General features: G+C 36.4%; 1 non-coding gene and 2 pseudogenes across 1 annotated transcript; 1 reads left to right on the forward strand and 2 right to left on the reverse strand.

Annotated features, from left to right (window-relative positions):
- Positions 1–2,026: 2,026 nt before the first annotated feature.
- Positions 2,027–3,749, reverse strand: LOC143409405 (ATP synthase F(1) complex subunit alpha, mitochondrial pseudogene; annotated as a pseudogene).
- A 16,731-nt stretch (positions 3,750–20,480) lies between these two features.
- LOC143410740 (transport and Golgi organization protein 1 homolog) lies at positions 20,481–60,333 on the forward strand (annotated as a pseudogene).
- LOC143411022 (U6 spliceosomal RNA) lies at positions 38,503–38,609 on the reverse strand. Its single transcript, XR_013092753.1, has one exon. It is a non-coding gene; the product is annotated as a U6 spliceosomal RNA (small nuclear RNA).
- Positions 60,334–60,948: the final 615 nt, after the last annotated feature.

Genomic DNA, 60,948 nt, shown 5'->3' on the forward strand with positions numbered 1-60,948 from the left:
AAGGAGAAATAACAAATAATTTTTATTTTAAACCATTAAGTTTATTACACAGTGAACTAAAACACACAGTGCATCTGTTTCTACCTGGTGGATCATCTCCTTTTATCCTGAAGAGGTTCTTTTAGCATTCTTCATAGTAGAGATCTATTGGTATTGAATTTTCTTACTTTTTATTAATTTGAAAATGTCTATTCTGTTTTCAGTTTTGAAGAGTATTTATCCTGGATTAGCGGTGTTTGTCTTCTAGCACCTTAAACCTTTCCATTAACTTTAACCTCTCATTTCTGATAAGAAGTCAGCTATCATTTTAGTCATTTTTACCAATGCATAACACACCACTTTTTTCTAATTGCCTTCAAGACCTTTTTCCTCCTAATTGATTATTTACAGTTGACTCTGATGCATCTAGATGTGATTTGCTTTGTAACTAACCTTAGTATTCACTGAGTTTCCTAAATCTGTTAACATCTTTTTTGTTAATTTGGGATAATTTTAGCCATCATTGTCTTAAATATTTTTTTTCTGTACAATTTATGCATCTATTCTTCTAGAGATCTAATTATATGTATGATAGGTCACTTTGTACTGATAGTAACCAAGTCTCTATTTTTTTCTTTCTGTTTTTTAGACCAGATAATTTTTATTGGTCTATCTCCAAGTTAACTTTTTGCTGTTTTTGCACTATACAAACTGATGATAGATTTGTTTCATGAATTTTTTATTTCAAATACTATACTTTTTATTTCTTTTAAAAGAAATTTTTCATTTATATGTTGACACCCATATCTACTTATTCATTATGATTAAGCTTTTCTGTAACTCCTTGAAATTAGTTATAAAAACTATTTAATTTTTTTTTCTGCTAATCCTAACATATGGGTCAGCTCATGGAACTTTTTTTATATGTGATATTTTTCTCTTGTGGTTCTCATTTTTTGATCTGCTTTGCATTCTGGCAAAATTTAATGATATTCTACATGCCTATAATCCCAGCAACTCAGGAGGCTAAGGCAGGAGGATCAAGAGTTCAAAGCTATCCTCCGCAACTAAGGGATGCACTTAGCAACTCAATGAGACCCTGTATCTAAATAAAATGCAAAAAAGGGCTGAGGTTCTGGCTCAATGGTTAAGCACCCCTGGGTTCAATCCCTGATAGCAAAAAAAAAAAAATTAATTATATTCTGGTCATTTATAGATGATACATCATAGGAAATCTGGATTATGTTGTCTTCCTATAAAGGATATTCTGCTTTATGTGTCATGCAAGCTAATTACTGGTGAATTGTTTTGATCATAATAGATTTGGTATTATTATTATTATTATTATTATTATTATTATTATTATTATTATTATTTGGTACCAGAGATTGAACTCAGGGTACTCAATTACTGAGCCACATCCCCAGACCTATTTTGTATTTTGAGAGACAGGGTCTTGCTGAGCTGCTTTTGCACCTCGATTTACTAAGGCTGGCTTTGAGCTCATGATCCTCTTGCTTCAACCACCTGAGTCACTGGGATTATAGGCATATTCCACCGAGCCCGGCTAGGTTTGGTATATTTCTTTTTTTCCATATTTCATGGTGCATTATACTTGTACATAATGGTGGGATTTGTTGTTATGTTTTCATACATATGTACAATATAGTGATAAAACAGCCAATATCATTCTCGAGTATTTCTCTTTTACCTACTTTCCTCTCTCCCCTGATCCCTTTCCTCTATTTTACTGATCTTCCTTTGATTATCGTGAGATTCCTTTCACACACACACACACCTTTCTTTTCCTTTTTCCTTTCTGGCTGCCACATACATTTTTAGCATGAATCAATTTTGGTTTCAAATGTAGGTCAACCATTTTCCCTTTACTCTTTTGTGTGTGGTTCTTTTTGCTAAGGCTTATTTCTGAACTCTTAATTAATTACCTGATATATTAGTGAAGCTGCTGCAACCTGACTCTGCTGGAAACCTAATTTCTTCCAACGTTGCCATTTAGCATCATCTTCAGTCTTTTTTTTTTTTTGATGTGAATCCATATTTTATGCTTCAAATCCAGCCAAGAAGTTTGTTACAATCTTTTTCAGCTTTGCATCGGACTGTTCAGAGATCTTCCCATCAGCCCTGATATTGCCCAAGAGGGCTTGGTGTTGACTGATCACATGAGACAAGAAAGCATTCTCAAACTTGGTGATCTTGCTGGGCTCCAGTTTATCAAGATATCCCCTTACACTGGCATAGATAACGGCCACTTGTTCTTCAATAGCCATGGGAGAGTACCGTCCTTGCTTCAGCAACTCAGTCAGACGCACACCACGACTCAAGAGTTGTTGAGTGGCAGCATCAAGATCAGAACCAAACTGTGCAAAAGCAGCAACCTCACGATACTGAGCCAATTCCAACTTCATGGTACCTGCCACCTGCTTCATAGCCCTAGTTTGGGCAGCAGATCCGACTGGGGACACAGATAAACCAACATTAATAGCAGGGCAGATACCTTTATAGAACAATTCTGTTTCCAAGAAGATCTGTCCATCAGTGATGGAAATGACATTTGTTGGAATGTAAGCAGACACATCACCAGCCTGTGTTTCTATGACTGGTAAAGCAGTCAAGGAGCCACCACCAAAAGAATCATTCATTTTGGCTGCTCTTTCCAGCAGTCGGGAGTGTAGGTAGAACACATCACCAGGATTGGCTTCACGACCAGGGGGTCGGCGTAGCAACAGAGACATCTGACGGTATGCAACAGCCTGTTTGGATAAGTCATCATAGATGATCAAAGCATGTTTGCCATTATCTCTAAAATATTCTCCCATAGAACAGCCAGAGTAAGGAGCCAGGTACTGAAGTGGGGCAGCATCAGAAGCAGTGGCTGACACCACAATGGTGTACTTCATAGCATCTGCATCTGTAAGTCTCTTCACCAACTGGGCAACAGTGGATCGCTTTTGACTAATAGCAACATAGATACAATACAGCTTCTTTTTTTTTATCAGTTTCATCATTGAAGCGTTTGTGGTTAATAATTGTGTCAATAGCAATCGATGTTTTCCCAGTCTGTCTGTCACCAATAATCTGCTAACGTTGACCACGTCCAATTGGCAGCAAGCTATCCACAGCCTTAATGCCAGTCTGCATTGGTTCCCTCACAGAGATTTGAGGAATGATTCCAGGGGCTTTCAGGCCCACTCGCCTATGGATCTTGGAACCAATTGGACCCTTTCCATCAGTGGCATTACCAAGGGCATCTACTACACGACCCAACAGTTCCTCGCCAACTGGAACATCCACAATGGCTCCTGTCCTCTTAACAATATCTCCTTCTTTAATTAGTATATCATACCCAAACATGACAACACCAATATTGTCTGGTTCCAAGTTCAGAGACATACCCTTTAAGCCTGAAGAAAACTCTACCATTTCTTCTGCTTGAACATTCCTCAGCCCATGAACTCGGGCAATGCCATCACCAATACTTAAGACACGCCCAGTTTCTTCAAGGTCAACAGAGGTATCAGCTCCAAGAATATGCTCTTCAAGAATAGAGGACATCTCAGCAGTGCCAATCTTCTGAAGATGGGTGTTAGAGGCATGGAGGTTCCTTGCAGCAATGAAGGATGATCCCAAAGCATTTTTGGAGACCAGCCCGGCTCGCCGAGGGAGGGCACGGGCCACGGCCGCGGCGACGCGCACAGACAGCATCTTCGGTTTCTGCTCAGGCGGTTCCTCTGCAGCCGCAGTCTCCGGACTGACTGGGACCTCATCTTCAGTCTTTATAGCAGTCAAACTCTGCTAAGCCTTAAAGAGTCTCATCTGGTACATTCATATCAAAAATGAATTTCCTCCAGGCTTTTAGTATTCTCTCTCTAACACACACACATAATCACATTGCACCCACCATACATAACTCAGACATTCTTGTCCACAAAATTCCAACCACTATGATAATCTTGCACTTTGATAATTTTCTCCTTAACTCAGTATGACCACCATCTTACTTGAGCTTCATCTCCCTGTATAAGTGTGTTTTGTGCACCAGGCCTATAGTCATGTCTGAAATTAATACCTGAAAATGTTTAGTTTTTCTAGTTTTATACTCTTTTGTGTCAGAAAAACAAATCCAGTACAGTAGATCTATAACAGTTTAAAGTAAAAGTACTAAATTACTTATATCCTTGCCCATCAATAGTGGTAGAGGCACTTAGGTGAACTTACATAGAAACTGCAACATCTTACATACTCAACAACAATTTCATTGCCCATGGAACCCAAAATTAATTGAAAGAGTAAATCCCAAAATGGATATCTGAAAAATAAACTGGTCAAAATTAGTAAGGCAGTCAGACTTAAGTAATCATATATTTTACCAATAGCACTAGCTTAAAAGTATGGGTCTACATTAACTAGAAAAATACAAGTTAATGTCTAGAGTCATAAAAGTTTCTATTACAATCCAATAGGCAGTCTCCAATGATGCTTTAATATTATATGATAGTTGTGAAATGATTACAAATTAATAATGAACATAATCTATTTGCAGATTAAAATGTTCTTCCCTGTATTATCTACAAAGTTTAGATACACCTCAAAATGTCCTGGAAAAGAAATTTCTTAACTCTCATTAAAATGAACTGCCAGGTTTTTTCCTACATTTGACATGACACAGTGTCAAGATTTCTAGTCCTGAATACACACTTTCTATAGGGAAGAGACATTTTTCTTGGCAATTAACAGATCATTTATCTCATTTCATACAGCCAATTTTCATCGTAAGAATAGAAATGTTTATGTATTTATTCTCCTGACTTTAATCTGTAATCTAATTAGGGATCAACAAACTTTCCCTGAAAAGAGACTGATAATAAATATATTAGACTTTGTAGGCAAGTCTTCATTGCTACTCAAGTGCCAGTGTAGCACAAAAACAGCCTAGACTGTGGGTAAATAATATAAGCTTCTGTGTTCTAATAAAACTTTGTTTACAAAAGCAAGTGTTATTGTTGGACACCGTGGTGTGCTCCAACAGTCGCAACTACTCAGAAAGCTGAGGCAGGAAGATTACTTGAGCCTAGGAGTTCAGGCCAGCCTGGGAAATATGAAAGAAAGAGAGAGAGAGAGAGGGCGGGAGGGAGGGTGAGAGAGAAGAATGAAAAAAAGAAAGAGAAAAAAGGAGCAAAGAGGGCTGGGGATGTGGCTCAAGCGGTAGTGCACTTGCCTGGCATGTGTGCGGCCCGGGTTCGATCCTCAGCAACACATACAAACAAAGATGTTGTGTCCGCTGAGAACTAAAAAAATAAATAAATATTAAAATTTTCTCTCTCTCCCTCTCTGTCTCTCTCTCACTCTCTCTTTAAAAATAAAAAAATAAAAGATTGCTATGTCTTTACATGATGTCCTTCTCTGTCTCCATTTAAAAAAAAAAGGAACAAAGAGAACAATTTAAAAAAACAGTGTCAGGCTGACAGCTATGATTTGCTCATCACTGTTCCAGAGTATTAATTAATGTTTATGCTCACAACAAATGTTTGGCTAAGCTGTGTATATACATACATACATACATACATGAAAACAATTTTGTTCTTTTGGTTTGCTTTTATTTTTTTCCATTTTTTTTTTGTGATACATTGTAGTCATTAATCATGGAAGTATTTGTCGTTACATATTTCCACATGCACAATATAACACTACAGTTTGGCCAATATCATTCCCCATTATTTTCCCTTCACTCCTCCGTCTCCTGGTCCCTTTTCTACACTCTACTGATCTCCTTTGGATTTTCACTTTTCTTTTCCTTTTTCCTCTCTTGCTTTCACATACGAGAGAAAACATATGCTCCCTTGACCTTATGAGTTTAGCTTATTTTGTGTAACAGAATGTTCTCAAGTTTCATCCGTTTTCCAGCAAATGACATAATTCACCTTTATGGCTGAATAAAGCACCATTGGGTGTATATGCCACATTTTCTTTATTTATTCATCCTTGATAAGCACCTAGTTTGGTTCCATAGTTTGGCAACTGTGAACTGTGCTGCTATAAACATGGGTATGCATGTACTACTCTAGTATTATGACTTTAATTCTTTAGGATAAACATTGAGTAGTTGTATAGCTGGGTTATATGGTGGTTTCCTGCCTAGTCTTTTGAGGAACCTCCATACTGATTTCAATAGTGGTTATATTCATTTACAATCCTATCAACAGAGAAAAAAGTGTCCCTTCTTCTCCACATTCTCTCTAGCATTTATTGTTCATATTCTTTTTTTTTAAGTAGTTGGACACAATAACTTTATTTTTATTTATTTATTTTTAATCTGGTGCTGAGGATCGAACCCAGGGCCTCACACGTGCTAGACAAGCGATCTGCTGCTGAGCCACAACCCCAGCCCCATATCGTTCACATTCTTGATGGCTACTATTCTGACTAGAGTGAGACGAAAGCTCACTGTAGTTTTGATTTGCATTTCCCTAATTGCTAATGATGTTGAACATTTTCATAGATTTGTTGCCCATTTTTATTTCTTCTTTTGAGAAGTATCTGTTTAATTCATTTGCCCAATTAAGCTAGGTTATTTGAGGTTTTGCTGTTAAGTTTTTTAAAGTTTCTTATATAGTCTGGATATTAATCCTGTGTCAAAAGAGTAGTTAGCAGGGCTCTGGATGTGGCTCAAGTGGTAGCGTGCTTGCCTGGCATGCATGCAGTCCAGGTTCGATCCTCAGCACCACATACAAACAAAGATGTTGTGTCTGCCAAAAACTAAAAAATAAATATTAAAAAATTCTCTCTCTCTTTTAAAAAAAAGAGTAGTTAGCAAATATTTTCTCCCATTCCGTAGATTCTTTCTTCATGTTACTAATTGTTTCCTTTGCTGTGCAGAAGCTTTTTAATTTGATGCCATTCTGTTTATTAACTTTTGTCATTATTTTCTGAGCTTTAGGAGTTCTAATAAAAAAGTCATTGCCTGTACCTATATGCTGGAGTCTCAAACCTATATTTTCTTCCAAGGATTTGCATAGTTTCTGGTCTAATTCCTGGGCTTTTGATCTCTTTCAAGTTTGTACAGGGTCTAGTCTTATTTGTCTACATATGGATAACCAATTTTCCTGGCACCATTTGTTTAAAAGCCTGTCTTTTCTCCCAATATGTTTTGGCACCTTTGTCAAGGATCAGATGACTATGAACTGTGTTGGATCTTTTTCTGTGTGTTCTCTTCTCTCCCATTGGTCTATGTATCTGGTTTTATGTAGGAGCCATGCAATGGTTATTTCAATAGCTTTGTAGTATAATTTGAAATCAGGTATTGTGATGATGCCTCCAGCTTGCTTTATTGACTTAGAATCGTTTTGGCTATTCTGAATATTTTATTCTTCCAAATGGATTTCAGGACTGTTTTTTCTAGTTCTGGAAAAATGACATTTATTATTATTATTATTATTATTATTATTATTATTATTATTATTTTAAATATATGTATGACAACATAATGCATTACAATTCATATTACATATATAGAGCACAGTTTTTCATATCTCTGGTTGTATACAAAGTATGTTCACACCAATTCGTGGGTATTTTGATGGGAATTGCATCAAATCTGTATGTTGCTCATAAAACCAATTTCAAACATATACAATCATATTAGTAGTGATTTAGTGTCCAAAAAGAGATCTACTAAACAATAATTACTGGGCTGGTTTGGTGACTTGTAGTCCTAACTACTCAGAAGGCCAAGCCAGGAGGATTGCTTGAGTCCAGGAGTTGGAGATCAGGTTAGGCAACATAGCAAGACCCCCATCATAAAAATAATAATAATTACTGATGTCAAAACACATCTCAATCATTATGATAATCACTAACTCTTCAGTGTTTTCCTTGAAACTCTAATATACAATTAGTGAATGTCAATTTACGACTAATTGTCCTGTTTTAGAGAGGAGAAAGTTGATTGTAATGGTAAATGAAATCAGCTATCATGAACTGATTTGTGTTTATTTAATTACAATTATCATGCTGATGACTCTACATATTAAGTCTCCACCTATAGTCCCCTAGGTGCTAATTTTAAAAACATGAGTTTTCATTAAAAATAAGAAAATAAACCCCTCCATATGCATTTCAATAATTCAAATTGTATCATAATTTGACTATTAACACAAAGGAAAATCAATGCAACTAATTCAGATTTAAATTTAAGATTACACAGTGCAAAAGAGGGAATAGTCTTGGAAAGGGAAGTAGAAAAATGTAAGATCCCTCTTAGATGTCAGAAAAAATAAATTCAAAAATGTGATTTTTTTTAAAGGTAGTGTTAACTTGAAGTGGAAAACAAAAAGCAAAAAATCTTTGAAGCAAAGTCAGTTGTGTTTACAAGGGCCTTTGGGTTTCTTTGATGTTTTAGTGCTTCTGGTTTTTAAAATGTTGATTTGTGGAGGATGGGCACAGGGGATTGAATCTAGGTGCTTAATCACTGATCCACATCACCAGCCCTTTTTTACATTTTTTTTATTTTGAGATAGGGAATCCATAATTACTAAAGGCCTTGCTAAATTGCTGAGGGTGACTTTGAACTCAAGATACTCCTTCCTCAGCCTCCAGAGCCACTGGGATTACAGTGTGCATCATGAAGCCCGGCCTTAAATGTTGATTTTATAATCCTTTCTTTTTAGCTGATAAGAAAATTACAAAATACAGAATACTTGCAAACTACAAAATATAGGATACTTACAACTAAAGGTGCTTTGTTAAATGATCAGAGTTTAACTTAAGTTTCAAGCAGTGACTCTCAAACTGGGAGAGTGATACTATCTTATCAAGAGAAGTTTAGAAATGCCTGGGGGCATTTTGTTGTTGTTTCACACCATGACTGAGGAAACTACTAACATTTTTTGGCCAGGCCCATAGATAGTATATAACCTTCAGCTAGAAGGAAGAGTCCAAACCAAAGTACCAATAGAGTTCTATCAAGAAACCCTGGTGCAAAGAAGTAATCTACCAAGGTTTCTTACTTAACTGCAAGGAAAACACAGTAGCAGTTAAGTAAGAGAACAGAGCAGGTGCGGGGTGCAGTGCTGCATGCCTGTAATCCCAGTGGCTCTGGAGGCTGAGGCAGGAGGATCCTGAGTTCAAAGCCAGCCTCAGCAAAAGTAAGGCCCTAAACAATTCAGTGAGACCCTATCTCTAAATAAAATACAAAAAAATAGGGCTGGAGATGTGGCTCAGTGGTCTAGAGCCCTTGAGTTCAATCCCTGTTACCAAAGAAAAATAGACCACCAAGGTGACTTGTTTGTACCAGTAGGTCTACCTAAAACGAAAAGGGATTTTATGCAGTCAAATTGTTTTATTATCCATTTAAATATAATTCTTTATTTCTTTATGTTTGTCAAGAAGTAAATATATTTAAGATAAAAATGAAAAATAATAAAAGAATGACAAGTGTAGGAACCTAATGATGACTTACACTTTTTGATTACAGACTTGAGATTCATCTGAAATGACAATGCAATCCCTAGCTATTGCAACAGAAATCTTAACCTCTGAGTGAAAAAAAAAAGAGGGATGTTGACATACCTTCAATCATCTTTTCTCACTTCTGCGTAAGTACCAAGAGAGGTTGGCCAAAAATATTTTAAAACCTAAAACATACTTTTAAACTTGGCTTTTCTTTAAAATAAGTGCAAATATATGATATGGCCTAGTGTTAATTTACAATCCCTACTTTCTTATGCTGTGACTGTCTTTCAATGTGCCCAGTTTGAACTGAGATGTGCCATAAGTCAGATATCAAAGACTTATTATGAAGAGTGTAAAATAACAGTTATATTTTTATTTTGATTACAAGTTAAAAGGATGACATTTTGAATATATTGAATTATGTAAAATGTATTATTAAATGAAGCTCATCTGTCTTGCTTTTTAAAATATGACTTCTAGAAAATTTAATTTACATGTAGAGTTAATATTATATTTCTATTGGTGGTTCTAAGGGATCAGTGAGAAATAAGAGAAAGATCATGTTCAGATTCTCTATTTCATCATTTGGGTTTGATGTTATTCACTGATCCTCTTATGTATTCCAAACCATTTCAAATTCCATGTGGATTTGGGTAAGACTGAGCTTTCATACTAATCACAGAGAACTTATTTTCCCATATATGTTTGATCAGTGTCCCCCACTGAGTATAGTCTTCATAATAGTGTTTATGATCCTGTTTCTAATTTTATACTGCATGCATCAGTTAAAATGCTGAAGATTCAGGAGGGCTTGCTTTGCTTCAATATATGCTCTGGTAGACTATATGTTATCCCAAAGAACATATTTTCTGCTCCACTCTCCCTGTCTCCTCCAAGAGGTGCTTGTGATCTTCCAAGCACACTTTGGGAGGATGTTATCAGCCTTACTTTGTTTCAGTGAGAAGAGAACAGTTTCCAGAGTAGGCACTATCTAAAAATGGCTCCTTAGTGATGAAAGCACTTATTTCAAAGACTTTTGTTGCTTTGTCAATTGTCTATATTGGCTGTAACAGCCAGGATTTTGCTGTTTAATTATTTAAACCACATAAATGGGCAATCTTTCATATATTATCTCATTTTCTTCTTAAAAAATGAACTATACAATTTTAACTTTGACCCATATTTGTATAGATGAAATATCTGAGACTCAGAAAAGTTAATGATTTTCCTATAGTCACACAATTAGACTTCTGACTCTTACTACAATCCTTTTGGCTATATTCCTTACTTCTGCTGTTGTTCTGGTAAGGAAGTAATTTATATTTCTGAAAACTAAATGGATCAAGCCAAACACTGTGGGGCTGGGGATGTGGCTCAAGTGGCAGTGTGCTCGCCTGGCATGTGTGCGGCCCTGGTTCGATCCTCAGCATCACATACAAACAAAGATGTTGTGTCTGCTGAAAACTAAAAAATAAATATTAAAAAAAAGCCAAACAGTGCACTGTGGAAATTGAGATGTATAGGTCACATGTCCCCAATATCTGTTCTGCATTTATTTCAACACACCAAATATTTGACCTCCATGAAAAGAATGCAAAGGTAAATTAGGCAGAACCAGAAACAGGAACTCATATACATGCCATATATTAGTGGCAATTTCAGATGTTTGAGTTTCTTTCTTTGTACAGTTGAAAGTGGAATAATATTTGTCAGGGCTAGACAAACAGTAGATGCTGGCAGAAGACCTTGCCTTGTATATGACTCACTCCCATTAGTACAGTACACTTCGACATGACTTTTTAATTGTGGGGAATGCCTCAGCCCTACTGGTCATGCCCAGCCTAAACCTCCATCTTCCCTGGATTTAAGGACAAGATACTTGTTTAAATTCCACTTAAGTTATATGATCCCTTTATTTAAAGTCTAATATTTTCTGCATTTTTATTCTATTAAGTCTAAATCCTTATGCTTGATTTTCAAGGAATTTCATAATCTGACCTAAGCACACAAATATGTCATCCTTTATAGAATCCTTTCCTCTTAGCAAAATGAGGTGTCCTTACTGTCCTTTAAACATCTTTCTTTCTGCTGAGTCTTTCTTTTGCTGTTTAATTCACTTGCCTTTTATTCTCTTTTAGAATCCGAATCCTATGTACTTATCCAGGTCTAACTCAAATCCCAAGTCTCATCTCTTACTTTTAACTCTTTAGTGTTTACAATTTGTACCAAAATACATTTTAGCATTTATTTTGTGGCAGGGTAGGGCCCTTGCCACCCTCCCACTACACTAACTCTTACCAAAGAGGAAACTGGTGTTACCAAGAAAGACCTGTTTATTTTTTAGGAGTTCCCACTCTCGAGATTATAATGAGGATCTAGAGTCACCTCCACCCTTGGAGATAGATCCAAGATTGGGGTCCTTAGGCACAGGTGTAAAGGTTGATCCATTGCCTAAACCTCTTACACTGGCACAGAAGATGATGTACACACACACACCAAAACTCAGAAAGGAAAGAAGGAAGGGAGGGAGGGAGGGAGAGAGGGAGGGCAGGGAAAGAAGGAAGGAGACCCTTTGAAATCCATTGAGAAATGATATTGTTCTGGTCAACCTGAGAGAAAATGGAAATTTGTTGTCATTTTCTGACTTACCATATTGTGACCAAGCATAGTGCTCTTATTTTTATTAATTTTTTACTAAGACCTTTACTAGGATTCACCTGGTTTATAACTTTCTACCTTTAAATATAACTGAATCTGCTGGGAGGTGGTGGCAGAGTCTGTAATCCCAGATATTTAGGAGGCTGAGGCTGGAGGTTCGCTAGTTTGAGGTAAACTTGGGGAACTGAGCCAGACACTGTTTCAAAATAAAAACTAAACTGGGCATGGTGGCACACACCTGTAATCCCAGCGGCTCAGAATGGCGAAACAGGAGAATTGGGAGTTCAAAGCCAACCTTAGCAACTTAACGAGGCCCTGAGTAACTCAGTGGGACCTATCTCTAAATAAAATACAAAAGAGGGCTGAGGATGTGGCTCAGTGGTTGAATTCCCAAGAGTTCCATCTCTGAAAGCAAATAATAATAATAATAATAATAATAATAATAATAATAATAATAATAAATGATTAAATAAAATAAAAAGGGCTGAAGATATAGCTCAGCAGTAGAGCACCCTTGGATATTTTTACTAGGGAGTACAAAAAAAAGAATTTTTCAATGTATATTACTTTTTGTCTAGTTTATTTCATTCAGAATCTCCCTGTTTTTGTTATTATCAATAGTTCTTTATTCTTGCTAAGTATGTTTCCAAAATTTATTATCTGTTTTCCTATTGATATACATTGGGTATTTTTTTTTAAGGAAACCAGGTTATATTTATACAGTGGAAAATTATTAAGCAATGAAAATAAGAAGTACATTCACATTCAACAACTTGGATAAATCTTATAAAACTACATATGGAGCTAAAAAAGCCACACACCAAAGAACACATGTGTATGATTACACTGAATAAAGTAACAAAACAGGCAAAACTAATCCTTGTTATTAGAAGTTCAAATAGTGCCTAACTCTGGGGGAGCGGAGGGAATAATTAGGGGAGCAATGAGAGAGGGCTCATGAAGGTGCATTTGATGTCCAATTTCTTGACCTGGGTTAGGGTTTAGTGGATATGTTTACTTTGTGATAATTCATTGTGCTATACGTGATTTTCTTTTGTCTGTTATATTTAATAAAAGAGAAGTTCTATTAACAGTAAAAAAAAATCAATCTCTACATTCATGGAATAGTTAGTAATCAAATGCCTACTATATGGTTAATATGAGTAGAAGGGTTCTGAGGCATGACATGTTCCCACAGTCCATCATTGGGGATTTTTTGACTATTACAAATAAAACCACCATGAATAGTTGTGCACAAGTCTCAGTGTGGATGTATGCTTTTATTTCTCTGGAGTAAATATCTCGACAGATGTGATTTAATTTTTAAAGCAACTGCCAAACAGTTTTCTAACAGTTTGTGCCATTGTTTGTACTCCATGTTACAGTCTGCAGTTCTAAGAGAGATACCATAGTCTTCATCTTTGTCAACATTTGTTATGATCAGTCTTAAATTTTGTCCATCCTACTGTATGTGTAATAACACTGCAGTTTTGATTTACATTTCAAATTATGTTGGATATCCTTTCATGTGCACATTCACCATATTTGTATCTACTTTGGTGAAGAAAAAAATCTTCTGCCCATCCTTTCAAATTGGGTCATTTTTCTTATTAATAAGTTGCAAGAATCATTTGTATATCCTAGATATCATTCTCTTGAGAGATATATGTTTTGCCAATACTTTGTCCTAGTCTGTCAGCTTACCTTTCCATTTCCATAACAATGAATATAGAATAGACAAAGTTTGTTGTTGTTTTTAGTACTGGGGATTGAACTCAGGGGCATACCACCACTGAGCCACATCCCCAGTCCTATTTTGTATTTTATTTAGAGACAGGGTCTCACTGAGTTGCTTAGTGCCTCACTTTTGCTGAGGCTGGCCTTGAATTTGCAATCCCCCTGCCTCAGCCTCTTGAGTCACTGGTATTACAGGTATGTACCACCACGCCCAGCATGAGACAAAGTTTTTAAGTCTGATCTATTTCTGAGAGGAGAGAGAGAAAAAAGAGAGCATGAGGCAGAGAGAGTCTCTGCCAAGCAGCTTTTTATATTTTCTTCCAGAAGTTGTATAGGTTTAGCTGCTACATTTAGGTCTGTAGTATATCCCTACCAGTAGTGTGTGAGGGCTCCCATTGATCCACATCCTTGCCAACTTATTATTACCTTTTTGATTATAACCATCTTAATAGATGTGAAGTAGTATCTCACTGAGGTTGTACATTTCCCTAATGGTGCTGGGTATCCTTTCATTTGCTTATTGGCTTTTGCTTATTTTCTTTGGAGAAATGTCTATTCTAATTTCTTGCCATTTGTCTTTTCATATTGAACAATAAGAATTGCTTATATATTCTAGGTAGTTATATTCTAACTACATGAATTGTAAATATTTTCTTCTATGATTGTATTTTCACTTTCTTCGATGGTAGCCTTTAAAAGTTTTAAATTTGATGAAGTTTATTAATTTATTATTTTTTTCTTTTGGTGCTTGGGCCTTTGGTGTCTTAACTACAAAGTCATTGTCTACTCCAAGATTTACTTATGCTTTCTTACATTTGGTTTTGGTTCTTACATATATATGTGTTGTCCATTTTGAGTTCTTACATTTATGTCTGTGGTCCTTTTTGAGGTAATTTTTATGTGGGTTAGGGTTTAACTTAATTCTTTTGCATTAAAGACTACATCATTTTGAAATATATTTTCATTTGGAATTCAATTCTAGGATGTCAGTGTTTTTTTCTTTCAGAACTTGAAAATATTGATGTACTGTTTTCTGGTTTGCATGGTTCTTGAATGAATTTTGACATTTTACTCTCACTTCTTTGTACATAATGGTATCTGTTTTCTGTAGATGCTTTTCAGTTTTTTTCTTAGCACTGGTTTTAAGCATTTAGTGTATATTTGTGTCATCTTTATCATTTTTCTTGTTCATTGAGCTTTTTGAATCTGAGTGTTCATCAGATATGGAACATTTTTATTTATTATTTCTTCAAATGTGTTTTTCTCACCTCTTTTAGGAACTATCATAACACATATATTGGACTGGTTGAAGCTGTGCATACTGATGCTCTGTTCAGTTCAGTCTCTTTCTCCGTGTTTCTTTTTGGAGAGTCTTTATCACTGCATATTCAGTTTGCTGACATTGACTTCTTCAATGTAGAATTTGCTGTTAATCTCATTCAGTGTAATTTTCACCTTAGCCATTGTTTTATCTGAGTTTGAATTAGATCACTTTTATATCTTCTTTTTTCTCCTTTACATGCTTATTCTTTTCCATAGCATCTTGAACATATGGTATACAACTGTATTAATGTCCTTGTATAATAACTCTATCACAGTGTAATTAATGATCATTTCTATTAATTTCCTTTTCAACATGGGTTATATTTTCCTACCTCTTTGCATGCCTCATACATTTTTATTGGATTCCAAACATTGTGAATTTACATTGTTGAGTATTGGATATTTTGTATTCCTTTAAATATTCTTGAGCTGTGTACAGCTTTTTTCTGAACTATCTTGGAAACATTTTTATCTTTTTAAGATTCTGTAGACAGGATTTACCTTCAATTTTGGGCTAATTTTTGCCTTTTACTGACTATGTTACTTGATGCCCTTTTATTATAGATTTTCCATTCCAGCTGGTGATTACAAAAATTGATCTCCATGCCAACAATCACCACCACCTTCCACCCTGTTCCTTTCTGAAGATTCTTTCTCTGGCCTTACATGTGTGCCCATTGTTACTTAACCACAGACTTCAAGGGAACCCTTCATAGATGTCTAGAGAGCTAGTACATGTACACACTCTCTCTCCCTCTGCAGTTCTCTACTCTCTCCTTTACTCTGATCTGTGACTTCTACCTGCATCGGTCTCTTCAGACTTTTAAAATCCATCTCTTCAACTCAGGAGATTTTCTATTTGAGTTTTCCTTCTCTGAATGTGGCCTGAAAAATTCTTTCCAGGGAGTAAATTGGGATAATCCTAGCACTCATCTCTCATGCTTAACTTTATCTTAGAGGTCACTCTTATGCTGCTTACTATCTAATATCTGAGAACTGTTGTTGTTTGTATTTTGTCCACTTTTTTCCAATGTTTCATATGCGAGGGTAAATCTGTTGCCCCTATTGGAGAGATTTAGTCCTCCATAATGTTTAACACTATTCTCTGGCACATCATTTACAATAGATGAGGTTCTTCCTGGTAACGGCAGCATTAGGCCTTCTGAATGCTCCTAGGCAAGTGCCTTCACAAGTTTCCAATGGTATATGTTATTATGCTGCCAATTATTTGTTTCAGATATGTTTTTCTTGTCTCATTTAGATTGTACTCTGACATTCGGAACCCTTCATACTTAGAATTTTATGTCCCCTCCACCCAAACTGGATACATTTACCTTTAACAATTACTCAACCCTTACCCCATAAGAATTCCCTTTGAGGTATTAAAGAATAATGCACTTAAGATTATTTATCTCCATGCCAACAATCACCACCACATTCTATCCTGTTACTTTTCTGAAGGTTTTTAACATAACCTTATATTAAACATCAATGCCACATATTTAAATGCTATGAGTAAAAGTGAATGCTGATTCATCCACTAATTGTATGTATCCTGGTAGAAAGAACTCCCACTACCTTATTGTGGCCAGTTGAGAAATTTTCTTCTCATTATCCACCAGACTAGTTAATGTGTCTTTAAGGCAATAAGTTTAAAAAATAATACTGATAAATCAAAATATTGAAAACTCTACAAACTAAGCAGCTGGTTCTTCAGTAACTGGAAGCACTAACTATGCATATAAAATTATATCTGATTATGAGTCAAAGAAAATATCAAGAAGATAATATGCAATTAGATCATTTTGCTATTCTGATTTTTCCATCAATGAATTATCATTAATCTCTTTTCTATAATAAGAAAAATTCTACAACATACCATATTCTATAATAAGAAAAATAAGAAAAAATTAAAACTAGTTTTTAAAGATCTACTTAAATATTCCAGTATCATGTAACCAAACAACTACTCTCCACAACAACTATGTTTTTATTCAATACAAACATTCAGGGGTACATTCCTGGAGTTGAGGATGCATGCTGCTGAGAGGTAGACCTTAAATGCCTTGTTCCCATAGCTTATTTCCTCTCAGTACTGTTTATATATAGGGGCTTAATAGTTAATATATGTGTTTAGGTTAATAGTGTAGTATATTTATAATATCATTGGAACCATGAGTTTATCCAACAAATCATTTGTTAACTCTCTCATACATTCTAGGCATTTCCCTAGTCACTGATATAACAGTAGTGAACAAAACACCTAATTTCCTGCTCGTCTTGGAAATTGTGTTTGAGGTTGGGTTGGAGCAGTCAAGTCAATAAACAAATGTAAGGCAAGTAGTAAGAGAAGTCTAAAGTGGTAAGGCAAGTCTGAAGAGAAAGAAAGGCAGGGTGATGGGCTTTATAGTCATGGCAAGAGGCTCTATTTTGTGTAGGGTGGCCAGGGAAGGCCTTTATCACATGAAATGCCACTGTTACAAAGACATCATAAAGTGAGGGGGTAGTTAGCTAGTCAGATGATTTGGGGAGTTAAGGTTGAGGAAAAGTTGCAAGTGTAAATGCTCTGAAGCAGGGGTGGGCTTGGTGAATTTAAATGGAACTAACAGAGCAAGAGAAGAATGTTAGGAAATGGGGAGAAAAGGATGAGGGGAGTCACATTGATTAAGAGCGGTCCATAATAAGGCAGGGCAGTCCATAATAAAGTCATGGCTTTTTTTCCTTTTTTTTCCTGATACCAGATATTGAACCCCCAGGGGCACTTAAACACTGAGCAACACCCACAGTCCTTTTTAAAATATTTTATTTAGAGATAGGGTCTCACTGAGTTGCTTAGCGAATCACTACATTTCTGAGGCTGGCTTTGAACTCAGGATCCTCCTGACAGCCTCCTGAGCTTCTGGGATTACAGATGAGTACGACCAGGCCTGGCTAAACTCATTGCCTTTTATTTGGAAATGGGAAGCTACAGGAAGATTTTGAAGAGAGAGAGACAATCAGATTTATATTTAAAAATATCACTCTAGTTGCCATCAGGACAATAGATATTGGGGAAAATGAGGGCAGAAGCAAGGACAGAAGAAGGCTATGGAAATCATTCAGGTAACTTATGATGTGGGTTTGGCCTGTATATTGGCTTAGCAGATGCAGAGGAGTGGTCAGATTCTGGGCCTGTTTCAAATGCTTACTTGGAAAGGAGGAAGTCAGAAAAATAAATAAATAAAAGGCTGTATAATTTATATCAAATTCTAGCAAATGCAAAACAATCTATAATGACAGGAGATGTTTGGAGACAGCCATAAAAGGAGAGGGGAGGGATTACAAAGAAGGATGAAAGACTCTTTTGATTTTGGTGATAGTCTCATGGGTATATTCATGTCAAAACTTATCAAATTGTACACCTTAAACATTTGCAATTTATTGTAGGTCAACTATATCTCGATAAAATTATAAAAATGAAGACATAATATTGTCTAATGGACTGGAGTTGGAATGTGAGAGAAAAGAGATCAAAGATGGTTTGTAAGTTTTGGGCTTTGAGCACCTGGATAATGGGAATTAAATTGTCATTCTTATTTCTGAGATAGGGAAGACTGAAAGGAGTAGATTTTGAGAGAAAAATGAGTTTGGTTTTCAACATGTTGTTAGAGATGCCTACTAGATACATTTTATAACATAATAAATACATGGTAGAAAATAAATGAAGAATGACTCAGTTCCTCTCTATGATCCACTGGTTCTCCAGAAAGCACAGAAGTACACTGGACCAACGGGGACTTCTCATGGCCCCTGTAGACAAATATTTGTGCACACCTTTTTTCCATTGTTTTCTTTATTTAACATTATGAACATGGTGGACTACATTCTTTTCTCTAAGTTTTAAAGATTCAGTTAATTTGGGGAAACAACTGATGGGTTCATTGTTGCAGGTTGATGAATAACTTTAGCAGAGACTATAGTAACAAGCCCTTGGTCACAGACAAATGAGAATGGCTCCACCAAGGATGGGAGCATTGCAGACACTCTTCCTTGGGCTGGCTAGCTTGTGCCTTTCCCCCCCTTAACTGTACATATCAGTAATTCAGCTATATTATGATTTAAATCAGATTTTGCTCCTCTTGTCAGAAAGTACAATATTTGCTTGTTAGTTGATGGGTTGTGATGAAAAGGAGTCTACTCCTTGGGTTTGAAACTTAGCTCCATTACTCACTGGATGTGTGACTGCCTCAATTTACTCTAAAATAAGGATTGGAATAGGACCTACTACTACTGTAAGGTACTATTGTTATGAAGATTAAATGAATTGATATGTATAAAACCTTCAGAGTAACAACTGGAGATAAAGAAAGTGTTCAAGAAATGTTAGCTAATAGCTTTCTTCTCTGACACTCGGTTTTGACAGTTGGTTCCCACTAAGTTGTGCACTTTTTCGGACCAGGACCAGATATCTTGTCTTTTGATTTTCATCCACTCCCACACCATGCTAGGGCTTTGTCCAGCATCTGGCAAGAATGGTAGCACAAAATGAAAGTTAAAAATATGCTGTTGAATTAAATGATTTCTTCCCTTATGGATAAAGATAAGAATCTCAAGATCTTAGCCCGAAGACTACTGTCCATCTCTCTGCCCTCACTTGTCCCAGCCTTAAAAAAAGCAGGCCCTAGTCTCCAGTTTACACCCTCACTCACAGTTCCATTAACTTTCCCACTTTCCCCTTTCCTAATCAGAGGGATCTTGGGGTGGGGCTTCAAGGAACCTCTAGGAGTTTGAAGGGGAGGGAGCTTGGAACCATAGACTAGTTCTCACAAGTCATGGGTGGGATTTGGTAGTTCAGAAAAGGAGGTACCAGACCTGGAATGGGGGATGGGAGTGATGGTGAAGTGGAGTAGGCTAGTTCAGGATGGACCAGAAATGAGACATTGAGGAAAGCCAGAAAGGACCAGTTGGTGGAGTGGCGGGGGATGGGTGGGTGACAAATGGAATCACGCAGAGGGTGGCTTCTGAGGGCACAGAAGCAAAGGCAGGTGATTGGACGAGAAAGAGAGTCCTAGTTGCCACGGCAGCGACTAGAGGAGAAGGTCTTCAGTTGAGGAGAAGGTCTCCACTAGAGAAGGACGGGGAGCTCTGGCTCCGTGCGTTCCCCAGTAGAGCCAGTGCATCGACCCCCATATATCCCTGCTGATGCGTCAACCGGGAAAGGCTGAGGCCTTCCCGGGCACCGCCCCTCCGTGCCTTGCTACCCACCCGCCCCCTGAGCCCCCACGCCCGCAGCAGCCTACTCCACAGCGTCACCGGCTCCCCGATGTGACCACAACATGGCTGCAGCGCCGGGGCTGCTCTTCTGGCTGTTCGTGCTCTGTCCGACCTGGCGAGTGCTGGGCCAACCAGACCCGAGCACCTGCCGGCGCTTCTGGAAGCACAAATTCTGTGCAGACAACGAATGTAGCAGTGAGTGCGCAGGCGGGCGGGCGGCCCTGGGTCTCCGCGGTGGCTCTTCCGGGCTGCATGGGGCTCCAATCCCCCGCAGTCCCCAGCCCCGCGGGCTGGGCTAGGGGGTCACAGGACGATGGGTGGGGCGCAGGAGTGACAAGAGCCTCGGGACCCTGAGTGTGTCCCCTCCGGCTCTGCCGGCACCCCGGCCAGCCCGCTCGGGTTGTGGGGGGCTTCGACTCCCACTTGTTGCCAGCGTTTTATTTTTCTCTACTGACTGAGGCGGGGTTGGGAAACAGGATTCCCCAGGGACAGCTCTCAGTTTATTCCCTTCCAGGATTCGCCTAGGATCTCAGTGGTTGATGGGGTTTCGCCCTGCGCGCCTGGGACTCCCCACGCTGTAGCAGAGCGCTTTTCTGCCCCCGCCACAGGGATCTGGGCCAGTGCGGTATCAGGGAAGATGCTCTCCAGGGCTCGGTGGCCCTAATCCCAGCAGCAGGTTGATGGTGGGGCTCCTTGGGAAAGGGTCACTGGCTCCTTTGTCCTTTTGCTGTACTGGGGATTGGGCTGGTTTTGCCTTTTAACAGGGACTAGAGTTTATGCTTGGGAAGAGCACTGAGTCCAGGCACGCATTGTGTTCCGAGGTCTTGGCCCTGACTCTGCTTCAATCCTGTCATTTCTGTGCATAGAAGCCTCCCTTCATATTTGAGGTAGGGTAGCAGGTGGGCCAGTAATCTTTTGCTTTTGAAAGAGGCCAAGGATCTGCACTGGCCACCTGGGAACTGCAGCCTCTTCTGTGCGCAGGAAGTGGACAGAATTGCTTCCCAGTCCTGAATTGGAGGTGGGCGGTGGGGAGGATGTAGCCATTCAGATTCAGATGAAGAGGTTTGTTGCAATAACAATAATAAATACTCCAAGATTTTTATAAGCCAATTCAGTTTTAGACTCAGTCGCTAGTGTTGTTGGAACCTCTTTCCTCTATATATTTACTGGCCCAGAATACTTCTTATGGCCTCCTGCTTGGTTTCTAGTAACCTTGTAACTTGATGACCGTGTTGTCCATAAATTGTAAGCAGTACATATTTTAAAATATTCATGCTAAAAAGGCCAAGAAGTTTACCATTGAGCTCTTTATGCCTAAATTGGTGTTACCAAAAACAAATTTTATAATTTGAATTGTTTGTTCCACTCCAATAAAGAAAAAAGATGTCTCCAATATATGTTAAGCAGTTCCTAGAGGTAACGCTAAGGCTGGAGTAAATAAACACTCAGAAAAGCAAAGCAGCTGCCATGATATTTCCTTTCAGTTTTGGGTGAACAAAATCAGGCTTCCAGCATGGTAGAATGTTTGCTATTCTTGGCTATCAAGCGCTATCCTACGTGGGCTACCTGGACAATCTCATCACTGATGCTTCCTCGGTACTAAGACATGGTGTTGGTAAGGTTCAGTGGAGTAACATAACTTGAGAAATGGCCTGTGTAAAAACAGATGTGACCAAACACAACAGGTGGGTCTGTGTTGTGTTGTAGGAAGTAGTGAGGTGTGTATGTCAGGTGTCCTTGTGTGCCTTCCAAATAAGTGCTCCAAAAAAAAATAACTAAATAGGTGCTCCATACTATGCATTATGTTGTCACCTAATATATTACTGATTTGTAAATCCTCTATGACCTAAGGGGGAACAAGAGAAACATTGCCATTTCCATTTGTGATGAGAATTCCCCACCTTAAAGTTGGCCTCTTAATAATATATGAATTAGGATGCTGACAGTTTTGGAAATAGTCCTATTTTAGCTTCAAAATAACAAGTTACCCTCTCCAAATCTGTGTTTGTTTCTCAGACATATATTTTTATAAAACACACATTCTTGTGTATTTTACTGCTAATTGGCCTTTAGAAAAAGTGTTATTTCCATTTCTTCTTTGTGCTTTTTACATACATCTATTGTCCATTTCATCTTAAATCAGAAACTGTGTATTTGGTCAACCAAAAGAAAAATGTTGCTTCTACCAGTTTCTAGATCAATTGTGATTCTAGTCCTGCATTTTAAGCATGAAGGTATTGCCTGACCTTTTCTCATGGTTAAACTTGTTCCTTGTCAGATAGGATACCCACTTTGATTTTGTTTATTAAAAAAAAATACGAATGAGGATGTTTTGAAACAATCTTAATGTTGGATATAGTCAACAATATTTGCTCAGAGAAAATACATTTCCTGGTAATTTACCCAGATCCTGAACACAGAGACAGCAACTCTGCTGCAAATGAAATTGACAGTGTTTATGGCTGCATGGTAGCACTTGGCACTTGCAGCCACTTAAAGGTAATGTCTTTTAGCGGTTAGTTCAAGTTAATTAACCCCTTGGGGGTTCCTGGATATTCTTCCCTCTTCCCTCCCTATTACCTCTGCATGAAGCCATACTTAAGCCTGTCCGTGTCTACACTTGGATTTACATATTTGCAAAATGAAGCTTTTTATGATTATGAAACAGAAAAAAATTGAGGCCTGCAAGAACCAAGAGTTTCACTGAAACCAGCCATGATTGGTGGTAGCCACATTGCTTTTTATTTCTCAGCACAGAGAAAAATAGAGAAGCTTCCTTTTCCCTTGTCAAATTGCAGGGAATATTGTATTTTATAGCAATAAAATCTTGAAGAATTTTAGATACTTTTAGCAGGTGAATTAAAAGTGATTCCAGAGAGTACTGGAAAAGCTTGATTTTTGTTCATAGTGGGATTCATATTTCCTGATGGGTCAATGTGGATTGTGAAAAATCAAATTCTAATGTTTGTTTTTCTTTTTTCAATGTTCATATACAGTGTTAATGTACCGAGGTGAAGCTCTTGAAGATTTCAGAGGCCCAGATTGTCGTTTTGTGAATTTTAAAAAAGGTGACCCTGTATATGTCTACTATAAACTGGCAGAGGTATCACCAGAACTTTGGGCCAGAAGTGTAAGTAAAAGTTTGACAGGTGTTATATTCTTACTTTTGATGGGTTTTTCAGCAGTGTAGATTTAAATGACTGATTTCTTGGGATCTTTGTAGAGTTAACCTAACCTCTCTGCCAGGCCCTGTGCTCCTAACATGCCTTAGGCCTGGCACAGCATAGAAAGTCAGTAGACTTTCTGAAACAGAACTGAACTGGTTGTGGTTGCTACCCCTCACATCAAGTTCCAGAAGGCTCTACACATCATAAAGGTTGTCATGGTGAAAACCTGACAATTCTTAGCTTTGCTGCTTCAAAAGGGAAGGATTCAAGGACATTAGAGTTAATGCTGTAAATTAAGTCTGAGATAGTAACTCAGGCATGCATATTTAAAGTTGATTTTTTGTGTATTTTACCTAATCATTTGTGCTGTTTTTACTCTAAAAAAGCAGAATACTATGTTCATTATGTGCTTTTTTTTTCTTTTTTGCAACTTCTGGGTCATCCATTTCCTGCTTTTCCTATAATCTATGCCTGAAGGTTCTCCCAGGGGTTCTACTTCTAGCCAGTTGTATGGATCTTCTGATGAAAGACATGACATTGTTTATATCATGCTTTGATATTTTAAATGGGGAGATTCACTAGGAGTGACCTCATTGAGAGACTTATGAGTATTGTCCTTTTCATTTAAATGTGATATGTGGATTGTTTACTTAAAATAGTAGCAAGGGTCTTTGATGACTGTAGGAATGTTCCAGTTTAGAGACATTCCAGGTTGCATCCCTGAAAGTTCTCACCCTAAATAAAATACCACACAACAGAAAATAAGAGTAATCCCTATGGGAAAACTAGTTTCATTTTGTTGCCATTTCTGATTCTTAGGGAATGATCTTGAAACTTGGTGCCTTTAGGTACAAACTTTATATTTAGACAGAGTCCCAGTTGCAGTACTCCATATAAAGCACCATCTATTGTTTCTTTCAAGTATACCAAATAGGATTCGTAATCTTTAAACTTGGAACTGTTTTTCCATGTACCTAAGTGGCATTTTTCATACAGTAGTCGTCTTTCTCCCCTTCTTTGAACTTTTGGATAAATGGGCTTGATTTACATTTTCTCCTGTCACATTGTAGCCTGTTAACTATGTTCATCCCTAGGACTCTTGCCATTCTGGGTGGCAGCACTCATCCTGTCTTCCTGAGGAGCCCTGCTTTCAGCACCTGACCAGAAAGGATCTTTGCCGACTGATGAGTGTTTGGGTGGCACTTTGTTTGCATTGCTCCTGTGGCATTCATTTGTCTTCTTTGCCTTCAGTCAGGTTGTGTTTTATCTTAGCTCCCTATAAAGTGAAAAACTCAGTTAGGAAAGGACCCCTGTCTAATCCATCTTCCTTTTGAATATTTCCTTTCAGGGCAGTGGCACTTAAGTACATTTGTTCTGATAGTAGCTTATGCAGAATTTGTTCTCTTCTGGCAGTTCTTTGCTCCCCACCCATCAAATCAAATCAGCAGCACCTCGGCAGGGATGATGTATGGAAGCAAAATTAGGTATAAAAATTATTTCCAGTCATGAGCCTCCGTGATTCTGCATCATTTTTTTTCATATCACAAGAAATGGGATACCACCCAGTGTGTAATTATGGAGCTTTATATAATCTATGGTCTCAATTGACACAGATTAAGAAGAGATAAATGTGTTTCCTTTCTCCATACATCTCTGGGTTTTTTTTCCTTTTCCAAATTTAACCTTAATAGAATTTTCATCAGAAGGGAAAAGTGTATTTCCCCTCAGACTCGCCTCTCATGTCATGAATGTTATACTTAGGAAATTAAAAACTCTTTAGTTTTCAAAATGATTCTCCTTTTGAGTTTTTAGTTTTCATTCTGCAATGTTGTTGATTTTCTAGAGTCTCAGACTTTATCTGCCAGTGATGAAGCTTTTAATTGCTCCGTCTTATCTAATCTTCATGGCAGTATTCTACCACTAATACTGGCTCTCAGATGGTTTCTAGATATAACAAGAACATTCATGAATGGGGATATTTTAGAGTTAGTGATAAGATGCCTTTTTTAATTTTCTTTTTTGGGCGTTTGATTTGCCTATCAGTTTCCTTTAATTATTGGCAAGAATCTTCTGTTCCTTTTAGTCAGTAGTTAGTAATAAGAGTGTCTTTCTCAAGGGGAACTTTATATACCTTTTGTACACTTTATGTAACTTCATATAATTTAGCTGTTGGTGCTGAAAATAAATGGGGTTTTTTTCTGCAGAGGATTTATTTTGGGTGAAACTGAAGCTTGATATGTGGTTTAGTATGCATTATATTGTAATTTTATTTTCTCCTCAAGTACTTGTAAAAGTAGATTTGGAAAAAGCTAGGAAAGCATATACTATCAATACATTTGCTATAGTGGTAATACATTTTAGAGATTTTGTATTGTTTTTACTTATTAATTTTCATGACTGTTATGTATTGGTTAAGAAAGACATAAATATTGGTTTATGAGCAATGCTACAAAATGTACAGGTAAATTCTTGCTAGAGGTTATTTGGAATTGCATTTATAACCAGCTTTGATTTATATAGTTTTAACCACATAATATACAATAATCTCCTATGCAGATCTTTTATTTACTTCAGAAGTCTTAACTTTATATGCTCTGTGTTGAGAATTAAGCTAAATGTAAAAAAGAAAACTTCAGTGGTTGGAAATGTTGTTTTAACAGTTCTGTACTTAATTTTTATGTGGAATAATAATCTCAGTGTAATTGTTATAGCAACTTTCTTTCTTGGTTATACCATATACCTATCTATTATGTGTATATTTCCTGCCACTTCTGAGAATCTCTTATTTATATTCCTTGTACAGAATTTATTTTATATTTGTCTCCTTTGCACTATAGGTTGGCCATATATTTGGATATTTTCCGAAAGATTTCATCAAGGTAGTTCGTGAATGTACTAAAGAAGAGCTACAAATTTCAACAGATGTAAGTTATGGATTTCTTTTTTGTTCTCAATTGTAAACTGGCTTATAAATCCACCCATTATATTCAGTTAACTGCTTCTGAAAATTTTATAATGTGTTTATAACATTTGTGTATCAGATTTTCATTTGAAATCAGACTACCTATAAAAAAAGTTTGAAAGGCATTCAAGGGTGATTATATTATAATCTGAGAGTTTTCTAATATATTGAAACAGATATTCTTATAGAAGGCTGTTTACTCAACTATAGGGCTTTTCTCTTCTGTTTTATGTGTGAAAAATAAATAATGTAATATATTTGTACTTGGCTATTAAATTTAAGAGGTAAATAATTTCATTTTACAGGCAAAAGGAGGTATTCCAACTTGAAAACTACTCATTGGATAGTTATTAGATATTTTAAGTATATTCAGGTAAAATTAATAAACTCTAACTTTTATACTAGGCTAGAAATACGTACTTACAAAGGTTTTCTTATTCTTAGTCATATATGGGATCGTAGTCATGTTATAGATTTGGAAAAGGGGACCTGAGCGTTTCAGGTGATGTTCAGTCTCAGATCTTTTAAGGCGCCAACTGCTTCCTTTATACAGCATTCCTGTATTGTGCTCTGACTTAAATTGATTTTGTGACTGAAAGGATTTCGTGTTCTAGAATTCTCACTTCAGCTGATTATTTTCTAGAGTTTTAAATTGTGTAGTAATTGATGCCCACCAACATTGAAACATCTTTGGGCAGCTCTTTGTAGTGGCTGTAGAATATGCAAGCTGCTAGGCTAGGATAGTTCTTAGATTAGATGGGGTGAATGGATAAAGTCATCCTGTTTGTTGTTGCTGTTCCTAAAATTTCTTCATAATCTCAGGGGCCATAAAATCACTTCTGTTGCTTGTTGGACTTCATTGTTGGTAAAGAGAGTTAGTTCTTGGGATTTAAGCTGTGACAGCAGTTCACTGATTACAGAGAACTCATTTGTTTTGAACTCTGCCTTTTCATTATGTTTCCCATTACATGCATCCCTCATGGCTTAGAAATGCATGTGATGGGGAGAGGAAATCATTCATCCCTACAACATTGAACTGCCTCCCCCACCCCCAGAACCCCCACAGAATATTTTGAAGATTTAATTAGGAGATGGAAATTTTTAAAAAAATTTCCATTCATACTATGGCTCCTTTTATATGTCAATTTGCTTACTAGTGGCAAGAAGGAAGACTAAATAAATATATAGATAGTCCTGAGAGAGGTCTTAGTGACTGTGAAACCCTGATGAAGAGGAAGGTGTGTAACTTGTTGAATCTTGTTTTCAGTTTGTTCTTGTGTTAATAATGTGAGGAGCCTCCTTAATATCATTTTTATTCCATCAAATGTACTTGTATCTCAGTAAGATACTTTAAAACTGATTCATCTTTCTCAATGCTGCAGGATCTTCCAGCTTCTCCTGAGCAAATGATTAATAATTAAATTCCTGAAACATAGGTGTAGATTTTAGAGCTGGAGGATCCTACAAGTGATACCTTGCCTTTTTCTACTTATGCTCAGAGCAAATTGAGAGAGACCCAAGAGTCAGGCTGTTGGAGACCAAATTGTCACCATTTTTACTCATTATGCTTTTTAAAGAATATGACCCATGTTAAAAAAAGAAAGAAAGAATAGACTTTCTAACACTGTAGTCTAGAAAAAGACAGATTTACTCAGCCATAGAAGGAGTTAGCCAATGGGGGTTGGAGGAGGGTAATCTGGTTGACCCCAAAGATTCTTTAGAACCAATCCTGAATTTGGGAGCATGGATGAGTTTGCTTTTGTGACACTTTGTTATTGACACACTAATGTTTTCCTTTTCCTTACAGGAGACAGATTTTGTCTGTTTTGATGGTGGAAGAGATGATTTTGATAATTATAGTGTAGAAGAACTTCTAGGATTTTTGGAATTGTATGATTCTGCAAATGAAGATTTTGAGAAAGCTATAGAAAAAGTGGAACAATTTCCTGAAGTCTCCCAGGATGTTGAACCTGAACCTAAACCAGTAGTAGCAAACTCAGAGCAAATTGAAAGTGCATTCTCAGAAAACACTATGGATCTTGAGGAACAATTTCTGGCTCAGAAGAACCATCCTCATGCAGATAGTCAAACAGATAATGCTCAAGGTGAACAAACTTCATTTGAACCCTTTGAAGAAATACTACAAGATGAATTGAAAGTGCCAGAAAGTGAAAACAACAAAACCAGCAACAGTTCTCAGGTCTCAAATGAACAGAAGACTAATGCTTATACACTTTTGAAAAAAGAAATGACATTAGACTTGAAAACCAAATTTGGCTACACTGCTGATGCACTTGTGTCTGATGATGAGACGACCAGACTGGTGACTTCATTAGACGAAGATTTTGATTATGAGGAATTGGATGCTGATTATTATGCATTTGATAAGGAAGAAGAGGAGAATGAGGAAAGCTTTGGGGAGCTCCCATTACTAACCTTTGTAAGTGAAGAAGGCATGAAATTCCCAGTGGAGTTTGGAGTGGAGAAATATTCAATAGGTGAAGAGCAGAATTCAAATGAAGAAGATAAGGTTGAGGTAACTCTGCCCCCAGGCATCAAGGATGATGACAAAAATATACTGACAACCTTGGAGGATACTTTATTTATTGGCACAGGTGGTGACGAGAAAACAGATATGATGGATTTGGGGAATTCTTATTCAGAAGAAGAAAAAGAAGATGAGGAAGCTGTAGTTCCAGATAGAAAACAGAAGAAACCACAAGCAGCAACAGATTATATTTATCCTGAAAGTGCAGAATATGGTCTTTTTGTGGAAACCTCTAAGACAGATAATGATGAAGAGCCAAAAGTGGACATCGAACTTCATATTAAAGGAAAAGAGACAGATGTTCAGGAGCCTAAGAAGCACCTGATGCAATATGTTTCAGAATTAGAGGATGAGAAGATAGAAGGGATGATTGCATATACTTCTCCCCAAAGCAATAAGCTCAGCTTATTGCCAGCTGTTGAAAAGGGCAAGGACACATTAAAATCAGCCTTTGAAAACAAAGAGAATGACCTAAAAGAAGCAGTTATCTATATCTCAAAAGACTCAAAAGAAGTGAATGAAGAACTCTCTTCACCTGGAGAGAAGATTTTGGAAGATAGCTTAGAGAATAAATCTCTACATAAAGCTGTAGGGAGTCTGATGACCCAAGAACAGAGTAAACCACCAGAATCCTTGGGTATTGCAACATTCCTGGGAGATAATCAAAATGATGCATCCAAAGATGGAATGGAGGAGCCAGGTTCAGTAAATACACCAACCCTGCACATAGACTCAGTGGAGCATCAACCTCAGGAAATTAAAGAGGGACTAGTTCTGAAAACTGAAAATCAATCTGGATTCTCCTCTCCAGATGGAATTGGTTTGTTAAGAGAACCAGAAGAAGAGGTCCAAAGTCCCAGAAAAAATTTTTCTTGGCAACAAGAAAGAGATGTGATTGTTACAGTTAGTCATGTAAATGAGAAGATAGGGCTTTCCAAGGACAAGGGTAAAGAGTAGTCCTTGGCTGAAGAATTGATTCAGCATAAGGCAACACAGGGGACACAGGAAATTAAAAAAACAAAGCAAACTGACGAGGTAGAAGTACCGGGTCTCCATACCGAAAGGCCAGCATCAGTAGAGGAGGATTATTATCCCCCTGAAGAGCTACTGGAGGATGAAAATGCTGTAAGTGCAAAACAGTCAAAAGAAAAACATTCTGGGATTCAGAATGTTAACCAGCACGTTCTTGAGAAAGCAATTTTAGAGACTATCAATCCTGATCTAGAAACCAAAGAAAACAAACAAGAAATGAGTATAATTTGGGAGATTTTTAAGAAAAGTGAAACCACAGCCAAAAGGGTAGACATGATGGACAAGGAACGAGGTGATATGGAAATGGGAAAGGAGGAAAGTCCTCTGGCAGATGAGGAAGCCCAGGGACTCTTTGACGGAAGTGATGAGGAAAACACTCAGACTTCAGGGATAAGTGAAGTATTTCAGGATAAAAATTCTGATGATCTTGAAAAAGACAACCCTAAGGAACATCTGAACACTTCAGGGTCTACAGAAAAGGCTACTGGAAAAGAAATCTCAAAAAGGACCTTGAGGACATAGGGCATATCACGGATGCAGAAAGCCAGGGTCCTGCTTATGCAGATCTTGAAGATGATATACTCCCACAGAGTCCACATATAGCCCTAAAGTCAGAGCTTAACGATCAGGAGGAAGACTTCCCCATAATCCGCAGCTTCTTTACAGAACAAAAGTCCTTGCAACGCTTCCTGAAGTACTTTGATGTCCAAGAACTGGAAGCCATGTTGCAGGAAATGTCATTAAAGCTGAAGTTGGCACAGCAGGAGAGCCTGCCCTATAATGTGGAAAAAGTTCTAGATAAGGTCTTCCGTGCCTCTGAGTCACACATTTTGAGCGTAGCAGAGCAAATGCTTGATAATCGTGTGAATGATATTAGAGACATAGAAATAAAGGAAAGTAACATATTTGAAGAGGCTGCAGTGCTTGATGATATCCAATACTTGATCTATTTTGTGAGGTACAAGCACTCCACAGTGGAGGAGACTGCTCCATTGATAACAGCGCCTCCTCTACAGGAAATCTGGACTAAAGCTGAAGGTAAATACCTGCTTGCGGCTTGAGCTGGAGAAAAGGAGTTGTTCCATCCAGGTGTTTTTGTGTATTATTGTAAAGTTCTGTTCAGTTTCCATGTGCCTAAAGGAGAAAGAAGGCTGACTCAGGAGCCCCATATGTTCCTTTATTCATTCTTTTGGGCTAGAGCATGAAAGGACATTGCTTATTCGTTTTTCCTTTAGGACAGTTGGGATTGGTTAGCATGTTCAAAGAGAAATTTTATAAAAAGTTAAAGAGAAAGATATAAATGAGAAACTAATGCACAAAAGTAGACATGTTAACAGTACAGATTTTATGTTAAAATTAAAAAAGGGCTTTATTAAACATAATTTCTTAATCATAAAATATCTGTACTAGATCATGTGGGTGTGGAGTGACTAGCATAACTTTTTTTTTTTTAGAATTTAATCTCTTTTTATGTGGTGCTGAGGATCGAACCCAGTGCCTCACCTGCACTAGGCAAGTGCTCTGTCACTCAAGCCTAGCCCTAGAATAACTTTTAATGGATAGCTTGCCTGAATTCCCCTCCCCAGCATTTATCTTTTGTGGATACCATGCCATTTCCAGTCTCTTGGGGGAGAGGTCACTTATTCTGGTTTTACTCCTCTGGGTTCTAAGGTCCTTGCATTTATATTAATCAAGGATGGAACCAGGATGACAAGCCTTATAATGTAGTGCTTGACACATAGAAGCCTTTCAATTAAATATTCTTCAGACTGACAATGAGCCAATATCCTGATAAAAGCTTTCTGTTTCCTGGTTTCATATTTGATCATCTCTATCCATTGTTTTTCAAAATGAAATATTTCAACTGAGAGTATATGATAAGAATTCCAGAAGGACATAAAGCCATTGGAAAATTTACATCCCAAGAATGCTAATTTTATCTGATAATTTGGGGAAGAAAACAGTTGTACATTTAATCAAAGCAGATATATTTTGGATACGAATGCAAAGTACAAGTGAATGTTCAGGGTAGAATATGAAGCTGTAAAGAGATAATTTTTGCTCTGGATCCTATTGGTCTATGTCCTGAGCTCAGGAAGGAGATAGGTTCACCATTTGGCTCCTAGGTTACTTGGAACATATTTGAAAGTCACATTAGCAAGCTAGACTTACGGAATTCCCTTCTCTATACTGGCTCGGTGAGACCAGCACACTTGTAGATGAAAGAGTTCCTGTTATTTCTGAGCAGAATAGACATTTCACATTTTTGTTCTGGACCAGAATTCTCTTCTGCACATTTATTCATGTGGGTGTATGTTGGTTTGCCAAGGGAAGTTAAGTTATTGAAGCCTCTATCATAAATGTATTTGTTTATGAAATACTTTGGATTAAAGGCTTCTTTATAAATTTGACTGTATAGTTCAGTCATCCTTTAAATGGGATAAAAACAATGAACCCTCCCGTATCCTTGCCCAGTTGTTCTCATGGGCGCATGCCAGGACAAGGAGGGAAGTGTTGAGGTATCTGGAGCTGTGTGCTGAGGGGGAGTGCTGATCATTGGGCTTAAGTGGGGGTAGATAGTGTCATCCAGCTGGCTCAATGCATTCTTCTCCCCTGTAGAGATGCAGCCACCCCATGAAGATGATTTTCCTAAAGAGAACACAAATCATCTTAATAGAAATCTTCATGAAGAGCCTCGCCTCCTGAGTCATCATTTAAATATGAACCATCCTGAAGAGCCCAGCCTCTTGAGTCAACCTGTGACTGAGGACATGGGTGTCTTAGAAGTGTCTCAGATCCCAAATACTGAGAAAGTAGACCCAGGTAAAGCTTGCCAATTTTTCTCTACAAAGTAGAGGCATTATCATAATGAAGGCTTTCAAGGATATTTGTTGCCAAAGGTACAAAATAGAGCAGAGAGTAATATAGGTACATGTGAGTTCAAAAAACAAAATCTCTTAAGTGAGAGAAAATCAAGAATAAAGATGACTAGAAATCAAAAATAGGCCAGAGACTGTAACTCACCTAAAAGCAAATGTTTAGCTCTGACTAGCTTGTGTAAACCATTTACAACTAAAATATTATTCTTCAAAGGCCTTATGCTCTAAAACTGTAATTTTCAACCAGACCAACAGCACCAGAAACTCTGGGGGTGGGACCCACAATCTGTGTTTAGCAGGCCTTCCAGGAAAGTCTGGCCTGGTACAAGTTAGCTTGAGAATCACTGTTCATAGTCTCTTAAATTCTGTGTTTTTTCCCTTTTCTTCTAAATGGAATGTACTATACCTCAAGTCCTGTTTTGACTTGCTTCCTGGACATGGTAATTAAACTTTTTCAAATGCAGTCAATCGTCCAGATCTTTATACTATATACTTACAGGAAGCAGTACAGAACTGCAATCCATTTTAGACTGACACTTATGAATACTTCATCATAGTGCACAGTATCCAGTGGGAGATGAGAAACAATTTTTCAAAAAAAATCCCCAATAATGGCATCAATAGCATTCTACTTTTGTGTTGCTCACTCTCATTTTATCAGTAAATTACATTATGACTAATTGTTTTATTTTATCCATCCAGTATGGTGCTATGAAGCCATAATTACTGTATTTTGTGTTTTTAAAGGTTCTGGTCTGTAAGCATAGCTATAGCATTATCCTGCACCAGTGCAGGGCTTAGCAGCACTGATCCTGACCCCGCCCCCATCTGCACACACAGAGTGTAGGAGAACTCATGGCAGGGGGGATTCAGTTAATTTGAGAAGGAATAACATATCAGTTCTTCCATTTTCCAGAAGACATTTCATTCATATATGAACACTACTGACTTCTGAACTGTCTTTAACTCCATAAGGTTCTGAAAATGAATCACGCACCATTAAGATTTGTTATTTTCATGCTCCAAAACTTTCAAGATTAGGGAAAACTTGGCTTACAAAATTAAGCATGAATTATTTCCCTGGCCTTTTAGGTTCCACCACAAAATGATGTCAATCACCTTTATATGTAAAATCTTCCCAAATGTCATTTAATGTGTCTCAAGTGCTGAGATACTGAGCCAATGGGCAGACTTCACCAGCAGTCAAATTCATAGACCAATAGTGATTGGAGGGCCTGGGGTTGTAGCTCAGTGGTAGAGTGCTTGTCTAACATGTGAGGCACTGGGTTTGATTCTCAGCACTGCATACAAATAAATAAAATTAAGGTCCATCAAAAACTAAAAAAAAAAATTTAAAAATTAGGCAAAAGCTTAAAAAAATAGTAGTGAATGGAATCTCAGGGTTGAGAAAGACCTTAGAGGCAACTGGTCCAACTTCCTTTTTTTTAGAGAGAGGGAGAGAGAGAGAGAGAGAGAGATAGTTTTAATATTTATTTTTTAGTTATCTGCAGACACAACATCTTTTTTTTTTTTTTTTTTAATGTGGTGCTGAAGATCGAACCCTGGCCGCACGGCCAGACCAGCGCACTACCGCTTGAGCCACATCCCCAGCCCAACTGGTCCAACTTCTTAATAACTGCACGTTGGACTCCTAGCTGTTTAATCAAACGTACCCCAGGCTCATGTAACTCATACTGAAATTCCACCCCTACAAGCTCTCAGGTCTAATTGGAATTCTACCTCATTCACAGAGCCTCAATGCAGGTCTGTACCCAATATCCTTTAGTCTCTCTTGATATTACTGTGTTCTTTTTAAATAGCTGTCATCTGTCCACTCAATAAATAGTTGTTGAGTATCTCTGCCAGGTGCCAGATGCTGTGTTAAGCCTTGGCTCATTCCACCTGTAAATCTGCAAACCAAGACTCCCTCTCTTTCAGCTTTCTTAAAATTTTTAACACAAAGTTTCACCAGCACTAAATCCATGTTTGTTGAATGTCACCCTGTCTATATATCTCTGGTTTTAAAAATTTTCCTTTAGTAAATATTGTTCTGATAGCAGTTGTATGGCCATGGAAGTAGTGGAGAGTAGACTGGAGATTGTTCATTTTATAATTGAAGGGTCTGACAGCTCTAATTAGGATTTTGAAGTTTTCTTCTCTGTGTTAATTGTCTTTAGGAGAGCCACATATTCCAGGCACTGTGATTCATATATTTAGTGAAACACTGATGAATATTGAAACTGAAGAGAGACAATTCTTATTCTATAGCATAAAATAAAATAGCCATTTCCCCTTTCAATTTTAGAGCTACTTATAACAGAAGGTACTCCTGTTGATGATGCTGATACAGAAAAACAACTAAAGGACATAAAGTTGGAAGAGCCAGCAGATGCCACCCTTTTGGACAACGTGCTTTCCTTGTTATATTCATATTTGCTTTATTTCACTAAGATGGTAAGTTTGACATAGTTTCTTCAATTAGAATGTTGATTATTTATTAGTTTTTAAGTGGCTTCTGGTCATGAAGTGAAGAACTTAAAATGTCTTTATGAAAATGACTCCTGACCCTTTGAGTAGATAGCTCCTAAAACAAAAGCCATAGGGGTGTGGCTTAATGGCTACTTAATTTAGCATATGAGGAAGATTTGCTGTCTACCAAGGCTGGACATTTGTACACCTGTAAAAACTTGGTTCTTCCCCTCAGAACCTTTCATTCTGGCAGGGAGATAATAGCATTCACTTGAAACACAGTAAGATAATGGCAGAAAGAGAGGTATTTATTTGATGGTAGAACATTATTGTCCATAAATGCATTTATTATGGTTGGAAGGGTGATCAATAAGGTCAGAAAGTAGTTGAGATGTGTTTGAAGCACAGGCAAAGGGCAAACAGGAGTGTGACATGTGGTTTGTTGTTGATTAGACAGGCTGGGGTGGAGGATGGTGGGGGAAGCTGGCAGTCAGAAGAAATGTGTTCAGAGAAATGGAAACATGAAGAAAAGGATATTTGGGGAGGCCAGGAGAATGTAAATAGTTGGTGTTGTATAACGTGTGAAGTTGGAGGGGGATGGTCTGTTGGAGAGGCCAGCAAATCTTAAAGGAAGTCATGGGCCAAAGTAGCATTAGACCAGTAATAGTGGGGATCCTTAGAAAGTTTTAAGAATGAAAGGAATTAGGTTAGATCTGTTTCTTAGAAAGAGTCACTTAAGGCTGACCTTTCTAAAGAAAATTATGATCCAAACAAGACATTTAATCTGTCTAGAAGCTTATCTAAGCATTTTAGGACTTACCTCCCCGTCATGGTATTTGTTGATGTTGGACTTTTAGAGTTTAATTATAGGAATGAGAAAGCTTTTAGAGCTTGGAGGATAAGATGGTCCTAGGGCCATTGTGACAGTAATCCTTCTCAACTGAAGTTGTTTCCTGTAAGTTGTGTTATTTCAAGACTTGTTTAAGAAAAGTGATGTTGTTGTTTTCCTTGTAAAATGTATAGATTTTGAAGCCAGGTAGATCTGGTTTCAAATCCCAAGGTTATCATTTAGAAGTTTGGGCAAATAACTAAACTTTTGAATATCAGATTCCCCATCTGAAAAATGTAGATAATGCTTACTCCAATCATAAGAATTAAATGATTTGACAAGGTAAAGTGTCTGGTGAGATGTCTGGCATTTTGTAGGGTTTTACCCCCACGCACCCCCTAATTCTCATGTAGGCAGTCAGAGGTGGTATAAAGACAATGAATACCTGGGGAGGAGAGACCACCAGGGTGGAAAAGATGTGATGGGGAGAAATGAATCAGTTTTCAGTTGGCTCCATGTTTGTTCATGGTGGTGGCAGCCACCTGGGTAAGGAGTATGTACAAGCCAGGCAGTTAGAATAATGATATTTCCAGTGATTAAAGCCCAGTCTTCCACAGTCATAATTTGATTATCAGAATGAATCAACATCACTTGGAAAGTTTACAGCCTCACAATATGGGAAGGATTTCTTTATTCATATTTTTAGGTATGCACAGAGCCCTCCTCTAGGTCTAGGTCGGGGTACACGAATGTGGTGCAGGTATGGTCAGTGATTTTGCGGTTATGGGTAAGACATTGATGTGAGTGGCAAAGAAGAGGCACAATGTTACGAGACTGATTTGAAAGGAGCCTTCAAAAAGGCATTTTGATGGCCCAGTATGTACAGGACATTGTGTGAGGACTAAAAGAGTCTAACAGGTCTAAGGCATGATTGTGATTTTTGAAAGCCTTAAGAAAAGGACTTAACAAATATATGCAAAAATTATGAACAAGTCAATGTAAAATCTTAAACAAGTAGTATGATATCTGATAGGACTGGAGAGTAATAGGCTCTGATGTGTTTGGGAGATGTGCACCAATCAGATTCATTGATCAATGGAATCTTAGTAGAATCTTAGTGTTAGAAGAAACCTTGGAAGGCTGTTAGTCTAGTTTCTCACTCATTGCTGTAATTTTCTTTACTGTGGCCCTAACGAGTAGTTATGAGGCCTGTACACCAGTATTTCCTAGCAGGAGTCACTCTCTTACAAGGCTATATGTTCTTCTGTTGTCTAGTTCATCCTTGTATTGACTCCAAATTTTCCTCCACATGATTTCCTCTATAAAATTGAATTCGTTTCTACATAGAAATCCTTTAAATATTTGAAGTTATATCTTAATTTAAAAATTATTTTTAGTATTTTTATCATGGAAACTTTCAAATAAGAGCAGAGAGAATAGTAGGGGACTATAGGTAATCATAACATACTGTACATTTCAGAATACTAGAAGAAAAGATTGTGAAAGTTTTACCATAAATGATGTTTGAGGAGGTAGATATATTTAACCTGATTTAAACGTTACATAGTGTATACATGCATCAAAATGTCATGTTACCTACTTCAATAATTATAATGTTTATTTCTATTTACTAATTAAAAAATAAATTTAATTAGAAAAGCTTTAAAGAAAAGCATAGAGAATAGTATAATGAACCCATGGGCCATCACCCAACTTAACAGTAATTCCTTGATAGCCAATATCAGTGAGTTTTTTTTTAATTTGTTCTAATTGGTTATACATGATAGCAGAATGCATTTTGATTCATTGTACATAAATGGAACAAAACTTTTCCTAGTTGTACACAACACGTGTAGTAGTCCTACATGTACCTCGGGTAATGAGGTTCATCTCATTCCACCATCTTTCCTATCCCTATGCCCTCTTGCCTGTCCTACCTCCCCTTTGCCCAATCACAGTTCCTCCATTCTTTCCATGCCCCTTGCCACCCACCTCACCCCCATTATGGGTCAGCATCCACTTTCAGAGAGAACATACAGCTTTTGGTTTTTGGGATTGGCTTACTTCCCTTAGCCTGATATTCCCATTCACCCGCAGATGCCATAATTTTTTTCTCTTTTAATGCTATAAGTAACATTTCATTTTGTATATGTACCACAGTTTCTTTATCCATTCATCTGTTGAAGGGTTGTTTCCACAAAACTAAGGAATGCTTCACAAATGTGGGTGTCATCCTTGCTCAGGGACCATGCTAATTTTTTCTGTATTGTCCCAATTTTAGTATATGTGCTGCCAAAGCAATCACACTCTGAGTTTTAACAAATGTAGATACCCATGTAAAAACTACCATAATCAAGATATAGAACAGTTTTTTCACTAGAAAAGGGGTTTCCTTGGGATCCTTCCCAGTGAGTTCCTTCACCACCTGTTCCAGGCAACCACTGATAACTTTTTTTTTTTAAACTATAGATTCATTTTTCCTACAGTACTATTTCATATATATGCCCCTATAAGTGGACTCATATCTAGGAGTGCAATTGCCTCCTATGTTTAATGTATGTTTTTATCTTATGTGATACTGTCAAGCCATGCTAATAAATGACCACAATCATTTTATACTTCCACCAGCAATTTAGGAGACTTCCACTTGACTTCATCTTCACTAGCACTTGGGCCATTCTAGTGGGTATGCCTTTGTGAGTTTATTTCCTGATAACTAATGATATTGAGTGAACTTTTTTTTTTTTTTGAGATAGGGTCTTACTAACTTGCTTAGGCTCAAACTAACTTGCCAGCCTCAAACTTGGTATCCTCCTACCTCAACCTTCTGAGCTGCTGGGATTACAGACATGTGCTATCATGCCTGGATCAAATACTTCTTCATGAGCTTGTTGACCATACTGTTTTTGTATGTCAACTCTCTCTGGTTAGCTGGAATCCAGACTTCTCCCAGCTCAGTGCCAACTGTGGGATTGGTTAGCTTATAGTTGTTCTTGGCCCTCGCAGGTACTGCTTAGAATGTAGCCCCAAACTGAAGACCACCTCCATGCAGATTTCTGGAACTCTTTTTCTTTGTGGCTCCCATCTTTCTTGTAGTTTTCTCTACATGTTTTTGGCTGCTTAATCTCCTGGAACTCTGGTCTCTTTCTCCTCAGTGAGACTGTTAGGCCCCATTTGGGTTCCCCTTCCCAAACTGAGGTCTAGAGGGTGCCTCAAGGTAGAATGCTCACCTATTTGTTCTCCTTCTCTTAGGGGTGACAGTTGCATGTCCCTTGTGGCTTTCTATTTGAAAAATAGCTCTTTAAAAATATATTTTGACTGTGCATGGTGGCACATGCCTTAATATCCTAGTGGCTCGGGAAGCTGAGAGAGAATCATGAGTTCAAAGCCAGCCTTAGCAAAAGTGAGGTTCTACGTAACTCAGTGAGACCCTGTCTCTAAATAAAATACAAAATGGGGCTGAGACTGGGGATGTGGCTCAGTGATCAAGTGCTCCTGAGTTCAATCCCTGGTACCAAAAATATATATATTCCAACTTTCTGGTTGCTTTCAGTGGGAGAACAAGTCTCATATAAGTTAATTGATTTCTCCTTTTGTTGTAACTTTTTGCAATAATTGAAAAAAATACGTTTGTGGGACTTCTAGGATATATTGTAGTTTTGGTGAATAAATGACATCCCCCTGGTACAACAATTTAACCTGTTTTCTCTATTGCCTTGTTTTTTTTTTTTTTTTGGTGGTGCTGGGATTGAACCTCGGGCTCCATGCATTCTAGGCAAGTGCTGAGCTAACAACCTCAGCTTCTCTCTGTTGCTTTATATTTCTTGGAAATTCATAGTCAGGTTTAGGTTCAATTCTTTTTCTTATGAAAACTTAATAGGAAATATTGCATTGACATATGCATATCCTCTCCTTTGATGTTGACTACTAGTCAACAGTGACGTTGGTGAGATTTGCTAATATATTATAGGTTGCAAAATAGCAATGGTCTGAGTTGCTGGATTTTTCTTTCTTCATTTAAAGGATGGGATGCCTACACAAATAAAAATTTAATTATTCTTTTTTTTTTGGGGGGGGGGTATTGGGAATTAAACTCAGGGGCATTTGGCTAGTGAGCCATATCCCAGCCCTATTTTGTATTTTATTTATATACAGTGTTTCACTGAGTTGCTTAGCAATTCCCTTTTGCTGAGGCTGACTTTGAACTTGCTATCCTCCCTCCTCAGCCTCCCTAGCTACTGGGATTACAAGTGTGTGCCACGGCGCCTGGCTATAATTGATTATTCTTTACACAGTTATTTGGTTTGTATAGTTAAGGTAGGAGATAAATATTTGATTCCTTTTCTTTATTTAAACACTTTTCAGAATAGTAAGGTATTCTTCTAGGTTATCAAATGATACCCAAAGGGGCTTGAAATCTTGTTATTGTTTCATTGTTTTTATTTGTTGCCATAAAATTAATTAGTTCTTTCATATATTTAAGTTTTTGTCTTAAATAAATTTTTTAAATTATAAAAACCAGGTTATCTAAAAGAAAAGAATGATCCAGAGGGATTCTAGCCAGGTGTGAGACAATGTGATGATATAGGGCCTGTTACAAACTGGAAAATTTAAAGTATGCTCAATTTAAAGTATTTAGATTCAGGCTTGGGTTGTGGTTCAGTGGTAGAGCGCTTGCCTAGCATGCATGAGGCACAGGGTTAGGGTTAGGGTTAGGGTTAGGGTTAGATGGTTAGGGTTAGGGGTTCGATCCTTAGCACCATATAAAAACAAAATAATGTGTCCACCTGAAACTAAAGATACATAAATAAATTTTTTAAAAAAGTATTTAGATTCATTATACTTGAAAACACTGCAAGTGAACAAAAAATATGAGACTGTCAGTATCTTTTCTCTTGAAGAAACTATTGGAAAATATTGAGGAGGTGGATTTCTGACGAGGAGGTTGGTTTAGAATTGCCATGATTCTTTGTGACTGTTTTGTTATAAATTTAAGGTTTCCCATTTCTTCTAATTTGTCTGTTTCAGCTGTTTACTACATTGCCTGATGAGTATCAACCTGGGCCTGATTTTTATGGACTACCATGGGAGCCTGTAGTTTTCACTGTTTTCTTTGGATTGGTATCCTTTGTCATTTTCTTTTGGAGAACTGTTCTTGTTGTGAGTAAATTAACTTACTTATACCTTAGCACATAAGCACAAGGATTATCTTATATAGTCACTGCCCCCCCACTTTTTTTCCTTTTCAGTTGCTAAAACACAGATTAGTGGTTTAAGTCAAACTAACCTTATAAAATAATTTAGTGTGGGTGCAGTTGGTAGAACTGGTAATTCTTACAGCCATCCTGACCAGTAGTTTCATACGTATCATAAGTCTTAAAAGTGGGATAAAAAATGGGATAGGTTAGATAAATATCCTTTATGTAGCATATATGTCTAGTAATCTATATTAAAGAAATAACTATGCTTTGAAGATTTTGGTAATGTTTTTCAGTGGAACAGTGTATTAGATTGAAGACTTAGCACAACCTAATTCATTTAGGGGATATTGTATGTTCGCTTAATGGAATAGTAGGCAGATTTATCTATTTCAAAGCTTTGAGGTACAGAAAATGCTCACAATTAAATGTGAAGTGGAAAAAAAAGCAGAAACAAAGATTTAAATGTTGATGAACTGTATGTTAATATAAACACATATAAACAGGGGGAAATGCTACAAAGAAATACAGTAATATGAGAAAAAGGAGATAATTTTTCCAGTCTTTTATATATATTTTTCCCAGATTTTATGATTTGATCATATATTCAGAAAATACCTTTTTATTTGGAAGTATAGATTATGTGTTGTCCAAAAATCCATTAAATGTTTTGTTCATTAAGTCTTTTTTTTCTGAGCAGAATTAGTCTATCTCTGTGTATGTGTGTACACATATGTATAAGCTTATATATACATATGTTTGTACTGTAGGTCATTCTGTTTCATAGTTATTTAACATAATTGGAAGAAAATTATTTTAGGTAAATGGACTTTGCATATGAAAAGCCTAACAGTTAAAGAGGCCAAAAGCATTGGATACAAATCTTTTCAAATCTGAGTGTTCTTTTTCTGATTTCTTAATTATATCAGACATATCATTGTTAAGGTAAGTTTCCTCTCCTTGTACAATTGAGTGTAAAATCTCTTAAAAAGCATTCCCTTCTTAAGTAGAAGAATCATTTGCCTGGATTCCTGTGAGGAATTTTCACAGTTCAATCTCATTGAACTTTTTCTCAGTTAAAAGGAAAAAGGAAATAGAAGGATAAAGAGAAGGGAAAAACATGAAAACACTTTATATTTCTCTCTTGTTTCTTTCATTTCAAGAAAGAAACAATACCTGTTTCTCTTTTCACTAGGTTATGTGGGATCTGGTTCCTAGCTGTTGCTCCTCAGTTTCAGCATTTGACTTTGGAGCTTTAGTCTCTTCCTTAGATGACTGCTTTTATGCTACTTCCCATTTTCTTCTGTTGTCATTTTGAGTAAAAGGTTAGCAAGGCTATGACATTAAAGAAATGCCATTTCTTTCTGTGTTGGAGTTTTCTGAATGCAATTTCCTATTACGAAGATCCCATGGATGATCCATGGACACATCTGAGTATTCCATCACCATTTATAACATTTGAAAGGACAAGTATATGCTAAGTTACAAAGAAATTTAGTGATGTTTTTAAAAAAAATTCTGCTTAGGTTTTATTATCAGGCAGTTTATTGCTGTCTTTAGGAAATGATTGTTTTTGTCCTTTCCAGAATATGTTAATTGTCATTTCTCTTGTTGCTTGTGCATTTTCTTCTACCAGTCTTCCCTTTCAGATTTCTTGCTATATATTTAGTGGTTTGTAGAAATAAGATGATGTAGCCTATTAGTTTCTAAATTCAGCCAATAGGCAAATTTAAATTGGAGTTCTAAGATGTTTTCTGGTGAGTGAAAGTGGCATATCTTAGTATAAAGATTATGCCTTAATATCGTTTCCTCAGATTCCTTTTGATTGTTTCTAGACTTTATCCTGGTTATTTAGAATTCTCAAGTAAATGATTTTGAGTACACACACACACACACACATACACACACACATCTTTACTGTGAAATAAGGTACATATCTTAGTGTGTTTATGTCAGAGCCTATTTATGAAATATAACTACCAATTAAATTTAAAATGCTTGTTAACCTTTACTTATTTTTAATCCTATAAATTTATTATTCTGAACCAGAATGTTATTAAATTCTCACTTGGTTATGATTCTGACTGTTGTTTTAGGAATGCTGTTTCGATGTTTGACATCAAATTTAATCTTTTTTCTCTCTTCTAGGTAAAAGATAGAGTATATCAAGGTAAATTTTTAGGTTTCTTAAACTTGTATTGTATTGGTGTTTGATGTGTGTTTTATGTATGTTAGAAGTAGATACAGTGACTTTTAATGTCTATTACTTTTTTTTACCTCCTGAAAATTTTACTATTCCTAGGTTGCTAGCATGGATAACTGAGTAGATGATGCTGGTTCCAACTCTAAGATAGGAGATAAAGAGGAGGAACAAATTGTGGATAGGGAGATGATAAGTTTTAATTTGGGGCAGATTAACTTTGAATATTGATGTAATGCAGATGTATTACATTTGAAGAGTATTTCTATGCTAATGATTTAATCATGCATTAAGTAATTGAGTAGATAATTTAAAGAATGGTAATGTGAATCAGTATGCTTTCATTTCTGTTTTTCTTTGCAAAGAATTAAATGATTCCATTTTCTGAAAAGAAAGTGTTTTGAGAAGGGAGGAATATCAAGCTACAACACTTTACTGTATTTTCCATCTGTGAAATAAGCTTAAATTGAAATATCATTTTGGATGGGAAGGGTACCTGGAATTGAACTCTGGGGCACTCTACTGAGCCACATCCCAAACCCCCTATATTTAGAGACCAAGTCTCACTTAGTTGCTTAGTGTCTCGCTCTTGCTGAGGCTGGCTTTGAACTTGGGATCCTTCTAGCTCAGCCTCCTGAGCCACTGGGATTACAGGTGTGCACCACCACACCCAGCAAAATATCATTGTTCTTATATTTTTCTTAAATTTTAATAATTTTATACTCTTATTGCTAATAAGCATAGATTGCTTTTTAAAAGCATACTAGTTATGCTAAGAAGTATTTCCTCATAGTACCATATAACATGTCTTTACTTTTAGTAGATTGAGTAATTGGATTTCATTTAGTGATTGTAATAATCTTGTGTATTTCCCCCTTTTAGTCACTGAACAGCAAATTGCCCAAAAGATAATCAATTTCATGAAAGAAGATGAAGAACTGATACAGAAATTTTCAAAGTATGAACAGAAGGTATAATTATTTTTTTGTTTCTTTCTCCCTTGGTTCTAGCTTGAATCATTTCTACCTGTTTTAATTTAAAAATCATATTTTAAAGTTTTTATTTCATTATTTCCTACAAATCATCCAAATTCTAAGCAGTCATATGTATTAAGTACTGCTTTCTTCTGGAAAGGGTCACTTGTCTGGAAGTAACTTGTATAGTAGCACTATAATTTGTGTATCTTAATTCTGAATGCTTTATTTACATAGATAAAGGAATCAGAGAAACAGATCCAAGAAACCATGAAACAAAACATGATTCTTTCTGATGAAGCAACTAAATATAAGGTAAAAATCCCTTCTTTGGGGGGAATTACATTCTAAACTCAAAAGTAAATGTAATGAGTGAGTAATCTTGACACCTTTTTTCCCAGGATAAAATAAAGCTTCTTGAAAAAGCTAAAGAATTTCTGGATGAGAGAGCTAAAAGTCTTCATGTTATGTTAGAATCTGAAAGAGAACAGAATGCTAAGAATCACGACTTGGTAAGAGTTTTGCTGCTAAGTGTTGCTTTAATTTGGCTTTTGAAATATTTTGTAAAATTGGTTAAGTTGAACTTAGTCCAGCTGTTAAATAAAGTAAGATTAGGAGTCAAGGAAGTTGAACCCACATCTGTGCCCATTTTGTGGAACTTTTAAGTACTGATACAACAAATTATTTTTATGGGCCTAGGAAATATTTTTATTCTCAACCTTGGATAATTTTCATATTGCTTTGCTCTGCCCTTGGAAACATGCAGATCAACTAAAAAACTATTGTCCAATTGAACAGTATTTGTTTACTTTTTACTTGAAAGAGTAATGAATTAATCAATTTTCTGTACTTAAAAAAATTTTACTTACATATTTCATTTTCAATTTCTATAAGTTTCTGTAATTACATAAAAGTTGCAAAAGATAGTAGAGAGTGTGTTCTGAAATATCCTGCCCCCAAGTAAGCTTGATCACCTAGCTGAGGTAGTATTTATCAGATTTCGTCACTGTAAAAATTCTTTCCAATCCTTTTCATATTATATTCTTTGGAAGTTACCATGCACAGCCCACAGTTAAAGTATGAAGAGTTATGAGCTCAGGATGCAGCTCATGGTAGAGCACTTGCCTAGCATGCATGAGGCCCAGGATTCAATCCCAGGCATTGCAAACAAAGATTGGGGAGTTATGTCCACTTCCTTAAGGAGCGAATATCTTTATAAATTTTTGGGAATTCTTCTGTATGTGAGATTAGTCTATTCTCCCTTAAATTTTATCATTTTTTACTTCAGATAAGAAAATTTTAAAAATGATCTTGGGAAAATTTTTTTCTCTATCACTAGAAAAAAAATTACTAATTTGAACTGATTTATTTAAAACAGTAATTAATTAATTTTCTATGCTTTAAAACATTTTATTATTGCATTATGATTTTCTATACTTTGACCTTTTTTTCTGGTTATCTCATAAACAGTAAGGTTGTGGATGCCATGAAATATTTATGACTTCATTTTCCCTCATCTCTTTCAGTTCTTGATTTTTTGCTTAGTCCAAAGCTGGATCCCCTGCATTACTGAAATGTAATGGGATGGCTTGACAAATATTTTGTTGTGTTTATCTTTTTTAGTATATATATGTGTGTACACACACGCACACACGCACACACACACACACACACACACACACACACATATCACTGTTTCTACTGAAATCCTAATGCATATTTTGTGTTCTGTTTTCACCTGGCAGATAATTGAAAATAAGAAATCTATAGAGAAGCTTGAAGATGTCATTTCAGTGAATACTTCTGAATTTTCAGAGGTAAAGCTGCCAACTCTTGCTAATGGGATAGTTGGCATAATGGGATATTAATACTATATCTTAGTTTTGTTGCGGACCAAAAATTTGAAGTGTGCTAAAATGTGCAAAAAATGAGAACTATATGATGTCTGGTTTGGGAAAGTATAACTTTGTTTTTTCTTTGGAATTAATTCACTAACTCTAGTGTTTTGCATTAGCTTCAAATTGTCTTTAATGAAGCTAAGCTTCGTGAAGAGAAGGTGAAGTTGGAATGCTGTCAGCTTCAGAAAGAAAATACCATACTTAAGACGACGAAAGAGCAGGTAAAGAAAATTTGATGTCATACATAATGTAAACTAGAGAAGTGAATATCATTATCTTGTATCTTTCTTGGATCTGTTTCTGAGGTAAGGAATATTCATGTAGGACCTTTTCTAGATATGCAAAGTTTAAACATGCTCCCTAAATTGAGTGCATGTATATGTTCTCCATCTGTTTTGGATTTTTGGATTATTGCTTTTCTTATCAAATGTCAATCAGTTATTAACTTGCATAGCCTCAAAGAAACTTTTTAAACCAGAAAATTAAGTATTTTATGATCCTCTTTTGAGTAGTTACTGATTCACTGCCCAAGGGAAGATTACATGATAAGGAGTCTAAATTTAGGAGACAGTCATATGTGCCCAGCCATTCCTGCTGGAGGTAAATTATTTGAATTGGCAGCAATTTTCTGGGGAATGCAATAAACAGGGTCAACTTCCTGAGAACTCTGATGTTCTTACTGCAGCTGTGAGAGTTGGGGCCACTCTGCCCTCTTCCTTAACCAAGGTCTCAACCCCCTCCATTGAGGCAGGCCACCGAGGAGTATGGTTCTCTATTTCTTTGTCTAAGTCTTGTAATCCTGATGTATCCAGTGCAGAAACCCCTCCCTAACCCACAGGAATTCGTGTGTTTTGACTTTTCAGTTGCAGCAGGAAGTCAAAGACTGGTGTACATCACACGCTGAGCTCAGTGAACACATCAAATCATTTGAGAAGTCCCAGAAAGATTTACTTGTATTTCTTAATCACAAAGATGATACTATTAATGTAAGTTAATACTCCAAATACATGTTTCATCTCATGATTTCTCCTGAAATCTTCTGAATTAAAATCGAGAGTCTTCCAACCTTTTGCTTCTTTTCTAGGCTTTGACTAATTATATCACACAGTTGAATCGGTTACAATGTGAATCTGAATCTGAGGATCAAAATAGAGAAGATGAGTCAGATGAATTAACCAACGGAGAGGTAGCAGGTAAGATCAGTCTCAGGGAGGTTGAATCCTTTTTTTGCTTTCCTGTCTTTAATTAAGTATTTATACAGATGCCAATTTTCAGCTAGCTGATTTTCTTCTTAAGCTTCAGGGTTGTAGACACATATCACTGGATCTATAGATATGTCTGTTGCATTGGCAGAGGTGGGTTGCTGGGGTATAATGTAGCAATAGGCATGTGAAGAACACTGACCTTTTCTATCCCATTGAAAACTAGTAAGTACACTGCAGATACAATAGTCATATCCTGTACAATACTTAGAGTATTGAACATTGTACAGTAAGAGAAATTTATTTCTTATGCAGATGATAGTTGATTTTGATACTCATCATCTCTATGGCTCTGTGGTTTTAAGGTCCACAGTCAGTCTTAAGAGTCCAGAGGTAGTTGGAACCATAAACTAAGGCTGTGAGAACAGAGTCTAGAGACTATCAGAAAGCTAGAGAGAGGGAGTGTAACAGTGTTTACTGATGAGGAAAATATTTCCAGATGTTTTCTCCCAAGTTGGATATTGCTTACATAGCAAGTATTTCAAACTACACCTGGTAGTAGATTCAGGGAGAAAATAGAGGATTGAATCTTTCTAAATAAGACACTTGCCCAGGTGAAGATAGATCTGAGAGAGAAGAAAAGCTTTTATCTTACAAGAATAGCATAGATAACATTTTAGTTGTGCAAACTAGAAATTCACCTTTTTTTGTTTTGTTTTTAAGACAGACAGTACTTTTATTTATTTTTATGCTGAGGATCAAACTCAGTGCCTCACACATTCTAGGTGAGCACTCTACCACTGAGCCACAACCCCAGCCTGAAATTCACCTCTCTCTCTCTTTTTTTTAAATCTAAGCTTGCAATTCTCTTAAAAGTCATTAGTCTAATCAGTTTAGTTATTTAATTGATTTTTTTTCTTCTGGTGTTTGAACACAATCATTATTTAGTTTGGGGAAGTTAGGAGAATATAGAGTTAAAAGTAAGGAAAGAAAAAGCAAAAGTCTTTTGTTTTTTAGGTGATCGGAATGAGAAGATCAAAGATCAAATTAAGCAGATGATGGATGTCTCTCGGGTATAGTTCTTTGTAAGAGTCCCATAGTGCCTGTGAATTCTTCCTGTGCCTCACTTTTAAGAATACCTCTCTTTTCTGCAATTTTTAGACACAAACTACAATATCAGTAGTTGAAGAGGATCTAAAACTTTTACAACTTATGCTAAGAGCCTCGATGCCCACAAAATGTAATCTAAAAGGTGGGTTCTTTTTGAGAAGAAATTGCCATGTTGGAAAGACTTAAAATTTTATTGGAAAGATAAAGAATGGCTTCTTGCTTTCATGCTTCTTACTTTTCTTGGCACTACTCCCTCAAACAAGTTCTTAAGTCCTTGTACACATATAGAGATAAGCTGTTTTATCCTTTACAGACCAAATAAAGAAATTAGAAGGTGACTGCAATTCACTACAGTCTTCTAAAGTTGGACTGGAAGAGGAATGCAAAACTCTAAGGCAGAAAGTGGAGATTTTAAATGAACTCTACCAGAAAAATGAGATGGCACTACAAAAGTAAGATTTTCATTGTTTGTTATTGTTATCACTGTGTGAACTAATAGATAATTTTATGTTTTCTTAAGATTATTTACAATTTCTTCTAGTTGTAATAAGTAGAGATTTGTCTTTTTTCCTTTGTGTTTTGTTTCCTATAAGTTGCATTTTTCTTTCCATTGTCAGTCTTAAGAGTCCTGAGGTAGTTGGAACCATAAACTAAGGCTGTGAGGACATCGTAATCAATTGTCAAATTCATATGAAGGCAGGAAGTGGTAAAATGGTATTAACAGTCACTGATGTGGAAATACCTCTCAAAGTTCTAGACCCTTTCTATGATCTCCCTATTTATTTTAATTACCTTTCATTGTGATCAGTTATGTAATTCTAATGTTTTGAACTTGTATCTCTAACTCTGGACCTTTAAAAATACTGAGTGATTTGGAATGACATGTTTTAGTAGAATAAAAACTTCAAAAAGGGATAATATTTACTTATTGATGGTACAAGTTTTGGACTTGAATACCTCAGATGTTCACACAAAATTGAACTGTGGCAAGGACCTTAGGAGTTATGATTACAGAAGTACTTGTTTGTAGAATATATTTATATATTAATCTTCTTAGTGTGGAGCTAGTTATTTTTTGAAAGTTCATTTGAAGTTTTTAATCCACAAAAATACTTGGATTCTCTAAAAATAGGTTGTGTCAGATTTTATTTGTTTGCACCTGATTTTACTCTTCGGTATATATATATATCTTGTAAAGCAAAGACAGACCTTCTTACAGACCTAACTATTTTTAGGTATTTTGACTTCTGTTGCCTAATTAATGCATTAAATATTGAAACCTTTCCATTAACTTTTCTAAAATTCTGTGATCTCCAATCGACCTTTTTAGAATCTCAAATTTTTGTTCAGGCCAGTTCTAAATTCCTGGCCTGTTTCAAAGAAACATTTCTCATTTTATCACTTTTTTTTTTTAAAGAACACTTGTTTTCTCTGTCCCTACTAGTAATCTGAATGACCTAAATGGCAATTAATTTTTTTGTAATGCAGTTAAATTGTAGCACTATTTTTCTCAACTCCTCCAAAATTCATTCAGTCATCATCTGTGGTTTTTGCTCTTTTTACTCATCCCCAGGTACTATGTTAGTTCATGCCTGTGTCATCTTTTCTGTTTCTAACCTAGATCATCTGTCTTCATTCTACATTTTTTATATTTGTATATAACTTATTTCAAATTCTTAGTAGTTTTCTCTATAGCCGCTTGAGTGGACTTTCTAAAATATAAGTCTGTCCATGTCAATATGTGCGTGTGGTTTATGAAGAATTTGCTTTCTATTTGATGACCTGTTCTTTTTTTCTTCCTTGTATCTTTTTAATAGTTTAAATATTTTTAATTATTTTCCTCATCCCCTGTATAAGCTTGATGTAATCATAAATTATAATGGAATTATAATTATATAATTATAATTTTATTCATCTTCTCATAATTTAAAGGCCATGGTGTATATTCTGGATTTAATAAAAACCTGACATAGATTAATAGGTTTATTATTTTTTTTTATGGGCTTTAAGTAGCTCCTGAATCAGATAACTGTTGTGGCATTGTATGTTAGTACTTCATATACTGTGAACTCCACAAGACATTCATTCAATTTATACACATATTTAAAGTTTCTGTAGTTCTGCATTCTACACTGTTGGTTTCTTATTTGAAATTATTTTCATTCTATTTGAACATTGTCCTTTAATGATAGATTTGATTAGTGTATCAAAGGTAATACAAGGATAAACAGAGAATAGTATTTTATTCACTAAATATTGCTACCTTTATAATCTGTATTAGGTTGACATGAACTTCATGATTAGAGTTAAAACCAGTTTCCATTTTTAAAGGATCTTTCTTTTGGCTACTGAATTTTGACTGTTACTTAGTTTTAGCAATTTAAAAATATCCAATTAATTACCATCTGTTTTAAATTTTTTCTTTAAGGAGTCCATTATCATTGTTGTTTGGTCTTATCCCTCTTCTAGTTTCTGTAGTCCTTTCTCTTTTCTTAACAGTTGTATTGGGAAGTGCCTAGGTGTAGTTTTCCCCACCCCACCCACTTTTCCTCTTGCAGTTATGTTGCTTGGGACCATTAAACACTTCTTGAATTTTCGAGTCTTTTTCTAAATGTTGATTTTACCTCATTCTCTCTTCTGATTATAATAATGTATATTAGAATTTGATTTCCCCTGCCTCCTACATTCTGGATTTACTTCTTCTGGATATTTTCTTCTGACCTATGTTAAAAGCTCTAGGATTTATTTCATTTCCCAAATCTGCTGTTAAAATCATTCATTGAGTTTAGGATTTTAAAAAATTCAGGGTTTAAAATATTATTTTAGTTGTAGATGGACACAATATTTTATTTTTTATAGGATTTTTTTAAGAGAGAGAGAAAGAATTTTAATATTTATTTTTTAGTTTTTGGCAGACACAACATCTTTGTTTGCATGGGGTGCTGAGGATTGAACCCGGGGCCGCACGCATGCCAGGCAAGCACGCTACCGCTTGAGCCACATCCCCAGCCTGACACAATATTTTATTTATTTTATGTGGTGTTGAGGACTGATCCCAGTGCCCCACACATGTGGGGCCTGTGCTTCACCACTGAGCCACAACCCCAGTCCTATTTCAGTACTACAGCTCAAACCCAGGACCTTGAACCATGTGCTCTACTATTGAGCTACCTCCCCAGACTCCTTGCTCTTTCTCATAAGGGACTAGGGTCTTACTGCTTTCCAAGCTATCTTTAATCTCATAATTCTGCCTCTGCCTCCTGAGTATCTTCGACTGTAGGTAGGTCACCACACCCAACTATTTCTTTGTTTTATAGTTTCTAATCCTTTGACAAAATTCATAATCTTTTTTTCCTCTTTTGTGGTGCTGGGGTTTGAACCCCAGAGCCTTGTGCATGCAAGGCAGCACTCTACCAACTAAACTATATTCCCAGCCCTGAAATTCATAATCTTGACTTTACTTTTTTGACTATATAAAGCACAGTGATTTTAAAACATGTGCGGATAACCCCATTAGCTGGTTTCCTTTTCTGTGGGATTTTTTCTCACAGAATTTTGTCTTATGGAGTGCCTGGTCAGTTTTGATTGGCCAACATTGTTGTGATAATTATAGATGAAATTTGAGGACTAAGACGAAGTTATCTTCTTATAGAAAAGTGTTGAGGTTACTTGAGTAAGATTGTCACTTTAAACTTAGTCAGCAATTAAGATAATTAAAAAATGACTTGTCTTTTCAATGTTTTTCAGTATTGTTCCTTTTGGATTTTTTTGCCTGTTCATCACTTAAGTGTGCAGTACTTTCTAATCTAAACTCAAAGGCTAGGGCTTTTATTAAGGGTCCCTTTATTGGTAGCCTCATTTTTCCTCTAAGCCCAGGAATTTAATGAAGGCTTGGTTCAGACTCATATCTTTGTGTTATCTTCAATAGGAGAAAAGTATCTTAAAGTGCCAGCCTTACTTGTAATTCTGAGATTCCTTTTTCTAATGGATCTTGGCCACATACATATATCTTCACTGACTTTTTAGCTTGGATCCCTTCAAACACAATTTTATATTCTTATAAAGATGTTTTGATTGTTCTTAGTGCTCTCAGACTAACTCTTTGATAATTGGAAACAAAATTCTCTCTGTCCTTCAAGATTCAGTTTTCTCCATATTCCTTCTTAAGCCAGTGGGGAAAATTATTATATTCCTTTAGGCATCATTTATACCTGAAACAGTGAGCTCTTTTATTCTTTAGCATCTTACAAGGTAACTAGTATATTATAGCCACTCATAAAATACTTGCTGAAGAATTAAATGAGAAGCTATATAAGAATATATTATCCCCTTTTTCTATTTGGTACCAGTAATCCTTTTTTACTGTAGTTCTTCTGGTTTATGGAAAATTAAGTTTCAAGTTAATTATCTTTCGAATTGGAAATATGGCTAAAGTAGTACAAAGATAGCAGAAAATAGTATTTTTTAAATCATTAAATGTGGCTACCTTTGTGTCAGTAGATGAACATCTTGAGTTTCATGATCAGAGTTAAAACTTGTCAGTAGATAATACTCTGATAGTGGGTCACTTTGGCTTCTTTTTCTGGTTGATAGACATTATCAAAACTCAGATTTGTCTTTTTGCTTAATTTACAATTCTTTTGAAATAAATATCTAAAGTGTGAAAAATGTTCTGTGGTTAATTGCATAGCTAAAAGATATATTCTAGAAGATTTTTTCTTTGACTGACTATATGGTACCAGTCTTGGATTGAGAAAAGAGTTCCTCCATGACAAAGATATACTTAGTGTCCTACCCATGGCAGAAACGAGAAAAGAATTATCCCCTGCTTTATCCTAATATGTTTAATTATGTTAGGTTGATCAGTCCTGATCTTCCACATTGAAGTAAAGTGAGTTTTTATTATCTTACACACAGGAGACTTGCCCTTGGGGCACATGTTGTTTTCACATTTATTTTATTTACTGGTAAGTAGAGAATTAAGAGGATAAGTTAGAAAATGTAAGTGATTTGCCAGAGTTTGATTTATGAAATTGCAGGTTTGAATTCCTATTTTATGTGCCTAAGCATTTTATAGAATTGTGGGAAGTGATATTCACAAAGAGAAACTTTTGATTTGATAACTGGTTTTCTTTTAGGAAACAGAGTCAAGAAGAATGTGAGAGACTTGAAAAAGAGCAGCAGCTGTCAGCTGCAGATGAAAAGATGGTTTCCGCTGTACAGGAAGTTAAAAATTACAAGTGAGTTCAGTTTCTAAAGGAGGGTGTCAATGTCTCATGAATTAGTGTTAGCTTTCTTTTTAATTTTTTTTTTACATTATGTAGATAGAAGAAAATAGCATGGAAGTATAAATAACGAGAGGATATGAACACATTCAATTCACACAGGAGAAAAAATAAATTTCAACTTAACAAATGAAAAATGTTAACAAAAATTTACTTGTACCCAATGGGCAAGACCATAGGGAACTTGGTCAATGCAAACAGTTCTGGGGGTTTTGTATGTTGTAGTAATTCTTTAAGAAATCAGTTTGCTGTGTGTTATATCAAGACCCACAAAAGTGTGGCATTTGATAGACCTTGGAAATCTTCTATGGATATAATTTGAAAAAAAGAAAAAGTTTTAAGGAGGAAGATATTTCTAGCAGAATTACTTGAGAACACACTGATGAACAGTTAAGAAAATTATAATTTATCAATTCAGAATCTCTAGCAATTAAATGATAAAGAAGTTATTAGTATTAGGTTTTTATTTTATTTATTTATTTATTTATTTATTTTTGGTGCTTTACTACTAAGCTACATCCTTAGACCTTTTTTTCACTTTGAGACAGCATCTCAGTTGCATAGGTTCCCACTTAATTGCTGAGACTGACCTCGAACTTGTGATCCTCCAGCCTCAGCTTCCCAATCATTGGGATTACTGGCATGTGGCATTGCACCTGGTCTGTAGTATTAGTTTTGAACACACTGGATTCATATAACTTTAGAAATGTTTTTCTTATGTATGATAAAAGTCTTTAAAAGTATAGCTGATGGAATAAAGAGAAAATGGTCAGAATGTTTCAAATTTTATTCAATTGTTGTAATTCTTAGGCGGAGAATTGAAGAGATGGAAGAAGAATTACAGAAAACCGAGCGCTCATTTAAAAACCAGGTAGTAATTAATACTGTCCTGTAGTTGCAGAATTCTTTGATATCTAATACAGACAATTATAGGCTATAATAATGAATCCCTAAAAACATTTTTTTAATGTGTTGTCTTTTTCAGATTGCTATGCATGAGAAGAAAGCTCATGATAATTGGGTAAGATTTTTTTCCCCTTTTCTTTATTTTTTGCATAGCCTACCGCAACTGAATTTGAATATTTTCTCTTTAATAGCTCAAAGCTCGTTCTGCAGAAAGAGCTATAGCTGAAGAGAAAAGGGAAGCTGCTAATTTGAGACAGAAGTATGTGATTTTTGGTATCTTACTGTATGTTTTATAGTGTTTTAAGGTTATGCTAGATATTATCTATGATTGCTGTTTCATAATTCAGCCCATTCTTTCTCAATATTCAAGACTACTGGAAATGACCCAAAAGATGGCAATGCGGCAAGATGAACCTGTGATTGTAAAACCAATGCCGGGGAGACCAAATTTACAAAATCCTCCTCGGAGAGGTAGGGGGCACTTTGTAAAAGGAGCTATTTTATTTCTTGGTGCAGAATGTATGTAAATTACTTTTTATTTCTGTGTGTAATGGTTATGAAATAATCTGAATGATTTGCTAAAGCGGGAGGTGTGGGGGTTGGTGTCAGGGAGAAGGCTGCCTTAAAGTAGTAACACGGCATTGTTGTCTTTAGGTCCACTGAGCCATAATGGCTCTTTTGGTCCATCCCCCGTGAGTGGTGGAGACTGTTTCCCTTCACTGACAGCAGAGCCAGCTGGGAGACCTCCTTCTGCTACTCTTAATCAAAGAGATATGCCTAGAAATGGATTTGGTGAGCATTCACATGTTGCTTTATAGTAAACTGCTTCAAGGTTTTGGTTTTTTTTCCCTTTTGAATATTCTAATGAAAACATAGAATTTGGGCCTGTACAATATATAGAAGATAATTTCTTACTTTATCTTAGTGAATGTTTTCTGTAAAATCTGTTCTAGAATAGAAAACATTTTTTTTTTCCTGGAGGTCCCTGTATTGTTTTTTTTCTTTTAAATTTTACACTGTGAAGTGTAAACCTTTATCTTTAAATTAAATCTCTATGGTGTTCCTTTTCCACATATTATAAAAGTAGCCTTAAACTTTATGTAGCATACATATTTCCAATATGAAATACTTAGTCTTATTTCCAATTCTAAATAGGACTGTAGTCTTGGTAAGATTGGAAGTCAGGTTATACAGACTAAAGAAAAGCCAACTTACACATACTTCAAGGCTGTAGCTTAAAGTTTAGGACCAGTACGTATTAATTTGCTGTTCTATCAACCCAAAGCAGTTCTTTATTTTACTTAAGTCTCTTCATAAATTGTGATTTATGTATTGGGCAACCCATTTTTTTTAAATATTTTTAATTGTAGATGGTGTGGTGCTGAGAATCAAACCCAGTGCCTCACACATGCTAGGCAAACACTCTGCAACTGAGCTACAACCCCAACCCCTGAGCAACCCATTTTAATGTTGCTTTCTAGTTATTGTTGAACCCTGACCTGTCCACCAGTGGTTTATTTCTTCTGAAAAATACATACAAGGGCTCTGATCTTTTTTCCCAAGGGTCAATGGATGGACCTTTACCTCGTACTCAATGGTCTTCTGAGGCATCTGGGAAACCCGTTGCCTCTGGTAAAGAGACCAAGTAATTTCAAAGAATCTGTAATTGTGGATGCAGGATTTTTATTCTCTTCATGTTAGAATAAGTCTGAATCCATTCTTTGATCTCTAACAGACCCAGGATGTGGTCCAGCTCACATGAATAGCAGCTCCAAAAGTTCTTCTCCAGCTAAGGTGACGGATGAGGGCAAGGTAAGTTCTGTAGTTACTGTGAATCACGTGGTCATGCAGGAACATGTTGCTTTCCTACAGTACTTGCTCTTTGCTTTATCCTTCTTTGTGTTCTATTTGTACCATCCCATTTGTTTTTTAAAAAGCAAACTGTTCCCCAAGAACCTGAGACCCCCTCAGTTTCTACCATTACTTCTTTAACTGAGCATCCAGTTGGAGTAAGTACTTAGAGGTTGAGAACTGAATTGGGTTTTATTCTGTGCATTTCTGGGAAGGATATTCAGAGCATGACACTGATCTTGTTTGCTTTAAACTGCATGCAATATTGAGCTTACTTTTCTCCTTGGAAATGTGGCTTAAGTGTGTACAACTATAATGAACTACAGAATGTGAAAAGTTATCACTCTAACTTTATATGGTGTTTTGTGTTGAATGTTCTAAGGCAAAGTAAATTCATTATAAATTATATAATTCATCATTTTTATTTTTGTTTGGAAGAATGCTATTTAAGAATTCCTCCATTTGTGCAAACCCTATTTTGAGTGATTTGAATTAGATTGGTATCAGATTTTCTGAAAGTGAAATACTGTTTCAGTGCAACAATGATAATCTGAAATGACCTCTTGAGCCAGTCCCAAGCAATGGTCTCATTTGTTCACATAACTGCATTTTCTTGTAACTGTGTTGCTATTATATCTGGTAGGTCTTCTGCAGCTCTATAATAAAATAAATTTTTAATTGTTTAGTTTCAAACTCACTACTCATAGGAAATGATAAATCAATATCTCAAATGGTGTACAGTAAATGAAAGTAAATATTAAAGCCTTGTCTTCCTAATTTGTGTATATAGCATTGTGTTGGAAAATACTTCTCAAGTTCCAGTGTATACATATTCCAGGAATATACATCTCTGGAGCAATCTAAGGGCAGCTTAGATAAGACCCCCAAACCCCTTTGTAGTAGAAGATTTAAAAGAGAGCAAAGACCCGTTGTTATAGAGGAGTAGAGGTGGGAAAAGCATGGCTTGCAGGCAAACCTGGGATTGAGACCCTTTAATATGCAGTGTGGCCTTCAACAAATTATCATAATCCATTTGCTTTTGTTCCCTCTTATTTAAAACAAGACAGTCTACTTAAAGATCTCAGAGGTTGAATAATTATGAAAGACTTACTGAAGATACTCTGAATAGTAGCTATTATTACATGGGTAAAGAATGTATTTTTCATTTTATTCTGTTCATTCTTAATATGGAAGTAATGAGCTATTGTGATGAAAGGGAAGTGATGGGGAGGAGGGGGACTCCCTTTGAAATAGGTTGTAGTGAATACAGCATGACATACTGGTCAGAAATCACCTCTGTTAATAACCTCTGCCAGTCCTCTTGCCTTTCCCTTTCCTGAGCAGATATAATCACTAACAAACTGCTCCCTCTTGTGGAATCCTTCTAACTTCTGTAAGCTGTCAGTGGGAATACACAGGAGGGGTGGGTAGAGTTTTGTTGCACTGATGGTGTTCTCTGGACAGGTGCCTGTTTTGGTTTTAGCTTTTATCGGTGTTGGTACTTTGTCTTAATACATAGGAATTTTAAAACTTTTAACTTCTTTAAAATCTTAAATTGCAGGTTAATATGGCTATGAAAGGGCCCCCTCCTTTCTCAGGGGTACCCTTCATGGGCCCCCCTATGGAACCCCCGATGCGACGGCCTCCACCACCTCCCTTTTGGTATGGACCGCCATTTCAGCTCGGTGGGCCTTTTGGGCCTCGGCCAATTCCTCCACCATTTGGTATGATGATCTGAACAGTAGTGATTGACTTATAAATCACATTCATCTTTCATTTCTATTGCTTGCTAAAACAGTTGGTTGCTATCTCAGGTCTTAACAATGAAAGGATACAGCTGAGTACATTTTAACTTTTCCTCCAGTTTTTTGGGACATATGGGACACTACATAATCTTATACTGAGATAGGCAATAGCTATCTCATAGACAAGGATAAGGGGCTATATAGAGAAAAGCCAGAAATATTACTTCTGCAGATGTTTGTTGAAAATATGTTGATATGCACTGCAATAGATGAAAAGGTGGATGAGACACATGCCATAACTTAAAATTTTGTCACAGATATGAAAATCCTATAACATAAAGTTTGTAATCACCCATAATGGAATCATAGGCAGTAGGTTATAGAATATAGAAAAGGAAAAGTCAAACCCTCCTTACCTTGAGAAAAGTCAGAGGGAAGTGTTAAAGAGGAGGATTTAACAGTGACCTAATAAATGTTGCTGATTTAATTAGGTGGCTGTGGAAGGCCTTTTCCAGGAGGGCATGCACCTTGATTCTGATGGCATGTGTAAAGTCCATGCTGAAATACTTCATGAATTTTTAATGGATACAGTAATAAATAGTGGGATTTCCTTTTATCAAAATTTCTTTGATGTAGTAAAGTTCTTATTTCATAATCTATCATCTTGTCATGGTAATATAGTACTTCCAAATATAAATGGAGCTCTTGTGAGATAGAAATAATTCTGCAATTATATAGTAGGGAAAGATAAAAGATAAGCCTGGAGCTAGGTAGAGCCATGTTTAAATCCTTAATATGTTGCTTCATGGCTGGTTGGCCAGGCTATAACCTAAACTTGTTCCATTTCAGTTTGCCTTATCTGGCAAGTCAGGATGTTCACCAGTTGATGTTCTAGGCTTGGGAGAAATTAAAGACTATATTAACATACTTGAAATCACCCAAGTTCAGAAATTTCTGGGTATTTACATAACTTCCTTTTTATTTTCCAGGTCCTAGTATCCGTCCACCAATAGGCTTCAGAGAATATGCACCAGGTGTTCCACCTGGACAATGGGATTTGCCTTTTGACCCTCGTGATTTTTTTCCAGGACCTGCACCATTTAGACCTTTAGGCTCATTTGGCCCAAGAGAGTACTTCATTCCTGGTGCCCCATTACCACCTCCAACTCATGGTCCCCAAGACTATGGGCCACCACCTGCTGCAAAAGACTTAATGTCTTCAGGCTTTAAAGATGAACCTCCACCTACACCCGATTCTCAGAGTAGTGAGGGCTGTTCACAGGCCTTAAAACAGGGCCCATAAAATTAACCTCTGAAACTTAGTCAGAAAGTGGACTATGAACTATTCATTGTGTTGAAGGATTATTGGCTTCAAAATATAAAAGTTTATTTTAAATGGTTTATGTTTTTAGAATGAAGCTGCCTTGGTGCAGTATACATTTGGAGCCAAAATATTTTCCCCCTAAATATCCCCCACTTAAACTAGAGTATCCTTCCAACTTTAAAATGTGCAATAAGGAATACCTTTGTTTTAGTTAATGTAGCATATACAATTGCTAAATGGTTTAGAATGTCATAATTATGGACATTTCCTGTGGAAATGCTTTAAGAACATGTATTTCCAGTATCCTATTTTTAGTGTATTCCAGTTGATAACAGAGAAATGGTGTTTTATAAGCTTGATTTTTCTCTTTAAATATCTGGTCGCAGAGACTGTTACGCTAAAAATGTTTACTCAAAAATCATAAACTTCATTTTCCTTCTTGCTGAAGTTCTTTGTTGTAATAGTTCATAAAAAAATTGTTTATTAATATTTCCCAAGTGTCTGTTGATTCATTGGATCGTCATGAGACTTTGTGCCATTGGGGAAGCATGTAAACTCACTCTCAGAACTGAAGATGGTGACTTGGCAGCATATTTCCTGTTGCTCACTGTTAAGGAGGCTGGACCTTGGTCAACTGTGGACTTATACAGAGGAATTTCTTTTACTTGTGAGAAGTCTTGTGGCTCTATTTTTGTAGCACATTCATGTACTTTTTTCTAACCACTGTCCATGTGAGAATGGTTTTCTGAGAATGAGTTTACATTAGTAGCAAGAGTTGTTTGACCTGAAGTTCTACTGCTTTTGCCAGTATTGCATTAAAACAGTAAAATATAGGGTGGTATGTTGTGTCTATAAAAATAAGGGAATTTCTTTTAAAAAAAAATGTGCACACACACTCTTCTCTTTCCCATACCTTGCCACTGATTTTCAAGGAATATGATAAAAAAAATA

Source organism: Callospermophilus lateralis, chromosome 11 (genome assembly GCF_048772815.1).
Source record: "Callospermophilus lateralis isolate mCalLat2 chromosome 11, mCalLat2.hap1, whole genome shotgun sequence".
Taxonomy (NCBI): domain Eukaryota; kingdom Metazoa; phylum Chordata; class Mammalia; order Rodentia; family Sciuridae; genus Callospermophilus; species Callospermophilus lateralis.